The sequence below is a fragment of the Lycium ferocissimum genome, chromosome 4 (genome assembly GCF_029784015.1).
Source record: "Lycium ferocissimum isolate CSIRO_LF1 chromosome 4, AGI_CSIRO_Lferr_CH_V1, whole genome shotgun sequence".
Classification (NCBI taxonomy): domain Eukaryota; kingdom Viridiplantae; phylum Streptophyta; class Magnoliopsida; order Solanales; family Solanaceae; genus Lycium; species Lycium ferocissimum.
Window position 1 is genome coordinate 25,985,762 of NC_081345.1, and position 60,948 is coordinate 26,046,709.

General features: G+C 33.6%; 4 protein-coding genes and 1 long non-coding RNA gene across 27 annotated transcripts; 1 reads left to right on the plus strand and 4 right to left on the minus strand.

Annotated features, from left to right (window-relative positions):
* Positions 1-4,872: 4,872 nt before the first annotated feature.
* Positions 4,873-12,589, minus strand: LOC132051979 (pectin acetylesterase 8-like). Of its 23 annotated transcripts, none has more exons than XM_059443288.1 (17): positions 11,490-12,060; positions 10,268-11,047; positions 9,586-9,643; positions 9,402-9,470; positions 8,775-9,270; positions 7,438-7,568; positions 7,260-7,342; positions 7,037-7,166; positions 6,878-6,957; positions 6,658-6,744; positions 6,401-6,525; positions 6,231-6,291; positions 6,086-6,139; positions 5,896-5,973; positions 5,699-5,804; positions 5,438-5,583; positions 4,873-5,295 (listed from the first exon to the last, which is right to left on the minus strand). In XM_059443288.1, exons 6-17 carry the CDS (start codon positions 7,565-7,567, stop codon positions 5,209-5,211), a joined length of 1,167 nt encoding a protein of 388 aa, XP_059299271.1. In that variant the 5' UTR covers position 7,568; positions 8,775-9,270; positions 9,402-9,470; positions 9,586-9,643; positions 10,268-11,047; positions 11,490-12,060; the 3' UTR covers positions 4,873-5,208. The 23 variants fall into 23 exon arrangements, with proteins under 23 accessions (XP_059299271.1, XP_059299276.1, XP_059299275.1 ...); XM_059443293.1 differs by having other exon boundaries at positions 8,775-8,839; positions 9,209-9,270; positions 9,402-9,643; XM_059443292.1 differs by having other exon boundaries at positions 8,775-8,849; positions 9,209-9,270; positions 9,402-9,643.
* Positions 12,590-16,303: 3,714 nt separating this feature from the next.
* On the minus strand, positions 16,304-19,544 carry LOC132051981 (probable WRKY transcription factor 26). Its single transcript, XM_059443294.1, has 5 exons — positions 19,240-19,544; positions 18,487-18,624; positions 17,618-18,204; positions 17,192-17,356; positions 16,304-17,073 (listed from the first exon to the last, which is right to left on the minus strand). The coding sequence occupies exons 1-5, from the start codon at positions 19,516-19,518 to the stop codon at positions 16,641-16,643; spliced, it is 1,602 nt and encodes a 533-aa protein (XP_059299277.1). The 5' UTR covers positions 19,519-19,544; the 3' UTR covers positions 16,304-16,640.
* A 1,651-nt stretch (positions 19,545-21,195) lies between these two features.
* On the plus strand, positions 21,196-22,582 carry LOC132054504 (uncharacterized). Its single transcript, XR_009414313.1, has 2 exons — positions 21,196-21,929; positions 22,092-22,582. It is a non-coding gene; the product is annotated as an uncharacterized LOC132054504 (long non-coding RNA).
* A 10,437-nt stretch (positions 22,583-33,019) lies between these two features.
* Positions 33,020-34,004, minus strand: LOC132053878 (serine/threonine-protein phosphatase 7 long form homolog). Its single transcript, XM_059445972.1, has 4 exons — positions 33,509-34,004; positions 33,252-33,416; positions 33,094-33,143; positions 33,020-33,032 (listed from the first exon to the last, which is right to left on the minus strand). The coding sequence occupies exons 1-4, from the start codon at positions 33,947-33,949 to the stop codon at positions 33,020-33,022; spliced, it is 669 nt and encodes a 222-aa protein (XP_059301955.1). The 5' UTR covers positions 33,950-34,004.
* Positions 34,005-52,265: 18,261 nt separating this feature from the next.
* On the minus strand, positions 52,266-58,024 carry LOC132051982 (probable transcription factor KAN2). The gene is made up of 6 exons (XM_059443295.1): positions 57,023-58,024; positions 56,613-56,689; positions 55,075-55,126; positions 54,800-54,962; positions 53,395-53,458; positions 52,266-52,918 (listed from the first exon to the last, which is right to left on the minus strand). Exons 1-6 carry the CDS (start codon positions 57,714-57,716, stop codon positions 52,766-52,768), a joined length of 1,203 nt encoding a protein of 400 aa, XP_059299278.1. The 5' UTR covers positions 57,717-58,024; the 3' UTR covers positions 52,266-52,765.
* Positions 58,025-60,948: the final 2,924 nt, after the last annotated feature.

Here is a 60,948-nt window from a genome sequence, read left to right on the forward strand (position 1 = left end):
AAAAAATGTATATTAGTAAGGGGGTAAAATGGTCGATTTACAATAAATAAAAATAAAAAAATTGTTTCAGCAAATTCAAAAGAAAAAAGGCAACCGTAATATTACAAACCACAAGACGGGTCAGTGTTATGAAGCGAAACTTGAAGGGAGGTGTTTGAAATTATCCCTAAAAGTTATTGTTAATAGAAAGAATAGACCATACAACTTCAGTTTCGTATTTAGCAATTAGCATGTATCAAATAAATTTAATTCATCAGACCCAAAAAAAAAAAAAAAAAAAAAAAAAAAAAAAAAAACCCTTCCATTTCAATCCGCACCCCACCCCCTCGATCACAAGAATTGAAAAAATTCTATGTCAACCCGTCTCGCGCCCGCAATCATGGCCCCCGCCTAGCACCCGCATAGGCCTAAACCCGGCCCGTTGCCATCCTTGATACTTTACCAACTGCCTCCTTTAATTTATTAAAAATATTATGGAAAATACTTTTAATTTGTTGCACATTAATTATGTTCGATAATTGTCTTGTTGGTTCACACGGAGCCAAGATTGACTGAATTTTTGAAACAAGGTTATACTAATCCTCCTAAATAAAGAAACAATAACATACCCAGAATCCTATTTAATAAAGAGAGATATTAATATGATTCAGATACTAATGCAAGGTCATCGGTAAATAAAAATTAAGTTGAACTTTCATTTTTTGGGACTCGTTATTCATTCTTTAAATCTCTCTCTTCACTGTGGCATATTTGTTGTCAAGGAGATTCAAAAGAAATATTGAAAATTAACTTGATAATTGTGAAGAACTTGTGGTATATGTCGAAATAAGATTATATTAACGTAATATTCACTTCTGGTCATTAAAGAAGAATGTTATGTTATTGAATTTTTAGCAGTTTTTTCTCATATTAATGAGATCTCATTAATGTCTCTTTAAAAACCATTAAGTAAAGAGGGACCAGATAAATGATTCATCTGAACTAAGAGCTTTTTCAGCCTTTAATCAAAATCAATGAAATATTTATTAATCCATAACGCGTATTACATATCTAAATTCTATTAATTGCTTTTTGTATTTATACCCTACAACATTGTTTTCACAAAAGGTGAGTTTAAATCATACATTGTTGTGTTATTAAAAGAAAAGGTAACCAATAATTTTCTTTAAACGTCTCCGTCTTGTTTGTCTGTTGCTATGCATTCCTATGTTCTTAATATCCATGCCTTTATATTTGGAATACAATATTCATTCTTTGCATTTGAAATTTATTGATAAAAAATTTCTATCATCGGTAATGGGGGCACTTATTTAAGTGCATATACACTGAAAGTATTTGAAAAGAAATTTCTTACTCCAATTTACTATACAAACGTAATAGCAAAATTATTATGTTAATTATTTTGAACTTGTTTTTAAATTTTTGGAAAAAGGCAAAACAATTGGCAAGGTGAGAGCAACGATTACACCTAGGCATGGCTAAAATTTTTGAGATGTCATTTTAAGAACCAAAATTGAGCTACTCCTAATTGGAAAGGTCTTATATTTTCGAGAGAAGTAAGCACCAATGTGTTTTAACCGTAGCATCTTCCTACATTTAATAATATATTGAAATATTTTAAAAAAAAATTCAATTGAAGTGATGATACATGTAGATGAGTGGACTTCTGTTAATACAATATTTCCAGTATATATTTGTTTTTTAAAATTGTGCTTATGAAACTCTTTAATGTTATTGGATTATTTTTATCTTCGCAGGAAATATGAATAAAATGATAGCTTGTAATCGAATGATGGTACTGGAGCAGATTTGCGTGGTTTTCTTTATCTTGTTTATGACATTCGGAAATTGTAGAACATACCCTCCATCAGTAGAACAAAGTTGTTACTGCAGGTGCATTGATTACTTGATTGAGTCAAATGATGATATGCCTACATCGGAGGATAAACGAATGTGTAGAGAGGGAATAGACTTTCATTGTCGCCTTAAGGATGCGTACGATGAGGCCATTGATAAAACACCGTTTCTAAATTTGCCAGACTGTACTTAAAACTAACTCAGTCAGAAGGCAAGGGTCCAGTCTATCAATCCATTCAAGTTATTAGGGCATTTCTATATTGGTTGATTGCCTAGTAGGGGAATCGCTTTATTTTAACATAATTTTGCATCTTTATTATATTCTTATCAAAATAACTTTATATTTGTAATGGCATTACAATAATAATATTGCTCATGACAAAAATAAATGCAATGCATAATATTGAAAGATTTATTCAACGTTCTGATTGATTCTCTAATTTATTGCTTTAATCTACTACTACAAGAGGATACAGTTATTCCTAATCGGAAATATTTAGAGTTCTCAAAGGGCTTTATAACGATTACAGAGTACTCTGCTCAATTTTTTAAGATTTTGAATTAAAATGTTTAGATTTTTTAAAGTGATCACATATTGTATGTGATATAAATTTACGGAAGGAAATTGGTGTTACAGTATGTTAACCAGACAATTCTCCATTGAGGAAGGCGAAGTTGTGTATTGAAGCAGATCAAGTGCCAGCTAATAAAGGGAGATACCAAAGGCTTAAGGGAAGATTAATGTACTTTGCCACACACAAGACCAAATATTGCTTATGCACTGAGCGAGCAACAAATGTATGTTGTCATTCCATATTTTGACGTACTTGAGTCTCCACCTGAAAAGGAATATTTCACAAGAAATATAAATCATCATGAGAATTCATGTTTATAGAGATGCTGACTGGGTTGAATCAATTGATGATAGATGAATTATCACAAAACTTTAATATCGATGAGCAACAAACTAAAATTAATCCGAAGAAAAATGTAGGTGTCTAGTGTGATTTGAAAGAACTTTAAATCGAGCGAGCAACAAACCGAATTAACAAAACTTTTAACAAATGATAATTAAATTAGCCATCTAAAACAAACATAGATAGAACCAAGAACAGGAAAAAAAAAAATCAAACATATTAATTCAAGCATCTTTTACTTTTTGAGAGAAACTCATAAAAGAAAAAAAAAAAGTTAGAACTCGAAATACAACAAGAAGTGTGGGGTGGAGGGCTAGCTCACTTGATGAACTTTTTACCTTTCAAAATTGAGGTGAATTGGTGAAGGGTTCATAGTTCAAACCCCATTAGTAGTGTAACATCCGCACCCCCACCCCCACCCCCCGAACCCGTGATGTACTCATGATGTAATTAAAAATAGCAAATTATCACAAAACAAATTCATAAGCAACGAACTTCGACAAAATCCAAATTGTTGGCCTACACACGGGCATAAGGTAATCTAGTAGACAATTATGGAGTGAATAACTTATATAGTCACTCAACGATTGCAAATTATCCACTAAAGTAATTTATGTTTAATTTGTATCAATAAAGTTATTCAAGGTAGACCAGTTTACTCCTAAAGTCATTATAACCAAAAAAAATTAAAGGAATAATTATATAATCTCTCCTCAAGTTTGGATTCGTATAGTAACACTTTGCTTCGTTTGTAACACTTGTTTCCTTTGTATTTAATCGTTATTAACGTAAAAATTGTGATATAGCGAATTTGTCAATTATGATATACTTATACTTTTGTTTATAGAGTAAGGTGAATGTTTCCGACTATATATAAACTCAAATCCGCTTGATGTAAGAAAAAAGTCAAATGAATTAGCAAAGAGGATTCAAAAATTATTTTTGTATCATCGGTTTAAAACTTCAAATTACATAATGAGTGTGATATTTCATTATTTTTTTCAGTCTTCTTGTGTAAATTCAAACCCCACGTGCCCCACTCCACCCACCACCGCAAACCACCCACCCCCACAAACCCCCACATCCCACCCCAAACCATCCATCCCCACAACCCTGACCATCCAAAAATTCATTTTTTTTTATAAAAGTCTTTTTCTATTTTTTGGTTTTTTACACACCGACCCCCACCTCCTCATCACCCTCCCCCAATCACCCCCTCCCCCGGCCAGCCTACCCCACCTCTCAACCAGTACTCCTCACCACAAAAAATTGCACTCCAAATTCAAAATTTTCATAGTGGTTTTACTTCGACTATATTCAAATAATCAAATGCTCTTAAGATGACATTTTCCAACTTGCGTACCAAACATAGGAAAATGAGTAGGAAAATTACTTATTTTCCAAGAAAATATTTTCTTGGAAAACATTTTCCATCATACCAAACACACCCTAAATTTAATGTAAACTTTAGTAAGACAATTATTTTCAATAATATATAAGCTCGAGTCTGCATAGCGTAAGAAAAACATTTAATAAAGTTGTAAAGTTGATTCAAAAATGATTTTTTGTATTACCAGTTCAAGTCACATTAGTATGTGCATTTTAGAGTTTCTGTAAGGCGAAATATATAAATTGCATCTTAAGTTGTCCACAGTGATCAGTTAGATACCGTAACCTTTCAAGTGACTAGATAGTCACCTCTGATAGGTAAAAGTGTACCTTGTGTTCACCTCTAGAACTTGTGGAGCAGATAGGTTGGAAACCACTGTCTGTTGTGAAATGAGGGGATTGGATGGTGAAGTGTGTGTTGTTTGTAACACAGAAGTGTATTAAGACATCATTAATGTCTCTTTTGTAACCTCATTGAAAGTATATACACAACCAAGAAGAGAGACCGATCAATATAATTAATAATTTATCTATCCAAAAGATAAAATGTCAATAGAATTTCTTCTATGGCCATGATGGTGCATTAGTATCTCAATCATATCAATTTCTCTCTCTCTATCTCTCTTTATTAGGATCATTATAACTTATTTCAAAAGTATCAGATTTACTAAATCAACCATAAAAAAGAAGAAAGAGGAAAGAAAATAGCTGAGAGAGAGAAGGATAAAGATTTTTCATTGACAATAAAAGAAATTAGTACGCTCATCCTTCTAGTTACAGCTACGACCGCAACATTGAATTTCACAATCTTTTAACTTACTCTACTGTACCAAATTGAAATACATTAAAACTTAAGTCGGGCTAAACTGAACAACCAGAAATTTATCTACTAAAAATCTAATAGGACTTAAAAAGTGTAAAACATAAAAACTTTCTTTGCTCCAACTTATAGCTACTCCTCCGCAGCTACGTACCACCAAATTAGCAGCAGGTACAACATCTGCAAGCCTATTCGTTAGATACAAAATTTCATTAACTTATACCCCTAACAATCTCTAGCACAAGGGTACAAGTCTATATATTGAAACCCCGCTCTCTCAAAGTACCAGTCCGCAACAGCTTCATTGATTGTCTACACAGATAAATGTTACAAGAAATTAAAATATGTTATGAACAAATCAAGATTAAGAATGACAGGCACATGATAAAACTCCAAAATTAAAAATAAGTGTGTGTGTTCAAACTTTATATGGATGAAACAAACGAAACATTACCTTATTAAGCAACCTTGGAGAGCTAGCACTGAACCAGTATGCCGGTGAACGAATTCCCCCATGAGAGTAGCAAGACGTGAGGAAATAACCCCTCGTAAAAGAAGGGCATAGTCCCTCAAATGTCTTCAAGAACTCCACTCCAAAGGCTATATTAGAAAAAACTAATTAAAAAGTATTATAGGAGAAGAAGAGCCTAAGAGTTGTTATACAATTAGTGTAATTGGAAGTTATATATTAGTTAATCACCAGAAAAATGCTAACCTTGTATAATTATACGCTGGCTAAATGTGCAGTTATTTATGTGTTTCTTGCAATCCTTCCAGGCATGTTGAGGATCAAGGTTTTCAGGAACAAGAATGTTTTTAATTTGGAGTTAATGTTAGATCATCAGAGTGATTCTAAAGAATAAAACGAATGAATTCTTAAAACTGAGAGAAATTAGCATTTGTCTCCTTCACCTGCCAGGTGTCATAGACAGAATTGATTATGAAAAGTGGAGTCTGAACATATGGAACGACATTTTGAGGGAAAAAGCACTGCACCATATATCATTAAGGAAAACTAATGTTACAATTAGAGGGCTACATTTATACTATAGCATAATTAAAGAAAAATAATTGTTTTTGTTTCCAAAGCTTAAATTCTTACCAGACTTGGCTCCATTGCAGACGTGCAAGCTGATGGCAAATTCTTAGCCGATCCCTGAAAACGAGAGAGACAAAAAAGAGATTCAAGTTGCATCTACTTCTTAAGCATACTAAATTACCAAAACAAAAAATAAGATGAGACTCACATGTAGGTTAACAATTCGTTGATACATCTCTTGAATATCTGAATTACCAAAGATTGTCTTCCTGCATAAATCATGAAACGTGCCAAGAGGGATTAGACAATAATAAAGTTAATAAAAGATGGTGTACCATTTTCTTGAGATCACATAACATGAAAATAAGAAGAGCTCACCCATTGATGAAGAAGCCTGCATCTGCAACACACTTAACTCTGGCATCATTCGGCAAGAGGGATTTGAACTTGTCGCAGTTCAAGATTGTTGCCAACCCTCCTGCTGAAGTTCCGCATAGAATTGCCTGACATTGCATTTTGGTATTCAAGATTTAGCCAAGTAGAACTTTTTTATATAAAGTAGAATAAGGTAGTATATATGTGACTTGTAATTACGAATATGAAGCTAGAGAGCGATTTCAATAGGATATTCTTACATTTTCAGCATATTTCATTCCTTTGATCCATAGATCTTTCATAATAGCCTTAAATATTCTTGCCCCTCTGAAAAACAACTTGTACTCCTAATGTAGATTTATAACCAAATCATCAGTGATAGTACTTACTTCCATCAACATATATATATATATATATATATATATATATATATATATATATATATATATGAGAGACATGTAGTAGTATTTAATTTCTTACAGGGTCAACTTGTTCAACATCACCAGTGAAAGATGAACCATCACAATACTTCACCCTCACCCTGTTCCAATTGTAAAACTCTACCAATTCCAATATTATATTGTTTGCAGTTAGAAGAAGTGGATAGAAATTATGAAATGAAATATATATGAGCTTCACCTGGATTAACTTCAGAACTATTATAAAGGATCCCGTCAAAGAAACCTAGTCGATTCAGGTGCTTGGTAGAACCTAAGAATTTAGTTGAACGATTAAGGCAATCTAGGATACTGTCGCACCAACCACCTCCCTACAATTATGAAATTTCTCCACATTTAATTCGGTGACCTAAGCTTAGTTATGCTAAAATGAAAATAAAAAGAAGAATCAACTAGTAACTAACATCCAAGTAGATAATCCAGCTGCGAACTCCACTACCATGTCCCCTATCCAGATGATAGGCTGGTGGACTTCCATCTAAGCATACTGTTGACGACTCAGAAACAAAACAAATGAATGTGATTTTCTTTTCTGTTACAACTGAGGAATTAAGAATATATGTATGTACAGCTAGCCATTACCTGCGCCTTCAGCAGTTGCACTTTGGAGTATAGTGATATTGACGTATAGATCATCTGCGGCGCTGAGAACAGTTGTACACAATACTGCTTGTCCTAGACATGCTACCAAAGCCAACAGAAATGTTGTCATCCTACAACAAACAAAAAGATAAAGAGTAAATTTTACACAAGGCATTGCCAAGTTCTAGTTAAAACAACAAGAAGAGAAACAATTAATAATTAATACGTGAATGAAAACAAAAAGAAACAGAAACAAAGACACGTGGAATGAATATTAGTACATGTTGTTATCAGCAAGAAACTTGTTATTCTTAAAGGGGCTGAGTTAAAGAGAAAGAAAGGAGGTTTTAGAAAGGGAAAAAGCAGGGGAATGCTTATGAGTGTACAAGTAAAGGTGAATGAGATGGTATGAGTTCACCTTTATTTATAAGCAAACATCCTTCACTAAACTGCTGGCTTTTTTTCTTTTCTAAATAAATTGTTTATTCATATTATGCTTAAATGTGTGATACAAAAGAACAGTGGCAGATTTGAGGTGCTTGAACAATTGTACATTACTGGAAATATGAAATTGAAGAATCCCAATTTTCAATTTATCAAAGAAGTCTATACATAGTAACAAAGTAGATAATGATAAGTAAATTAGGCCTGGAAAAGTTCAATGAGCCACGTAATTTTTGTTTTTTCAATTTATGTTTTAGGTACCTATCCCATCAAAATCTTATAAAAGGGTCAACCTATGTAATACTACTATATTAAATATTGATTTTTTATGGAAACTGTACCACCAATGTAATGCCATTTTATAAAGACTTTTTTTCCCTATCAAAAAGAATTCCATAAAAGGAACTCATAGAGTAGGGCATTTATCAGCCTCTTCTTATTCTCATATATTCAAGAATTCACTTGGTGAGTAATAATTGATGACCCTTCCAATAAAAGATGATTAGGACTCATAAATTGACTCTCCATGACATGTGATATGTGCTTTTTAGGCATTCATTTATTGTTAAGTTCAGAATTACCTCTACACAACATGTGATATGTTTAAATGAAAATTTTTAAAAAAAAAATCTGTATGATGATTTATTGTGAATAGAAAAAGTTAACATAGATGAATAGAAAAAGTCATGTTGATAAAAGGTTCAATGCGTGAATAAACTAAATAAAGAATGAGAGCAATTTTATCTAATCCTACATATATATAGTACTAATACCTGTACAGCCGAATATTTAATCCTTAAGAAATACAGTAATCTAGTTTAAGCGTTAGCAAAACGTGGATCTAGCACCTAGTCTACATGATAACACTATCTATGTGAGGTACATCAACATACCTGCACCATTTCGCTGACAAAGTTAAAAACCCCAGGTCTACTTACAGATCCTGCTAGCAAATATCCTGTGAAAATCTGAAAGATATTAACAGTAGAGGACTTACCATCAGCATCTGATTAAAATGAGTAAAAACAGCCTAGTAAATATCATCAGCAGCTAAAATAGCACAACTGCAGAAGAAAATGAATGAGGCTGTCCAATTAGCATTAGAAACATGCAAAGGATGACTTATTACACCTGTTGTCCAGCACAAGTAAAGGCAATGCCAGCGCAAGTTGCAGGAACAATGACAACATCGAGATCCGATATTAATCTAATCATTGATTTACAATAAACTCAGATTAGCTAACAATATGGCTCCTCTTAACATAATAGTCTTCCTTTTTTCCTTTAGTTCAAAATGAACAGGACGCAGGACAGAGTTATAGCTAACCTCAAGTCTAGCTGCAGCACTTGGAACTTCGACTTGCAATTAGACATGATAAACACATTATCCTGATGGAGGAGCAGGCAGGAAGCTACCAGTTAGTAAATCGTGTTCAGGAATCCATAATCATCTCTTACTACTACCAATCTCCGGTGCCGCCTACTAGTAGACCCCAATACTTTCTAGATGCAGTAGGTACCTTTCGATCTATCAAGGCAGGTGTATCTTCAGCTCAATTGTCATTCTCCAAATGGAGAACATCATGCAACTGGAATGACTTATTATAAACCAGTGATTCCAACACTATTCAGTCTTTTCATTTCCAATAACATGGAGACCATGGAAAGTAGCATAGCATGTACCAAATATTAGATTAACCTTACTTTTCCTCCTTCGTCTCATTCTTCTTGGGCTTGACCCTTGCAACAGTTCCAAAACTGCCTGAGAAATGAAGCATTTCAAGAAATGTTTATTGCACTAAATAGAACGGATTTAAACAGGTCACAATTATAACACAAACGGGAAGACACATCTTAAGATTCTTCTCTGACATTTCTTATTAAAATTACAAGCTACATGGTAAGCAAAGAATAGAGCCTAAATCTAAGGAATAATGCAACATTTAAAACATTCTAATAGCACAATAAGTCAAAACAAAAAAACATCCAAGTCGCTGATTTTGAAAATCTTTTGTCACTGTAGCAGCCACGTTAATCTGTATCTAGCTCCCACGATAAACTCCAATATCAAAATCCTTATTTCATAAACTTATATACAAACATAATAGCACTTCATTCTTTTTACTTTCCAATGACAAAGTCAATGTTTTATTAGCTCTTCTTGTCAATTGCAGATTTGCATCTCTCCCCTTGTCATCTGATTGAAAATGGAAACATCAATACCAAAAGAGCAACAAGCTATATGTTGTCATCATGATTTTCACATAAACAAACAATGGCGGAGCCAGGATTTTCACTAAGGGGGTTCAAAAATATAAAAGAGTAAGAAACGAGGAAGCCAAGGGAGTTCAACATCTACTATTTATATATAAAAAATAATTTTAACCTTGTGTATTCATGGTAATTTTTCGCCCAAGGGGGTTTGGGTGAACACCCTGGCCACCACTTGGCTCCGCCCCTGTAAACAGACAGAGACAGTAAATATCACAATACCATTCAGCTCGCAAAGCATGCTACTTCATTGTCATAATGCTGTCATGCCTAATTTAAACTACAAGCATCACCTTTATCATGCATCACAACTTGGTTTATCGGATTACAGGGATTAAGTTTCAGTCTAAATATGAGCAGAACAATCACTGGACTTCACATCGTAGCACCAACCTTTTTCTCCTTCGAGTAAGAGAAGCCCAACTAGTTGGTAATAAATGAATCTTCGACAGATAACAGTTGCTAATTGACCAAGAGAGCAAAACAAAACTTGCAGGAAAAGAACCACCATCAGAACTAGAATGTACTTTCTCAGAGAATATGTTCCAAATGGCGTCCCGAAAACTCATACTTGAATACTTCTTTAAATAGTTCCATTTATAGCTAAAATATAAAACCGCAAAAACTGTAGCAAATAAATACATAAAGGAAAACCCTCAAACAAGCCATTAAAGTTACAGATCAGCAATCAGACTTCAAATATCCTATCCAAGCGCCATTTCAAGGAACATATAACCGAAGAACTATCACAATAACTACTGGTAAGTAAAACATCAGTGTTAAGTTTACAATTCATTCGGCTCCAAATTATTTTCACTATTTAACACAACTCGAAGGAACTAGGGGCAAACCTCTTGTTCCGCCACACTGCTGTTGAAGCTTCTGTGATCAGTAGCTGAAATGAAAATTAAATAGATAACGTAGTCTGAGAGAGACATATGGAAATACTGAAGCCTAAAACACATAATCATTTTAAGAACCTTCTTCATCACTACATTAGTGGCAAGTATATCAAGTTTCTATTAGCATACCAGAGAATAAACAACCAAATCTAGAAACAGAAAATCTTGCAGTATATATGTAACGTCTAACGACCCATACAAGTACCAACACTGTCACTCCAGGAAGTAATTCTACTCAAATTGTCTCCTAAAGAGAACATAGTATCCATCTAAACCCCACAGATTCACATTGCATAACTTATGGACCACCATATAGTAAATAGACAACAGACATATTGATGAAAGGCACAAAAATTGAACCATAAAAACATGAAATATGAGAATTTATCACAGAATCAATCTAGAAAGATTAATAGACAAAGTTAAGCAGAGTACCAAGAGAAAGTTGCAGAATCAGAGGAGAAAACTGTGATTCATCTACATATTTAGCATCTACAACCTTTTGCCCCGAAGATGTAAGCATCTGACCAATCATACATCATGTCAAAGATCTAAATTTATATTAAGATCTTCACTTCCAGCATTAAAGGACACATAAGTTAGTTTCACATTGCAAATATAATTCCAAAATACATAATTTACCTTTAGATAAAATTTAAATTAATGCCAAGAAGAAGACATATCGAACATGAGCTGCTTCTTGGCTCAAAAAACAATATTTAGAGCATCACATGCTGTAATTTGCAAAGAGGTAAAAGTTTGTATACGGCAATAACACAAACACTAAATGAACTTATTCAATTGCAAGCTAAAAGTAATATCTAAATGTAAGTACATTGGTTCCAAGCAAGAAAAGATTTTATTTCTATTATCACAAAATCTCCGGCATTTTCTTGTATTTCTTATTTTAGTATTCGCATATTTCGTGTTCTTAGTCTTCTATTACTACTTGTTGTCTCTTCTGCTTTAGTGTTCTTGCTATCCTGATGATTGTTCTTGTTTTACTTGAGCCGAGGTCTATCGGAAACAACCTCTCTACCCCACAAAGGTAGAGGTAAGGTCAGAGTATACTCTCCCATAGGACTCCATTCCGTTTTGGGCCAAGCCCACACGATTTTCTCCAAAAGACCGCACATCATTCAACATCTTTGTTGTTTTATTATCACAAATCTAGTTTAGTCGAACATTTTAGTAGTGAAATCAACATTAGCTGAAAATAACTAACAAAACCTAAATACACATAATAAAGTACTCAAGAAAAGGCGTTTTCACATTCTGTGTAGTCTCTCGCAGCAAACAGAAAAGTCCAAAAAGTACCTTTTTCATCAGCCTCTATATTGTTTCTTGTGTTCAGTTAATAACTCTTCTGGTTCTCATTTTGGACAACTACAATCCATCTCAAAGCAGGAGTAGTACTTACATCTTAATCAGAAACACAGCAACTCCAGAGACAGTCTCGAATCAAAATTGATACAATTTTCGATTAAGGGCTACAGTCTCTTCATTTGTCTTGGAATTGAAAATACTGAAAAAAACAAAAAAAAGAGTGATACGATGTTAAGGAGGAGATACGATGGTGTATCCACCATTGAGTTAAAGTAACATCACAAAATCCCTTGACTTTTTTCTTTTCTTTTTCTCTTACAGATTGGTCTTGGAATTATCCCACATTACTAAAAATGACTAACGATGTACTCGGGGGAACAAAAATAAGATGTTGGATTTTGAATATACGGGACAACTAAAAATGGACGTAGGGACTAACAAACATGTCGATGCGGCGGAAATTTTCTCTCCACGGTTGAGAGAATAAGATTAATTTTTTTTTAATTTGGTAAGTAAACATTCTTTTTGAGCTGAAAAAATAATTGACAATCTTTTTCTATATCAATCAATCAAACATACTTTAAAAAGTCATTAAGAATTTTTTGAACTTTTCAACCCAATAATTAATAGCAAGGGTAAAATACATATGAATAAATTATGTCTTGATTTTCTAATTTGGACAAATAAAAATGAACAACTATTTTGAATAGAGACTAAAAATGGGACTTATTGGTGAGAGATAAGGGTTATGTATTAAAAAATATCCACCCAAAATACTTATTCGTTTACAAAATCAAGATAGAATTAATTAAAAAAAATTATTTTAACCTGGACATTAATTATTTTTTAAAAGTAACTAATATTGATTAGATTGCAATTTATTGGAGAGGTAAGGGTTATGTAAAAAAATACACTTTTATTTATGATTTTTTAAAGGGCGTGTACAGATAATATGGGACGGAGGGAGTAGATACAATAAAACTTTGAATACTTTTTAAGATTTTAAATTTTACAATTTTAAATAAGAACAAATGCAGTGAATTTATTTTTGTATATGCCCCAAATTAATAAATAAAAACATTTAATTTTATGAACAGAGAAACTTGCAACTAAATTTAAACTATGTAGTTTAAGAAAAGAAAGTCTACTCATATAAAGGAATAAATAGAGTACATCTTTTTATTATTATTGAACTCCTAAGTTTCCAAAAAATAGATTACCGTTAGAAAAAAGTTTCCTAAGTTGTTACCAGTTCGGTTTCCCACAAAGACAAGGATTTCAGTTAATACTGTATTTGTTGAATTTACTTGGGCTTTAATACTTTCCTAAAATTGTCCCAATAGCCTTTAAATGCATGACCTATATGTTCTATAAATTTACTCACAAATCATAAAGCCCTATTTTATTGCTCGGCTGCACATACCATATACACTTCTCTTTTGGCTTTTTTATCTTTGAAAAAATTTGTGTTTTGCTCTTCATATAGCCAAGAAATATGATGGAGTTACATGATTTTGCAGAAGGGTATCGATTTTGTCCTACGGATTCAGAGTTGCTCACATTCCTTTTGAGGTTTATTGCTAAAAAACCATTGCGTGACAATGGTTTTATTACCGTGCATGATGTTTACAAACAAGAACCTTGGGAAACTTATAGCCATGGTCGCCAATGTGGAGGACAAGATAATGGGGACACTAGTATTTACCGCTACTTTATTACACCAGTGAAGAAGAAAAAGGGAAGATATTCCAGGATTGTGGGTAAAAATATTGGGACTTGGAAGCAGCAAGATAAGGGAAAACATGTGATTATGAAAGAATAAGGGTTCTTGAATGATTATAATGTCGGAAAGAATAGTCTATTGGTCTGTTGGGGCTAACTACTTTTTCTCAAATTCAAGAATTTGTGATGCCAGAGAATAATGTGCCTGAAATGTTTGACACACTGTTGGAGAAGAAGCAGAGACAACAGGATGACATGTTAGATGATGTGACTATGAGGATAGATTGGCTGCAATTAGGATGAATCACACTACACTAATGTTGGACCAACAATCTTGGCTGTCTAAGGTGCACTTACCAGGGGTGCTGCTCTGAGGAATTGCTATTACCTGATATATTTCAGATAATTTAGTGGACAGTAGTATACTTAGCTTCTTCTTTTTTTCAAGTGTTAGTCACTCTATGGTATATACGCGTGTAGTCTTCTTAGAAAAATTAATACTTACATTGCGAAGCAGTTAGATTACTCCCATTACTAGAAGATTTCTCTGTCGGTACTTACACATGATTGCGTCTACCAGATTATGATCCCAACTAGTGATCGATAAACTTGAAACATTATCAATTTATGGATAAACTTCTTTTCTTGAATGGTTCCTTCTGCAACTAACTTGAAATCCTAGAAAGAGTGTGTAAAATTGACAAATCACGCTTTGATGATAGAGCTGAGTATTGCAAAAACATCACATTGCATCCTGATGATGTAACAGGAATGACTAATAACATAGCTAGAACTAGGAAGATGATCAATTTTAATTAGTACTAGTAGATAAAAACTGCAAATGTGTGTGTTCATAATAGTTAATCAAATGTTGATAGATCAGTTTCCTAAAATTGCTATGTCATTCGAAGGAATCGACGAATCTATAGAGCCGAAAGATCAGAGCCAATTTGAAGATCTTTTTCATACTTTGAATTTATCTCCGTACAAGTTAGTTCTGAAGCAAATTTAAGTCCTTCTGAAAGTTTATGTAATGGACAGGGCCGGCCAGAGGGCCAAGCCACTAAAGCGGGGGCTTTAGGCCCCAAAATTTTGGGGGCCCCAATTTTTTTCCATCAAGTGTTCGGTACCTGTATTGGATTTCCGATTAATTCGATTTCGAGACCTGTAAGGCCGGTTAAAGAGGGAAGCACTCTCTAGCAAGATTGTTTTGTTTTGAGGCTCGAACCCAAGATCTCTAGTTAAGGGAGAATGAGCCCTAATTTTTATTGTAGGTTAATTTTTCTTTTAAAAAATCTTGAGCAAAAAAAATAAGACTCCCATTAAAGTTGGCTTTAGGCCGTCGGTCTTATTGAGCCGCCCCTGATAATGCAACACGCTTAATTTAAATCCTGCTTCCCCAAGACTAGTAATCTGCCTTGTCAACATCTAGAATACTAGGTTCCAACAGTTGTAAGAGTTGACAAACATCATCCACTTCCCTATATCAAAATTCCTCCTAAACTGTAGCTGCCATATAGAGTTGCTGAAATCAGCTATAATACAATGTGTACAAATATCAAACCAATTAAACACAGAGTCAAAAAAAGGGACCCACAACCAAAAGATACATGTACCAGAGGGGTTGAATCTAACAAAGTCTTCTTGCGCCTGCAACTTGCTGTAAATATCCTGTGGGGGGATGAGCTGTGTCGTATTTTGGCATCTAATCAATCAATGAGGAACGGAGCCATAGCAACTAGGGGTCGTTTGATAGGTAGCCAAAATTATTCCGAAATTATAATTTTGGGACTAATTTATATCATCTCTTGAGATTATTTTATACCATTTAAAAGATGATATAAAATAATCTCAGAATAAGTGAGATAAGAAGAATATCATCTTTTAAGTTGGGATGCATTTTATACCTTATTTGGTATAAGATATAAATTTATCTCAAAATAAATTTATACCTTCTACCAAATATGATACAAAAAATTAATACTAAAATATCCCAACTTATACTATGCACCAAACGACCCATAAGTATTTTACACCAACAAGAATTGTGGTGGCGCGTTAAGTATTTCTTCATCCTTAATCAGATGCCTCAAGTTTGAGGTTAAGTATTTTACAATCTTGCAGGAAAAAAGAAAAAGTACAGTTCTTCTTACTACGATTAAAAGCAAAACTGAATGAGAGAGAACTGCTAGGGAGACGTATTGAAAGAATGCAATCTTCTTTAATATATAAAACTTGAAAATCTGATACAAAGAAAGAATTAGTGTCATATAGTCATGACTTGGGGCTTTACATTCCTATCCTAAAGAATACACCCCCATAACAGTGGTAACTGAAATTAAATTTCATGAACTTCTACACTGCAGTTCATTGAATTTACAACAAACAAATCTCCTAGTACAAAATGTACACACAAAAACATAAAAAGTATATGATGTATTAACAAATGAAACCAACATCTTGCCTATCATATTCTTTATGCAAAAAAACCAAAAGGTTAAGTTTTTCATTTCATAAACTTCAATTCACCAAGAGATTTCAGCAAAGCAATGTCTCCATAAACATGTCATCTCGAGGCTCGTCCTTGGCTCTCGAAAACACATTATTGGCCTGAACTTGGTTTTCATATGAATCCTCTGAATTTGCATATCCCGAGAAACCATAATTATTAGGCTTCTGCAACATCTCAAGCGTAAAGGGTGCTCGCATTTCAGGCTGTTGTGGCCTTATACTTTGCAATGGAACTTGATAGTTGGATTGATGAGATGTCACAGAAGGCCTTATGGTCATGGCACTATTGTTGTTAGTAATGCTTGGTCGGTTAATTGAGTGGTTGCCACTGCCCCTAGCTGCTGGAACATCATGGTTGTGCTTCCCTTCATAGGTTGTTATCACTGACCTTATGTCTTGTGATGCCCTTTCCACATGTTTCCTTACTGGACATCCTGGACTTGTGCATTTGTAGTAGCTCCTGTTTCATAGTAGTACCCCAATCAAGAAATTAGGTTCATTTTCTATTTCCAAATTAAGGAGCTTCCAAACTTGTTAAAAACTGAGCCAAATTTATGGATCATAGATAAGATTTTTACCTGGGATTAGGATTTCCTTTCACTACTTTTTGACCATACTTCCTCCATCTATAACCATCATCTAGGATATCAATATCACTTGTAGTTTGAACTACAACTCTAGGTTCTCTAACTGTCCTACTCCCTCCTAGTGCAGATAGACCTTCACTTTCGCTTTCTCTTTTCCTGAAACAAAAAATTCAACAAAGTTAAAATGTTAACATTAGCCAAAAATTGGATTGAAGATTACTAGAGTACAGTTAGACCTCTCTATAACAACATTTCACTATGAAAAGCCATGTTTTCTGTGGAACTGATCTTTCATGTCATGTTATATTATATGTTCGCTATAACAACATTGTGCTATAGCAGCCAAAAAATAGCGAAACAAATGATGTTGTTATGGAGAAGTTTGACTTGTACATGATATATTATTGTTTGACTTACCATCTTTTTGAGTCAGGTTCCTCTTCATCAAGATCATCTCCTCTTGACCTACTCTTTTGAGAAGTGTGTTCATCATCCCCAAATGAAATAGAAGAATTCTCAGGTGTTGCAACTGAATCCATTTGTCCTGTGCCATTTGAACCATACGATTGATGATCTGGGATTTCATTAGTTTGTGTATTGTAAGATTGGATTACAGACGAAGCTGTGGATGACGACGATCTTCGGGTAGACTGAGGCTTTGGGTGGTTGTGATTACCCTTGTACACAATTTCAGTAATCTGGCCATCTAAAGACCTCTCAACCTTTTTCTTGGTGGGACAATTTGGGTAAGTACACTTGTAGTAACTTCTTGGATTTTCACTACCCTTTACTTGTTTCTGCCCATATTTCCTCCAATTGTACCCATCATCTGACCTTTTCTGCTCCCTTATAGTACTCTGGTTGTATTGGTTCCCGCTATTGGTCTGATCATTGTTTTGCATAAAGCTCTGCATAGTGTTGAATTCAGATCTTCCATTAGCATTTTGATCAGATGAATGACCATCCTGCTTTTTTGGCTCTTGATAATTCCATGCTTGCTGCCCCTGAATCATTATACACAAGAAAAATAGAGGGTCAATGAAGGGCTTTTCCATTTTTGGCCTGTCGGCCAAAATTAATAACAGTTTGCTAGCCAAAGTATACAAAACATATTCACTAAATATGTATATAATACGTATATTATTTGTATATTTATACTTAATACTGCATACAAAACATATAGCTTTACTGGTTATTATCTTTTAGAGCGGTCAAAAATGTAATTATCCCATCAATAATCAATTAAGTTGCACAATTTACAAGTCAAGTCAGAAGCAGAAACATACCAAAGAGACAGGGTTATTTTGGGGCTGGAAAGAAAAATCTGAGTAGTTTTTGTCTTCCTGTTTGACACCCTGATTGGAACTGCTCTTCCAGTTAAAGGCCTGGGCTGGAAAGCTCCCTGTTGTTGGAGATTTAAGAATCTGCAATTATTACAATTAAAAACAACATCAGCAATCTTGAAGAAAGAACAAACACTACTAAAGAAAAATTAATTAGCTGCGGATAAATTCCGTAGCTAAACCACAAAATCCGTCACTTATTCTATTTAGCGGCAGATTATCAAAAGAATTTTTTAGCTACGGAACAAACACTACTAAAAAGATAAGAATTAGCTACGGATAAATTTTGAAGCTAAACAGCAAAATCCATCACTTATTCTATTTAGCAGCAGATTATTAAAAGAATTTGTTAGCTACGGAACAATACTGCTAAAAAAAATAGGAATTAGCTACTGATAAATTCTGTAGCTAAACAGCAAAATCCATCACTTATTCTATTTAGCAGCAGATTATCAAAAGAATTTGTTAGCTACAGAACAAACACTACTAAAAAGATAGGAATTAGCTAAGGATGATTTCTGTAGCTAAACAGAAAATCCATCACTTATTCTATTTAGCGACAGATTATCAAAAGAATTTGTTAGCTACAAGCTATTTAGCAATAGATTAACGATCAAGTTCCTAGCAAATTCCAGTTTTTTTTAGTACAAGACTTTAAGAAAACAAAGAAAATAGAAAAGAGAGAGCTCTACATACATTTGAAGAAGACAAAAGAACAGGAGAGTCCAAGAGTTCAGTAGGACTTAAACCAGGAGGAATAGCAAAGTAAGATGAAGGTGAAAAAGGAGGTGGAGATAAAGGGAGTGAAGGAGGTGGAAGTGACTTAAACTTAGGGACACCAGAACCAGTTCTCTCTGCAATTCTATCACCAAGTCCTTTGTTTATAGGATAATCATCAGAAGCAAGAAGGTCAGTAAAAGAAGTTGTCATGAATGAAGAAGATGAAGTGGGAAAAGAGAAACTTGAAGCTGCCATTAGTTAGACAAAGAAAGAGAGACAGAAAAGAGAAATGAGAGTTTTGGATTATATAAATGATTTTGACCTTCTGGGGTGGGTGGGAAATTAAAAGCCAAAATGAACACGTATTCTTCAAGGCATTGCTTTTTTTATTATTATTATTTTTCTTTGATAGATAGAGATATTTTTTTGGTTTAAGAATCTTCCAAGAAGCTCAAAAATAGCTTTGACCGTGGAAAATGAGATAAAAGTCTTATCTTTTTTTGGTTTTAAAAAAGGGGTTTACACTTTGTTTGGATGGTTGTTACACATGTTTCATAATTGATCATATTATATTGTACTGTACTGCATTGTTTTTTATTAATACACTATTTAGGTAGATTATATCATTTACATAATGTCATACATCAACAATTTGATGGATAAACCTACAAGAAAAGCAAGGTACGAGCTAGAGTCAATATAAAAATGTAGGATAAATGATAAAATGTGATAATTAGTTAATAAGCAAAGATAAAATAAGAACAATAGAATAGGTAACGATGTGAATCCATCAAATCGGTCATCACATAAAATTAGACTTTGCGTCTTAACATAATGATGAATTTAACAAGATAAAATTAAATTTATCAAACAATCAAAACAAATATTTTATTTAAACTTACAACAAATATCTTTTTTTGGTTAAAAAATAGGGGTCTACACTTTGTTTGGATGGTTGTTTCACATGTTTCATAATCAATCATATTATATTGCATTGTACTGCGTTATTTTTTTTTTATTAATACAATATATAGGTAGATTGTATCATTTACATAATGTCATACATCAACAATTTGATGGATAAATCTACAAGAAAAAGAAAGACGAAATTTTAGAGTCAAGTATAAAAATGTAGGATAAATGATAAAATGGGATAATTTGATAATAATCAAAGACAAAATGAGAACAATAAAATAGGTAACCCATCAAATTTCGGTCATTACATAAAATTAAACTTTTCGTCTTAACATAACGATGAATTAACAAGATACAATTAAATTTATAAAATAATCAAAACAAACATTTTGTTTAAACTTACAACACAATAGTGTAAGTTCAATACAATACAAAAAGTAACAGTACTCCACAACCTTTCCAAACAAGGTGTTATTTATGAGTCAAAGATGGTGGCTTTGACCATGATAGATACAGAAATAATAATAAAGAAAGAGAGGCTGCTAAGGTAATGCTAATACGCCATACGCGCTATGTCGCTGTCCTTTGTGGTGGTGGGTGGGGCTCACCACTTGATTAATACACAATCACGGCCTCTTTTATCGGACGAATACTAAACACCTTTTTTGCCCCCTTCTTTGACTTCTTGCAGCATTTGCTCTCTTCCTCTCTCGTTAGTTGGTCATCTTCCCTTTTGCTCCTATTTTTGGGGTCTTCGCTTCTAGATTTTTTTTTTCTGTTTCAAAATTGTCCATCTGGGTTTAAGTTTATTTCTAGCACCTATGTAGTGTCTAGACTTATCATAGTCTCTAAGTGGTCGTTTGATACGTAGAAAGAATTATTTCAGGATTATAATCTTGAGACTAATTTATCTCATCTCTTGGGACTAATTTATCTCATTTAGGAGATGGGATATTCCATCTTTAAGTTTGAAATGCACTTTATACTTTATTTGGTACAAAGTATAAATTTATCTTGTATAAAATTAATCCCACATGTAGTGCTGGGATATCCCAGCTAATACCGTGTGCCAAACTACCCCTAACGGTTTGGTTTCAGCATGATGTTTGTCCTAGGAAAGTTTATTACTTAAACTGTTATTACTCCATCCGTTTTATTTTAAGTGATATAGTTTGACTTAGCACAGAGTTTAAGAAAGAAAAAAAGACTTTTGAAATATGTAGTCTAAAATAAATCATTTCATTTTTAGAAATGTATTATTATTTTAAGACAGACTAAAAAAGAAAGCGTATCACATAACCCCTGCATACTTATTTATCTTTTATTGCAATGTTGACTTTCTGATGGTTCTGTTAGTAATAGCAAGATATTCTAATGAGTCAACGTGCTACTTGCTTAATTCCATTATCTTTTATTTTACTTCTTTGAAATATTTTGTACCGTTATGAGTGTCATCTTCTCCACCTTACTCTACAAATCAGGTTCCAGGTGATAAAGAAGCAGTTTTCCAGTACTTTCATGACCACCATGCTTTGTAGGGGAACTTGGTACCTCAATATCATTGATTCCCATATCATACGTACAAAAGCTAAAATTCTTTTGTATTTTAGCTTTCTTGTGTGGAATTTGTTAGCACACTTTCCATGTTCATGATTATGTCATGTCACCATTGACAACATATTTTGGTCGGTAGGCACCATCCACATTTCAAGAAAATTGTAATGGAAAAGTTGAAATGGCAGATTACCTCGGTACTTCTTGTTTGCACTTCTTTATTAATCTTGGGTCGTTCCCTAGAGTTGGAGCAATGTCTTTATAACAATTTATTTGCACGTAGTAGTATCTCTATACTATAGACTGCCAAAACATGAGGCGTTTTATCTGATTTAACATACTCTATTTGCCTAATGTAGGTATGGCATATATGTGGTAGCTTCGACCTCCTTACTGCTCTTATTCCCACAGATCACCTAGCCTTTTCCAATGTGAGTACAACTTCTATAGATATGAAAAAAGATCATAAAAGCGAAGAGCAAATGTAGACAGATAACTGAAGAATGTTGTGGACTACAAACTTTATGTAATGAGGTAATTTAATCTTTCGTTTTATTTTAACTCATTTTTTTTCAAGTAATATTTGATTTGTGTAGTACAATAAGCTCTCTGCCCTGTGTAATGTGACTTATAAATAGATGGTTAGAATCTTATATTGAATATGGACTTGGTCTTTTTTCCAAAGGAGTTGTGCTTAAAGGATCTCTTCTGCTTTTCTTGACCATTCTTCCTTTGGTTAAATTTTTGTCCATCTTAGGATGTTCAAAGCCTTTAGGCAGGTAGCATTTTTGTTGTTCTGGATGTCATGTTGAAACAAGATTATATTTCTAAGCTTAGATTTTTCATTGGTTAGATTGGAGTGTTTGATACAACTTATTTAAGCTTTACCATTTTCTAGTCGATTCAACGTTATTATATTGGGCGTGATTTTTGAGTTTAACTATGATTTGACTCCTGCAGTTATAGACTGGTCTGCATGATTTTTGAGTTTATCCATTTGTAATTTGAGGCTTCAATTCGTTGATTAATTGGGCATCCAATGGTTTTGTATATATTAAAAGTATAATTACTTGGCATGAATTACATGTGCCACTTCTTCTTGAAATTGTTCCAGTATTCAGAGTACCCAGAGTACGAAAAAAGGTACTATTACTTGGATTCCATTGAATGCTTCGATAGAGTCTTTGTTAAACATTTCCAAACTTTGTGCAACAAATATAACGCAAGCTGAACTAAGAGAAACCACAGTGAGCTCCAAATTGTGATACACAGATTGAAGTGCCACTGCAAAGCCAATGCTTCTAACGTATAAGGCAGGAGATTCCCTCTCATATTTTACCAAACTTCCTTAGTTTTTAACAGTTTAAATTCAATCTATATGATGAAGGTCCAGTTTTTTAGTACTTTAGATCTACCCAACAAAAGAAAAGGAAGTGTTAGTGATTACTCAGTAAGTTTGAAAAGACACACAAGTTGCAAACCAAGTGCTTACGTTAAGTTGCGTTGCAGCTTCTATGTAATCAATGTACTCATCACAACTTCGGTAATTAGTGTTGGAAATCTTACGGACAGGAACACTTCTCGGGAATTATTCATAGTTTGAGGCATGTCAATTAAGACATCATCCCGGCGATATTTCACCCGTATGGATGTATCCCTGGATTCAACAAGTCTTCTTACAATACAAACCCGGTTCGTTAATCTAACAAAGATTTCATCAAAGGTAGAAAACCCAGCATAATAGAATATAAGGAGTAATTTCTCTTTATTTCTATCTCAAATGAAAGAACTTGAGGGTTTATAAAGATGAAGTAATCATCTAATTTCAGTGACTGAAATCACTGTCTCCAACGGTCAATGTGGAAATTAATAGGAATAAAATGTCTAAGGATTAATGAGAAATAAAGAGGCAAATACGTCTGTTGCAAAACAAGCTAATAATTTGTTATAATGAATGGAATATTATCATGACAATGAAGAGGAAGAATAAAGGCATTAATGAGTAGTAAACGTGTGTTACTAATCCAACACATAAACGTTAGGAGTTTTATCATAAAGATGGCTATCAAAGTTATTGAAGGATGGAAATTAACTTTTGGCAACTGTCCAAATTAAGGCTATTCAAACGTTAAATAAATGATATTCTTTTTGAGTTATTAGCATTATTTTTCAACAATCAGATCCTATCAAAAAGCAATAAAGAACAATAATCATGCTTAAAGTCCCAACAAGCAAAGAGCTAAATCCATAAATTTATGTGTAAGAGCAGTATGCTAATGAGACTGGGCAAGTTCATTTGGCTAAGTACGAGTAGCGCGCTCTGCTTTGAGATTGAAGTCTTGTCTTTTTTTCCATCCCTGGTTGGCCAATTATTCCAGATACATTGGGAAGGATGATAGAGGAAGTAAAGGAAAGCGAAGATAGAACACTTGGGACAAATTGTTCATACTTGAATCCTTGCTAGATAGTTAGTTATAAAAAATAAAAATAAAATCTCTGCTATGGCGCGTTGAACAAGAAATGTCGTAATTTCTCACGACAAGACCTAAATATAGATCCAAACCTAATGATAAAAAGGTGATGCACTGTCTACGGAAGTGCAAATGGATAAAAGGTAATTAAAGTTAAATGTATTTAGGGAAGATTTAATTAACAAAAACTCCACTTTAGTAAGGGAAACAACGAAGGAGGAAGCCTCAAACGTTTAAAAAAAGTTGATCAATCATAGAATAAGAAGTTGTGTTTAGTACAGCTTAATTTCAGTACTAAGACTTAACAACAATTCGCTTCAATTTAAGATAACTAAGGGGACGGACAAAGATACTACACTGTATGTAGAAAATGATACTATTCAAACATAAGGCCAAGAATGTTATGATCTAACTTGATCGTCAAGAACGTGTATTTGACTAATCTTTTGGGAAATAGATCAGAAAATATCATTGTTCTTCCAATACTAGATTTTAAGCTATTATCAAGTGTAATCCCAATATGCCAACTTATATTGCTCCTTCTTCCGACTTTTTTATTCGGAGAAAGATTGGTGACTGAAGACACTGAGTCTTCTGAGAGTTTTCACTCTCTCTATTACTTAATGTGTATAAGAGGGACAAAGAAAAGGCTTGTGTCATCTAGCATATCTCTTCTGAATCTCCAGAAGGAAGTACCTTTGCTGTCTTTGAATAAAATTCAAAATTCCTTGTCAAAGAACATAGTCTTCCTAAGCGCGAAGGTTCTTCGAAGAATAAAGAATCCCAGCATCTACTTGCTATTATCAATACTAGACTTCTAGGAAGTGCAATATTCTAAAGACTGATCTTCTGTTGGAAGTACTGATATTTACCGACATGCTTTTCAATTAAGTTTGTTCTATTGTATTGCTTCTAATTATTCATGAGTAGACAAACGAAGGGGATGGCACAATCATCAAAAATACTAGTAGTATGATTTGGTATGGAGGCTTTTCCATGTTAATTTGCTTCTTATCCTAGTGTAGTCCTGTCAAAAGTTTTTAATGTTGTAGGTCGATGATTTATTACATTTTATTGCAGGTTTAATTCAAAAAGTAGTGTTGTGTCATGACATCCTATCCTTCCTTTGGTGGGATTACATGACACATGTTGTTTTTGTTGTATTGCAGGTTTTTAAAGACAATATAGTTCAATATTGGGGAAATCGGAACATGTTTAAGTAGATTGATCAGCAGAAGTGGAAATTTGGTGTTGACACAATTGTTTAGGTAGTCTTATCTCTCCCAGTGCTGATTCAAGCCATTTTAGGGAAGCCGTGGATTATCCCCTTGGAGACGACTCCATCAGAGATGGTAGCAGGGTTACCATCTCTATTAAGTTCTAAAAAGTGGTGAATGAGTAAGGATTGATAAAGAGACCACAATGGAGACAGGTTCTAGAATGAATTGGGGATAACTATCAGGAAGCCACCCCCTACAGAGCTGGGTCCTTCAATTTTAGAGTTAGGCATCACCATTGATTGAATAGGTATTCAAATAGTAAAGGAGTTTACTAGCTTGCCTCTGAGATGGTTTGTAGAGCCTGACTAGAGCCTGACTTTTTGTCTAACGGTGATTGAACAACAGGATAAAAAGCTAAAAAAGGTTGGGGGAGCAGCAACTCAATTTTTAGCCAAAACTTAAGATTGCATATGCATATATATTCTTTGTTCATTCCTCGAGTGTCAGACTCTATACATCGGGCTATCACTTAGAAGAATCATGTGTTTTTAATAAACAGTCACTACGTACCCAGCTAGCCCTGGTAGTTACTCGGCCTTAGTCTTGGGCTGAACTCAGATTTTAAGATAAATAATAATAAGATGGAGAGAAAGAATCCAAAAAAGCGGGGTCTTACTTATTCAGGGGATGAAAGACAAATAAAGTGATCGCAGGCTGTATGCTCGGTGAATATGTATGTGTGCCCTGTGCACACCGGATGTCACACCCTGTGAATTGGTTTCGCCCGAAGCATAGATTTGGGATGACCGTTAGTCACTTCTCTCATGTATATTTCGTTGACAGTTTGATAGATTCTTGTGAGATCCAATTGGTATTACGATTAGGCCTCTGATTTTACGTGAAATCTATGCTGCTTCCATCCGAAGGGTTATCATTCGTTTTGTAGCTTCGAGTCTCTGGTTTTTTGACTACATGAATAAATACAAATACAAAGACTTTTTCCCCCACTTGTTTAAGCTTTTGAAGTCGATTGCAACATATAGTGCCCACACAACATATTTTGCATTCATTTTCTGACATTTATCTTAAGCTATTTCATTCACGTACTAATTATGCATGAATTAATATGTATGTATCGTTTATGTGATGAACAATCAAGTAAGGATTATTGTTTACTTTAAGGTCTCTCCCTTTTTTGTCTTTAGTTACTCCCGTCCATGTTTTGTTAATACAGTTTCTTTTATAAAACAATACACAGATTTTTTGCACAACTTATATGAATAATGATTTAACAAAAGCTTTTGAATTAATTGCCTATTATATCAATAATATTGGATAGATGCCCAAAAGGCTTGAATAGGACAAGAAAATTGTGCTTCTAATGGGAAGCTTAAAAACTCAACTTGGTAAATAGTAATCCAGAGCTAGGTTCTCTTTTTATACTATAGTTCGATTTGTGGAACATACTCAAAGAGAGTTCAAATTTTGAGAAAGATTAACTTTATCCTCAGTTTTGAACATCATTATTCAAATAGAATACAATATGTTCTCTTACTTAAATTTTCCTATATATTGCTAGACGCAAGATCATACACTTAATAAGAGTCCGGAGCCTAAAGGGTATAAAAATACACGGTTTTTACCAAAAGGGAACGTCTAAAAATTATTATACCAAAAGGGGTATATCGTGGGCTGATCCACGATATACCCCAAAATTCTTTGTCAGACGATTGAAGCAAAAACAAAAAAAAAAATATTTTACTTGTATAACGTGGGCTGATCCACGTTATACAATATAAATTGTATAACGTGGATCAGTCCACGTTATACAATTATAACTTGTATAACGTGGGCTGATCCACGTTATACAATTTATATTGTATAACGTGGATCAGTCCACGTTATACAAGTAAAAGAATATTCTTTTGACTCATATTCGGTTATATTTTTAATAAAAGAAATTTATTAATTTTTTTAATTTTTAAAGCATGATTAACTCAAAAAAATATTTTAACACATGCAAATAATTAAATGTGTTATATATGCGAACAGAAATAAAAAATTAAATATAAGTTAAATAAACGTCACACATTAACTGAGTAATAAATGTTAAATTACATACTAACTATTAAACTGCACAAGACATGTTATATATTCTTGGAAGAGTACATAAGGAAATAACAATTGTACAAGTTAAGAAAAAATATAAAAACCAACAAATAACAACAACTACTGATTTCTATCTAGGCCGATTCTTGTTATGACTCGTTTGCTTGCACGTACTACACTTTCTAGCCTACGTGCGAGCAGGAGCTATATCCATTTCATTCCTCCTTCTAGTTGTACTCCGCGCTCCTGAAGTTCGCTCGTATTCAGTGTTTGCAATTAAACTGAAGGGAGAAAGTGGCCAATATGCCTCATCACCCAACGGTGAAAAATTTTCACTGTACGTTTGCTTATAAAACCTGCAACTGTAGTACTTGCTAATATAGGTCTTTGGTTGAATTCCGCGAATATCACAAAATTTAATTGCATGTGAACATGGCATATGGTAGTTTCTCCACTTTCCACACGAACACTTTTTTCCTCGGCAGAGACTTTATGTATATTTCCGCCTTACCTTCGTGTGCAAATGTCGAATCTCAAAGACCCCCTTCGCCGCATTGTATTGCCGCATGTCGTATGCTTTAGGGACCTCTCCCGATTCATCAAACTTCTTTTCAACAAATAACGCCAAAACTTTTTATCCGCAATCAACAAATCAGCAAGGGTACTTCTCTCAACAAACCGATCAACAAGATTTTTAAACGTATAACGGACCATGGCAGTAACGGGCAATCCACGAGCTTTCTTCAATAAACCGTTGTAAGACTCGGAGACATTCGTTGTCATAGCCCCCCACCTATGACCGTTGTCCTTATGCAATGTCCATTTTTCCTCCGGAAGAGCCTTTAACCACAAATACGCTGGAGATGACATTGTTTTGATTTGTTCCATCCTCATTTTATACTTCTTCTTCTGGTGCTCTGTAGCCGCCAACCACATTAGCTTCTCAAGGTCACTGCTGAGGAACTTTTTATTGAAGTTGCTTTTCAAATGCCGAACGCAAAACCTATGGTATGTGGATGGTGGTTGTAACCAATCATGTGTTTGGACACATTGCAAGATGCCCTGATGACGGCCGAAATAAGTCCAATTCCTTGTCTCTCACGAACAATATGTCTCCACAACAACACAAGGAACCACGTCCGTGACTCAAAGCTCTCACGTGCAACAATAGCATACGCAAGTGGAAAAATGTTATTGTTTGCATCAATTCCAATGTAAAGAATTAGCGCTTCATCTCATACTTACTGTATAAATGAGTACCGTCTATTGAGATGACAGTCGCAACTTTTGAATCCATCGATGTTTGGTTTATAAGCCGCAATGTAAACTTGAAGATGTGTTCACCTTGCATTGAGTTGATTGGTGCTCCCACTCAACAATGGTCCCCGGATTGAAATATTTTAAGGCAGCCATGTATCGGGGCAATGTCTTGAAAGAGGTTTCAAAATCACCAAATACCATTTCAATAGCTTTCTTACGCCCCTTTTGTGCTTTTCTATAACTAGGAGTAAACAAATGCAAGCCTTTTATTTTTTCCTGAACTGACTTAATACTGATGTATGAATCGACCATAATATATGGTATCAACGTAGTAGCAATTAGGTGACTGTTCAAATTGAAATGATCCTTTCTGTAATCATCCGTGAGACAACTGTGGGCGTGAGATCCGCTTTGCCTCGCCTTCCACATACCACTTGAAATTTCTCTAAAACGGATCATCCACTCACATCCCAACATATGACGCTTGCAAATAACCCTCCAAAATTTACCTTTGGACCGATCACAAATGAACTCTTTCTTTCTTTCGAGACAATATTGTCTCACCGCGCCTTTCATTTTTCTCGCTTGTTCTGAAATAACATACCTAATTGCATAGTACAAGGAAAATTATCAACCCCTTAAAAATGGTCCAACAAATAAAAATAATATTCATTGTCACCATACTAACCTGATCTGATAAATTCAGGTTTTTTATAATCCCAAAGTGCAGATCGAATTGGACCGTCATCTCTCATGAAGGCAAAATCATCCGGGCCTTCTTCTGTGTTGTCCAAATATGGAATCGCATTAGAATGGTAGCTAACGTTACCATCACTCGAGTAGTAATGTCTTCATAAGAATGACCATCACCATCGACGAGTGATCATCGTCCGTTTTTCGTGTGATCTAATGGGATATCACTATCCGACTTATCGGAGTGATCATTAGCTACGTCGTTATTGCTCACAATTTGTGTGAGCCGAGTCAATACGGGTTTTCTTCAAAATCGTCACACCTAAATTAACCCCATGGACAAATTAAAAAATAAAAAATAATCAAAATAACATGCCGATTACAAAATGAAAAATTAAAAATAAAGTTATATTATAAAAATAGTACATGAGAACTAAATAACATGTTGTATTCTTTTTATTTTCCATGGATGAACAATGAAAGAGGTTAGTTAGAATTTACAGTATAATAATTTACATAGTTATCCTGAAAGTTATATTATAAAAATGGTACATGAGAACTAAATAACATGTTATATTCTTGTGATGGTTAAACGCACAAAGACAGTGAATAGAACGTAAATGAGAAAGTTTTCATAAAACATCGTTATATTTACCTTTCTGTAAATGACTCTACTTGAGTAGGGTGATATCGAACTATACTCCCGCCACCTAATTCAGTTGTATCTGGAGCACTACTCGGTCCAGGAATATCACGGCTCTGCATAGTCCAACCAAAGTTATGTGACTGGCTACCAACTCCTACCATTATTTCTTGTTGAAGTGTACCTCTTTGAAGCCCAATATTCATAGCGGGAAGATACGTAGTACCCCGAATATCAAACTCATCGTCATGGGTGCTTCAACATTAGTAGAGCGTTCAAAGCTTGCATACATGTCAAGTGTGGCTATACCGATATGATTGCTAAATATATCGGGACTTCGAAGAAATAACGATAAGGAGTCGTCTATCCGAAATAAGAGTTTCCCCGTAAATGGGAAATCCCCTAGCCGTAATTGATGTTGGATATCGTCCAGTGATAACCACCGAAAGGTTAGGATCAGATATGGCCATTTTGCTTCTGAAAACATGTTGTAGACGATCGTATTTGAGGGAAATTGGAAACCTTTGTACGGCTTCCGGATGACGGTTATATCTAATTGAACCTTCTTCGTACACAACTTCCCCACCCCAATATAAATTAACTCTTACATAATTTTCCGCCATATTATTTTCAAAGTAATGCAAAAGTAAAAATTAATGGAGAGTGCGAGTATTTAAGTTGAGAGTTCGTAAAAAATGAAGTCTACAATAGAGAAGTGTAGAATTCAGTGAGACATACAAATCTGCGATTTTATATAAAACTAATGATTCACGGATTTTACTATTTCATTTTACGCAAAACACGCTTGATTTGACGATTGGATGGCAGATTCGACGACTTCATGCATTCTGCGATTTTACACAAAAAAATTTACAAATTATTGATCGTTTTTACTTTTACAGCAGCATGCGTGATTTGACGACTGTAACGATTCTCTGGCGTAAAAAAAATTTCGCGAATCAATTATTGCGCGAATCAATTATCGTGAGGAAAACGTTGGCAGTAACGTTGCAACAAAATATGAATTGTTGCAAAAATATGAATTATTGTTGCAAAACGTTATTGGTAACGTTTTGCAATTCAATTTTGTTGAGAGTTTTACACACATTAGCCAACGTTTTGCAAGAATATGAATTGCAAAACGTTGGTCAGCCAACGTTTTCCAATTCAATTTTGTTGAGAGTTTTACACACATTAGCCAACGTTTTGCAAGAATATGAATTGCAAAACGTTGGCACCCAACGTTTTCCAATTCAATTTTGTTGAGAGTTTTACACACATTAAATATGCGAAACGAGGTGAACTTAATTGAATAAAAAATGACAGACATTGGCAATTAAAAACAAGTAACTTGTCCATCCTTTTCCGAATTCAATAAAGTTTACATACTAATACTTCAACATGAAGTTACCCACTATACAAAAAAAATTAATTTTTACAGTGTCCCTTTTTCCCCCCCGTGCCACACCGAGTTTGCCGACGCTCTCATTTTGATCTACGTTGGTGAACCTCCTCTTGTATCACACCTGCATCCTGTAAATACCATAAAAAAAATAGAAGTTATTTTTGTTTGATAAATTTTCGTACCAATTATTTGATTGTCTACGTAAAATCGGGCAGCATCTCCCCTGTAACAAGGACTTCCTCCAATACCATATACCAACACAAACAACCAAAGCAACCAAGACAAAACACCACATAACAACCACAAGTCTCCAAAAACTTTGAATTAAAAGCTAACCTGTGGCTCAAAAGTGTGTACATCCGGCACAGGAATGTGTGAGGATCCAACATCAAATGTCATGGGAGACTATGCAAAATAAATAATATAGACACATAAGGTAGCCATTACTTTAAACAAGATACAAGCTATTTGAGTGGTTAGAATACTCACGTCGGTAAAACTCCGCCTCCTCCCCAATTGAAGAGCTCGTCCAAATGAATGTGTAAAGACCCCTCGCTCATCCCATAAGAGTCGTTTGTTCGACCACCAAACCGTTGGGCCATAACTGCGAGGCTAATAGGCCCAGACGATGCGAATGCCTGAAAAGGCCCCTCACTTCTGATTACAGCTGGTGATTGAACCTCGGGAGCAGACGTCAATGAGCTAGACATAAAATCTATTATTGGGTGATATGCATCATCATCTCTGGCAGCATCGTTGAGCCGGGCATATCTTGATCAAAACGAACCTCTTCCTCATCAACCAATCGGTGATCCACGGAACTCGACCCCGTCGTTACCCGTTTGGCGTCCTCTACCACGCGCCGCAGTCTTGGTACATTAGGACGTTGCACTTGTACGTAGGCGGCTCATCATACCGCCGCGGTGTATAATGTGGAGCGAAACTCAACATCGTCCCAGAGAGGCAACGGCCTATGGCCTCCGTATTAACGTGGCTAAACATCTCTACTATTTCCTTCACTTCATCGACTTGGTTGGATCTTGGATAGTCGCCGAGCCAACCTTGTACGATTCTTGATGTCCTAAAGCCTAAAAAAAAAAAAATTGCAACATTTGATAGTGGTCTAAGACACATATAAAGAGATCAAACATCTAATGGAATGTAATGTACGTACCAGTGCCTCATGCCTGCCTGCCATGTGTTGGTATCCTCTATCCACATTATGCGCAGGATTTCCTATGAAAGTGCGCGAGTGACGTCGATACCAACAAAAATACGCTGATAGTGACTCTGGGTCTTGAGTTTCATACTCGGCCAGAATTAAACTTTCTCGACGATTTCCCCACAAAAAGTCTGTTTCTGTAAAATATTGTTGATCCGCCGCTTTTATAGCATACCGCTTGTCACGTTTGTAATGAAAAGGATCAATCTCAGCACATGGACCCGGAATATGTTGCTTCCTACCAAACCGTCTCGAGAACGCGGTCTACCATGTGCCACTCTCGATAGATACCACAAATAAGGGAACCTTCACCATCCAAATATCTCGGCCACGCACACCACTCGTGGAGTCTATTGATGATGGCCTCTGAATAAGGCTGCCACACAAACTACGATAGAAAGAACATAAAATTACATGATAATAAAATAAATAAATTACACATAAGCGTAGCTATTATATCAAAACGCCATTAACAACCATAATTATGATAAAATACCTGGCCATCTATTAGGTTGTCCAATACATCCCTACATATGAGTAAAACATCACGTGCCTCATTTTCGTGGGATTTACGATGAGTCCACCTTCGTGCAAGAGCCGTGTGTGGCGGAAGGGCCCTGGGTGGTGGCTGCATCGGTATAATGCGCTCCCAAGCCCAAACCTATATTAAAAAATTAAAATAAATACATAAAAACCTTATAACTATCAACTAGGACAACCAAATAAAATTATATAATTTTAAAGGTCACGTACCTGCAATAAGGAAATGAATCCACACACATCCTTGGCTTTCCTCAACGAAGCGCGGCATAAACAAGTATAGAAATATGACAAATAAACAGCCGCTCCCCAAGCTTGTCCACTCATTGCTCTAAGGTCACGCATGTCAAGCAAATAATCTAAATTAAGTAAGTCACCGGACTTATCCGGAAATATCGTGCCGCCACAAAGCCATAGCAAGTATAACCTAACCCGCTGTTGCACATCAATTTCTGGGGTCTGATCTGTAATGTCATCTAAGCCTCTAATATATTCAATTAATTTATGTACTTCTAACCTACTAACACCATTAAAACAATCCAGACCGGGTGCCCAACCAGTAAGCTCATGGATCAATTGTTGCCACCCACCAATATCTATATATCTAGCATTAAGATTATTCAAGGGATAACCATCAACAACCAAGCCAAACATGACCTCGATATCTTGTAATGTGATGGTCGCCTCACCGTACGTAGATGAAAGGTGTGCGTCTCAGACGCCATCTCTCTATAAGTGCGATTGATGACGCCCAATCATATGATACACATCCTACCTCTATTACTCCCCCTAAATCCACACAAAGCCAAAGTAGTCAAGGATGCGAGGATGAAAAGGATGACGCCTCACATGCTTCCAAAATTCGCATTCGCGCGCCGAGGAAATGTGCATGCGGTCGGTCCCGTCAAGGAACCATCCCACACAAACCTCCGATCGATGCTTCTCCCGGAGTGTTAACACATCGTACACCCCGCCCCGATGTACGCATACCCGTGGAAACTCCATACCTTATATAAAAAAAAAAATGAAGTCCGCATCAAGCTATTTGGAGTAACTCACTATTAAAAAAAATATATTATTCCAATTTTAGCAGAACAAATATGCACTGGCTAGATAAAGCCAACTTCCATACGCCTTATTTAGAAACCACTAATAGTGGACCACATTAATACCTATAAGGTATAGACAAAATAATTGTCTACCCACTTAGACTTAGGTCCCATATAATAAAGCATTATCATGACATTTTAAGTTTTTTTTTTTTGGCCTACTGAGGCATCAATTAAGTTTCACTTTTCTAGCTATATAAATATCACATTAAAGGTACAATGAAATATATTGTATAACAATCCATAACAAAATATATTGTATAACAATCCATAACAAAATATATTGAATAACGTGGAACTGTCCACGTTTCACAATTATACCAAACTTCCGAGCATAGGGAAGAAATTACAGGTTATGCAGTTATAAATTACTATGGTAATGCATAAATACATCAAACAAAGCAACATTCACAAAATGGGAGGAAAAAATTCGATCCTTTATGACACATTTCACAATTCTTTTCTCCTGTACCGAAAATGTCATCATCGGTCCATTATTGGCAATATCCACAGTTCCACAATGTTTTAAGATAGTGATCTATACTTGTAAAACGTGGATCAGTCCACGTTTTACAAACATCCACAAAACTAACAAAAATAACAGCAACATAACAATCCATAGATCTTTTATAAAAGAATCCACAAAAAATAACGACAACATAACAACAAATTTTATTCGTATATTTTATATAACAATTCACAAAAAATAATGGAACATAACAATAAATTTCTTCAAAAGTGCTACTAAACAAATCGGACCTTTTATAATAATGCTTCTAACAATCATATTTTAAGTTCAAATTAAAATAACACAAATAACACAAACGTATTAAAATAACACAAATAAAAAATAACAATTAAGATATATAAGACAAACAGATCTACATCTACTATAAATATATAATATTATATGAGTTAGAAAAAATACCTTAATTTAAATAACAATAATAGATAAAGATGAAGAAGTTGCGCAAAAATTAGATCGTATTGCAGGGTTTAAAAAAATAGAGGAGAAGAAAAAGGAGAAGGAGATGGAGGTTACGCAAAATATTTGCAATGGAGGAGAATGGAAGAGAACGAAAGAGAATGGAATGAAGCGGCGGAAGAAATATTTTAGGGCAGAACGGATCAGTCCAAGTTAACAAATTTTACTTGTATAACGTGGATCAGCCCACGTTATACAAGTAAAATATTTTTTTTTTTTTTTTTGCTTCAATCGTCTGACAAAGAATTTTGGGGTATATCGTGGATCAGCCCACGATATACCCCTTTTGGTATAATAATTTTTAGACGTTCCCTTTTGGTAAAAATCGTGTATTTTTATACCCTTTAGGCTCCGGACTCCACTTAATAAGCTGGACAGAGAAAATATTTTGCAAGTGTCAAACTCAAAAGAGAGAGGAAAAATGAGAATTTATTAAGAAACACAGTTAGAACAGTGCCATAAAACTGTGTAACTGTCTGGACATAACTTTAACCTTTGAATCAGATGATAATAATATGACTTGTTTTCTAAATTTTCTGACAACTGCCCATTGGTCATCCTAAGATTTGCTTCTATTACATCCCGAACTACTATAGTCTATAGGAGATCATATGAATGTGGAAAGAACTTCAAATTTTGATGGAATAAAAGCATCTCTTTTTTTTTTTTTTTTTTTTTTTTTGTATTTATCTAGTTCACTGTGTTCATGTGGGGAATTCTACCTCGAAATACTACCTAATTAATTACTATCATAGAGTCAAATTGGTCGGGAGGAAACTCTCTGAGGTTGGGTCGTCCAGCTAGTCTCACCTTGCATTGGGTCAAGAAAAATGGGCTCAGGGAGGTTGATTCATTTTTTTGCGCGGATTGTCCTTCTTTTGGGTGGTCTTTATTTTTGGGCATTTTACATAAATGGCAAACATTTAGGGTTTAATCAAGCTGCATAACTAATGTTTCAATATTTACGTTCGTAAATAAATCAGTTCAGCCCCACATGTGTATTCAATTTTTTTTTTTTTAGCTGTATTCAGGAATACAACAATTTTTTTCCAACTGTATTCGTAAATATAACTATCCGTATTCATAAATTTCCATTTTGTTGTATTCATGAATACAACTATTAAAAAAAACCGAATACATATACACCCGAATATAAAATACACCAAAAAATTAACAAATATGCCATATTTTTTTGTATGTATATAACAAATATAAGCGAAAAAATCAGATACAACATAGATACACCAAAAAATTAACAAGTACGCCATATTTTTCGTATGTATACAACAAATACAAGCGAAAAATATTATATACACGGTAAATATACAACAAAAATGTTGAAAATCTACATTTTTTCTAGATCTGACCGGAAAAATTTTTGGTGACCTAAAAAAATTCCTGTAATACAACAACAACATTTTTTATCGTTTTTGCTTCCAACAATGCTCGATCCATTATAGATCCGAGCTTTTTTTCATTTTTGCTTCTAACAATGCTTAGATCCATCGCTATTTGGTGCTTTTCCGGTGTAGAATCGAGTTTTTTTTTCCCTTGTTGGTTTTATGAGAAGAAAGGAAAAAAGGATATGGCCGGATAAGAACGGGAAAAGGGAAGGGCCTGGCAAGTGACGCGTGGTGAAAAGGTCACGGCATTTCGCCGGAGCTCCGGTGGGCCGTGGTGGCGGCGGCGGGTAGTGGGGAGAAGAGGGGGAAAGAGATAGGAGAGATGGGTTGGAAGTGAATAGTGGGATGAGTATTATATTTTTTGTGTGTGTATATATATATATATAGTTACTAAATGGTATTAACACATAAATATTTGCTATGAGAAGTAATTAAATTAAACTATAGCTACTAAATGTCAATACCCACTATTGTTTGTTATATCATGTAGTTATTCCTTTATTTTTTTTCCTTTCGCTTAAAAAGGTAGCCAAAAATATCCCGAGGTTCTTGGTTCAAATTTCCGCTCTATCAAAAAAAAAAAAAAATCGCAATGCAAGGCTTTTGCAAAAAGTCTATCTTATGCGGCAGACTTTAAGCTTATAAGCACTTTTCGGCTTATCTATGCGTTTGGTAAAAAATAAAAGTGCTTATAAGCAAAAATCAGCCATAAGTCATAAGGTGGCCATTCCTAACTTATTATTTTTTAGCTTATAAGCACTTTAGTTTGACCAAAGATTTTACTATTCTATCCCTAATATTATTTTTGCAATCTCTCAAATACCTTTGCTGAAATAAAACCCCTAACCAAGTTCGGGATTTGACTGTCGAGAGTTTATTATAGTTGAATGTTTTAATAAATTAGCAACAACCAAAATTTCATTAGGCATTTGTTTTTCTATACAAATATTTTTGTACGTTTTAAGTAAGCTTTGCACGATTCAAATTATTATTTGTTATATCATAGATTTTTATTATCTTTTAAATTATCATAAAAATGATATATATAAAAAAGATAATTTAAATTTTATATAAAGATAATGAGACAAATGATTTTATATTTGAATCAACCTGAAATTGAAAATCATGCGAAAATCACTTTTTATTAGTGTAAACAACTTAAGGACAGTTAAGTCATTTTAATAGAAATCCTACTTATCAGCACTTTTTCTGCCAAACACTTCAGCTGCTTATTATAAGTTTCAGCACTTTTATCCAAACACGTCACTGCTTATCTATTAAATCAGCTTCAGCACTTAAAAAATGCTTATCAGCCATTTTAAATCAGCTAAGCCAAACGGGCTCTAAGCCTTAAGGCATAACTAAAAGTCTGCCTTATAAGGCAAAGTCTGCCGTTTCCGGCAGACTTTTAGTTATGCCTTAGGCAAAGTCTGTCGTCTCCGGCAGAAAAGTTTGTCTCACAAGGCAAAATCTGCCGTCTCCGGCATAGGTTCTATGTAATTTCGCCCGAATAGGCAAAGGTTAATAGAAACCTATGCCTTGCGAAATTATTATTATTATTTTTGACTCTACTGGGTTTTGAACCGAGAACTTTGGGACCACCTTTTTAAGCGAAGGGCCAAAAAAAAAGACCAGCCAATTGAGAGCCAAAAATTAAAGACCAGTCCGTATGAAGGATATTCGTGCAAATTGCCCGGTGGATTTAGAAAAATGGGCCCATTGGTCTGGAGAGCATTCTTCAAGTAAGCCCGCATACACAAGAACATGTCAAGGACATCTCGGGGATCTATGATGCTAAAAGCAAGGGATTAGTAGAAATTAGTCGATCCAAGCCGTGCATAAAAGGTTTAATTTAAGTCATGCAGCATAACTTGGATTAAGAAAATGAAAAATTACCACCAATAATTACTTCTAAATGCTTACATCTTCTTGTAAATAATTGGCTGAGCTTAAATTAAAATATTTTGACGGACACCAAAGAATGTTAAAGAATGTTTTAGTTTATAATTTAAAAGAATTAACCTAAATAGCCTTTATCCAACCGCTTAAATTAACTAAATATCCAGTGGATGTACAATTATGTATAATTCATACATAGTATGTGTATAATCATATATAATCTATGTATACTGGCTAGAAAAAATAAACAGTGAATCCGAAAAACTATTTATATAAAGGTTCCAGTAGTTAAAGCCAATTGGAAATTTGGCAAAAGCACATGGGCTCTCCCTAGGCATGGGCTGCCCATAAGTTAACAAAACCTAAAAATTGGGCTGTATATTTTTGCACAAGTTTAGATTCATCAGGACATAAGTAACTGCATAATTGAACATAACATGTTTATGTTTCACTTGTTTTTTCCCGGGCAATTTGCAGGACTATCCTTTGATGGGGGTGGTCTTTAATGTTTTCCCATCAAAATGGTGGTCTTTAAATTTTGTCCTTCAGGCAGAATTTGGGCCTTAAAGGCACAATTTGCATATGGACAGAATTTCTGCCAAATTTGTAGGGCCTTAAAGGCAAAATTGCATATGGTCAAAATTTCTGCCAAAATAGCAAATTCTGCCTTTAAGGGCCAAATTATGCCTTTGCATGGGTCTGCAAATTCTGCCTTGCAAATTTTTTTATTTTTTTTATTTTTTAACTGAGCTTGGGTTTAAAGCCACAATCTCGGAATATTAGGAGAAGGGCAAAATTTAAAGACCACTAATTTGAAGGGCAAAAATTAAAGACCACCCCAAATGAAAAGTCTTTTCCCCCTCTTGTGTTTGTGGGGTGGGGAAGCTTCAGTAACAGTGTGGCAACAAAACGACAAACAGATAAAACAGGAAAGAAAGAAAGTGAAAAAACAGAAAGACATATAGAGATGAAGAGGGTATATAGGGAGTAGTAATAAATTAAAATAAAGAGAGAGAGCCCGCCTTGAATGCCGGGCAGACAATGACAGCACTGATTATAGGAAGGAAGGTCACACAGACGAAGCAGTGATTACACCAAGTATGGTCTCTATCTCCCTCCTCTACTCATATGTACCCACACATTAATACCAGTATCTTTTAACATATATCGACTATTTTATTTTTATCTTATTTCATGCGGTATATTTTCTTTAATTTGTTTCAAATAAATGATTCAATAAATGATTCATTCCTACTTCCTCCGGTTTAAAATAAGTATCCACTTAACCTTTTTACACCTTCAAGAAACTACTAATTTCTAGACTAAAATAGGTATTTTGAATAAACAGTCCTTAATTAATAAGACTTTTACTACTTATTTATTGCTTTGAGTAAACAGGGCAAATCTAAAAAATAAAGTTATTTCCTTCTTGATTTTGTAAATGGAAATTTCTTTTGGACAAAAATAAAAAGGCGAAGTGGATTCTTATTTTGAACCGGATGGAGTATATATGAAACAATTTAACTTTGAACTTCTATTATACGCTTAATGAAATCATTTATAATCACCCACATGTCTATAACTTGTTTTAGAGTACAAGTTCCAAAAATATTCTCGTCAAACACAATCACATAAAATGGGATTGAGGAAGTATCTATGCATTACCTCCAAATATTACTGATATAAGTAAATTTTCCAACCAAAACTTAAGCATATACAAATAAATCACCTAGCATTTTCTGTCTCTAAACCCTTGTCTTGTATAATTTTGTGAAAATAGGATCTCTTGCTCTCTTATAATTTGAATAGAAGAAAATGATTTTTTCAGATCTCTTATGTGTGTTTTTTAAGATCTGTTATGTGTAAAAAATGAAGATCTCTTGTAAAAAGATCATAAAACTAAATCAAGTTTGTAAAGGACAAAAAATCCAATTCTATTTCATCTGCTTTACATATTGACCATACACGTAATACTTCAAAGTGTAATGAGCCGCACCTCTACCTTGCTATATGTAAAATACTCCACACGAATGTCAGTAGCTGTGAGGCTGGATGCACAGATTATTGAGGCATACAATTAAGGGGGATAAGTAAATATACGTATGTGTATATTGTGCGCATTATTCTATACCTGAAAATGAATAAATGTGCATGCATAATGGTACAGAGGACAGCGTCTAAACAAGTCAGAGAAACAGTAAAGAGGCGAGTTGGTAGTGTTAAGGGGAAAGTGGGTCAGAATAGGTCAGAGAGGCGTCAATCATAAAGCAATGGATTGCAAAATCATTGAATGATATTTGGTCCCCTTTTCAATTCTCTGTTTCTCTTTAATCAATTAGGAAAGAGAGAAAATGACTTCTTAGTAGTAGTAGTAAAATCAAAATCCCATTCTTTTGTTTCAGAGTTTAAAGCAGTTGTTGCATACTGGACTACTGCATCCATCTGCAGTATGGTTTCAATACATATATATCTACGTGTACGTACCCTTGTATGAGTTTATGTCTACGTACTAAGTACAAAATAATACTTATGGAAAAAAGAATCCAAATTTGTCTTGAATTATGTGAAATAATTCAAATTTATTAGTATCAGTTAATAGTTGAGATCAAATATATCTTTGTCATTACAAGATTGATCCAAATATATCCTTACCACGGACTACATAAGTTTTCCAAATATATGCCTTTTTACAAGAAAAAAGTGTCACATTTGCTCTTGAACTATGTGAAACGGTCCAGCTTTGGACCATTTCGCAATGTAAGCACGTATAAATTTTTATGATGAATATAATACTAACATATAATTTAATTTTAGCTTTCCACATTTCATATTTTAAAATCACAAGATTCAAAGACATTTTGGCACGTTACATATACTTAGTTTAAAACCAAAATATTCAACAACAAAAAATATTTTTTTAAACTCTTTGCTCAGTTAAACTTTAAGAAATACAAAATGAAATTAATTGAGTATTATCATCTTAATGAAACTGAAGGTATTAAAAAAAATCTTACTGTGACTGTATCATTCATGCAGGACCCCAGTTGGACTGTATTTGGTCTTTTCACATTACAGTATTTGGTATTTTAACATTTCTCTACATTGACAAGTCGCTTGCATTTAATAGTGTCTTGGTGTTTTAATGTAGCTATTTTAACCTTATAGTCCATGTGCGTTTTTGCTTTGTGTGTATCAGATGAAAAGAATGATATCTTTGGCATTTCACCTGCGAGAATCTCGCCTTATATCATGCGATTCTTCTATGAGCTAGTGAGACAATACTATTTACTAAAATGAAGTACTGTAATGTGATTTTGTTTTATAGTAGTGTAGCTTTTTTATTATTTACATGCACTTCTTCCCACCTTTAATTTTTTTGTTGTCTTTTTCTACATTCACTACAAATTCTACAGTCATTACCATTGTGTTTATTTGCATTTCATCCATCCTAAGTTCTAGATTTAATGGGGAAAAAATGTATGGACTGTTAATTTCAAATAATGTGAAATAGGTAGTTTTTAATAGGCCTTCAGACACATTAAAAACAGATGTTTCCCGTGTTTCACTTTATATGGCGTTGTCGTACTATTTGGAGAGTCAAATAACTTTATTTCCGTACATTGTTAATTAACTATTTATTGCTATAAAAAGTCTTAACTTATAATAGTACTTCTTGTGTAGTTTTTAATTATAAACCAATGTCCAAATTGAGACCGTCGTACACTAATCACCTTCATTCTTTTATAAATAGGCGAGTAACATTAAATGATACTACTCTAATTAAAGTACTATTTATTACTCTCCCTGTTTTAAAATAATGAGTATTTAAACTTAACATAATTGTGAAGGACTAGTTCATCTGTAGATTGTTAAGTAATTGTGAGGCAGTCAAGTGCATATAGACTCTTTGATTTTTAGCTGAAAAATTGAACGGGAATCTGCATATATAAGACTAAATAAGTCTCGTATTATCTTTTGTGTTACTTATGTCAATGAGTTTTATAATAAAGTAAAATGTTTTCTGGATAGCAAAAGAAATATTTTCAATATAGAACAAACAATATTGTATATAGAGTTATATCAGGTACTTTAGACTCTAGTAAACTGATGAGAAATCGTTCGTAAATTGAAGACAAAAAACAGTTAGAAGCGTTGCAATTGTTATTATAAAAACTATTCTCAAGCAGATTCATGAAAATTAATAGAGACAGATCAGTGGTCCATCGGATTAAGATTACAATAATCGATATGCTTTGTGTCATTTAAAGGTACGTGTCCAGATTAAAAGGTAAGAAGCAATTATTGAAAAATATGGGCGTAAAAGTCAAAAAATTTGTTTGATAATCACTTTTTAGTGGGAGTAAAGATTTCAAATTGTCAACTTAAATTATTTGCACGAACATTACTCCAAGTAGGAGCCAAAATTAACGTGACAAGACATGTAAAATCTCAACAATCACTACAAGAAAGAAGACATTTGCTAATAAATTTTTTTTATTGCCATAGATAGACTATTATTACAAAAAGTACTTTTGGCAATAACATTTTTTTTGTTGCATAAACTTTTCCCATGAATTTTGTTATCAGAATAACTTTTTTGTTATCGCTAAAAGATTTTTTTTGCAACAATACCAATACTACCATAAGCAACAAAATTAAATTGTTTGGCAACAAAAAAAGTTCATTTTTAAAAGATTCATCATATATGCCAACAATAAAATTAAGTTATTGCCAAATATTAAATTTTGCTGATTATATTATTTTTATTGCTAAAAGAATTGTTGCCCTCTCTGTACTTTGAATAATTTTCGGTCTTCGATTCAAAAAGCAAAGTTGATAAGACAATTATTACCTAAATCGACATTGGAAAAGTAGTTCAATTGCAAGCTGGTAACAGCTAATTGTCTGATCGCATGCACATTAGTATTTTTCCGTTGATATCCTAATAGCCTAAAACACTAATCGTTTGAAAAAAGCATCTGATTTCATAAGTTTATTATTGTATAGTACAAGTTAAATTTGTTATCCTTTAATCAACTAGCTAGGTGTTAAGTTCGTATTTCGTAATACCGGGCTTGTGTACTTAAAAGAATATTTAATCACTCTGAGAAACTCAGATTCAGAGTGATTTCACAAAGTGCTCTTGGAAATGAACTCATCATAAACCTTAATTCATACTCTCCCTCCGTCTTAATTTACGTGATATAGTTTGACTTGACACAGAGTTTAAGAAAGGGAGGAAGATTTTTAAAACTTGTGGTCTAAAACAAGTCAATAGATATTTGTGTGGTTGTAACTAATCATTTCATTAAGGGTAAAAGGAAAAGTTTTCAGTTAAATTATTTTTAAATATAGAAATATCATTCTATTTGGGAAAGATTAAAAAGGAAAGTGTATCACATAAACTGGGACAGAGGGAGTAATTAATACGTTGATATTGGGTATCCTTCTAATTTATTTCGCATCAGTTGTCCGATTATCTCCTTTGGGGCTCTACTACTTTGATTTCGCACCAGGAAATCTCATTTCGGAAGTAAAAGCTTCCTACCAAAGGCGACTCCATTCAGCTCGAATTGGATACCTCCAGTTAAAGATGAAAGGATACTTACTACTCCACCATAATCAGGGGCGGAGCTAGGTAGGCTCGAAGGGTTCAGATGAACCCCCTTGGCTGAAAATTAGAGTGCATATACAAGATTAAAATTATTTTTTTATGTATATATAGTAGATGTTGAACGACCTTAGCTTCTTTGTATATATACTTCTTCATACTTTTGAACCCCCTAGGTAAAAATCCTGGTTCCGCCACTGACCATAAGCTCCATTGATCTACATGAGTTGCATATAACACTAATGTTGAGTTCCATATAACACTAATGTTGATTATTTGTTACAAAATTTAGACCTTGACCTTGGATGTATCACTAAGAACTTGAATTAGGAGAAAATTTTCAAAAAAAATTCTGGTAAGATTTTTTGGTTGAAATTTGACCGTGGGAAAGAGGATTCTTTTCAAAGTAGCATAAATCAGGCTTTAAAAAGGGGTCCCCAAAACCAAACAAACTTTATTCATGTAAAAAAGTTTCTCGAGCTACTCAAAAGCAAATGTTACTACTGAACAAGATAGGTACGTAAGAACAGAAGTCTCAACCCCCTCACCCCCCCCCAACCCCGCACAACCCCTAGCTATGCCCCCGTTTCAAGGGCATAGTAGTAGTAGTAGTAGGGATGCAGAAAGAAGTGAAAACAAGGCGTCAAAAAATGTTTAGGTTCAGTAGTCACTATCCCTTAAACAGAGTGAGCTCTATATACGTAGTAGTACTACGCTTGCCTTACACATCTGATATTTGGACATTGTGTTTCGTGGATCGAGAATGAATGATAGCGTAATGATGGTAAAATTATTTGACATTCTTTCTCTGTTCCCACTCCTAACGTAACCCTCTTTCTTCCTGCAAATCGTGTACGGCCTTTTCTGTCTCGTCTTTACCTCTGGATTCTGAATTTATTTTTTTGCTTGTCTTTAGGCTTCTTCTGACTCGTTTAAATAAGTGTATGTAAATATAGCTTGGGAATTATACGTTTGTGTATTGTGTTAGATTTTCTACCATTTTTATTTTGTCGTCTACGGTCAATGTGAGCATGGGTTGTCTTAAGTGAAAGAGTTCTTTATACGGGTGGGATCCTCGGGTACTCTAAATACGATAGAGATAGAAATAGTGTTCAAATGCCATTTCAAGGGTGAAGTGAGAAGCCCGGTTACAGATTCAACCAAACCCAATAACTTTTGCTTGAATAGGATATTTGTGTTAATAAATTCATTAAATATGTACGTACGTACAACAACAACGTCCGCTTAATCGCGGGGAAGGGGTAAGAGAGTGTATACGTTACCTTATTCTTACCTTGTAAAGATAGAGAAGTTGTTTCCGATAAACCCTCAACTTAAGGAAAGATGAAATAGTAATAAAAGGTAGTAATAACAACAAAATAATAAGAGAAACGAAATTAAAGAATAAGCAGATGTAAAAAGCTACAACTACTCCTAGTACGGTAAAGAGATATGCACGGCCCAATAACTTTCTACGTACTCTGATACTCGACCTCCACACCTTGATACAAGTATTAAATTTGGAGCCCAATTATTAGTCCCTGTACTTTTTAAAATTCAGAACCCATAAAGTTGAAATGCATGGCTCCGCTTCTGCATGTTTTTGAAAAATAGTCATTGTCCGTTGGAGTTTCTAATATTATACAATGTCCTGAAATGCCACTTGTAAAATTGAAAATTCCAGGATAGTGACTCCTTTTCAATTACAAAGTTAGCAAATTAAACAAGAATATTATACATGGAATACGGGTGTACGGGAGCGGTACACCCGTATTCCATGTTTCTATGCTCCGTAAATGTATTGGTGACCCTTCCGAATATATATATATATATATATATATATATATATATATATATATATATATATATATATATATATATATATATATATATATATATATATATATATATATATATATTACATTTATAAAAAAATTAAAAAAAATACATTTGTCGACAATTATTTTTGTAGGTTGCTATTTATGTCAATTTTATCTTTATAAATTTACCCTTAAATCGGCACTTAATGAAGCCCAACAAAATGATTTATGGCTTTTAAAATACTAGACGGTCTATGCCCGTACGCACTTTAGATTATAGTGCATCTATGTGTATGTAGTTGTGTTTGGATACTGTTTTTTCCGTGAGTTTAGAGATGGTGGGTTCCACTTTTTTTTCTTCTTTTTATTTTTTATATTGCTTGGTGTTGTTTAGTATGGGGCCCATCCTTTATGGGGTGCATTTTTTTAATATGAGGTCCACTTTTTATGGGGCCCACTCTTTTTTTTTTATATTGCTTGATTTTGTTAATATGAGGTCCACTTTTTTTCTTTTTATTGCTTGGTGGTGTTTAGTATGGGACCCACTCTTTTATTTTTTTATATTGCTTGATTTTGTTAATATGAGGTTCACTTTTTTTTTTTTTCAATATTGCTTGATTTTGTTAATATGGGGTCCACTTTTTTTTCCCTGTGAGTTTGGAGGTGGTGGGTTCCACTTTTTTTAATATATATACACTATCCTCAAAACACGATTAATATAATATTATAGTTTGCGCTTCGTATCTAAAACTTTATTATATTAGTGTTTGCTACGAATACAAAGTCTGCACTTTTTCTTTTTTGACATTATTTGTTTTTTTAATATAGGGTTAAATTTTTTATTTTTTTTTATATTGCTTGATTTTGTTAATATAGGGTTCACTTTTTTTTTAATTTTTTTTTTTATTGCTTGGTGGTGTTTAGTATGGGGCCCACCCTTTTTTTTTTATATTGCTTGATTTTGTTAATATGAGGTCCACTTTTTAAGGGGCCCACCCCTTTTTTTTTATATTGCTTGATTTTGTTAATTGCTTGATTTTGTTAATTTGTTAATATGGGGTCCACCTTTTTTGCCCCGTGAGTTTGGAGGTGGTGGGTTCCACTTTTTTTTTTTTTAATACTGGTTGGTGTTTAATATGGGGTCCATATTTTTTTTTAATATTAGTTATTGTTTAATATATATGGGGCCCACAATTTTTTTTTTAAATATTAGTTGTTGTTTGGTATATGGGGCCCACAATTTTTTTTTTTTTAATTGGAACGGACGACGGTAAAGGAGCCCAACCGGCTCTTCTATAGAGTACAAATATAAGTATTTTAAGTATGTTGTTGTACAATAATTTCATTTGCTCTCACTAATGGGTTGATACACATGTGACAATAAATCCATCATTATTGATTTAATTGTTTGATTTTCTAAGCATTTTTGTATTTTAAGTATGTTGCTGTACAATAATTTCGTTAGCTCCCTCTAATGGGTTGACTGATGTGGCAATGAATCCATCATTATTGATTTAATTGTTTGATTTTTTTTTTGTTTGTTTTTTTAATATGGGATTCACTTTTTTTTTTTTTGATATTGCTTGATTTTGTTAATATGGGATCCACTTTTTTTTTCTTGTGAGTTTGGATGTGGTGGGTTCCACTTGTTTTTCTTCTCTTTTTTTTTTTTTAATTACTGGTTGGTGTTTAATATGGGACCCACAATTTTTTTTAAATATTAGTAGTTGTTTGGCCACAATTTTTTTTAAAAAATATTAGTAGTTGTTTTTAAATATTAGCAGTTGTTTAAAATATGTGGGCCCATATTTTTTTTTTTTTAATATGGGATTCACTTTTTTTTTTTTTGATATTGCTTGATTTTGTTAATATTGGATCCACTTTTTTTTCTTGTGAGTTTGGATGTGGTGGGTTCCACTTGTTTTTCTTCTTTTTTTTTTAATTCTTTTGGTTGGTGTTTAATATGGGACCCATAATTTTTTTAAAATATTAGTAGTTGTTTAAAATATGTGGGCCACAATTTTTTTTTTAAAATATTAGTAGTTGTTTTTAAATATTAGCAGTTGTTTAAAATATGTGGGCCCATATTTTTATTTTTTTAAAATATTAGTGGTTGTTTAAAATATGTGGGCCCACAATTTTTTTTGGGCCCACAAACGGACGACGAAAAAGTGCCCAAACCCACCTTTCTATATAGTAGTAAAGTTCACTAGGTCAAAAATAATTACAACCGCTAACAAATATATAAAACATATATATTAATTATATTTAAAATATTTATAACTTTTGTATAATACAATTAGAATACAGAAAATATTGCATATATTCACTGGTTATTGTTTTGGTGGGCGGTCATACAATGGAAAAAAAATTCAAACTGTTCATGCATCAACATTGGGTCATTGGCTTTAGAAGTTTAATTCAGGGGATGTATTAATAATTAATAATGAGTAAATTATAAGTATGCTGTTGAGTTATTAGACTTTAATAAAGAGCATACTACTCAAAAGACTAATATGTTTTCTTGAGTAGGTTTAGAATATGTCTCTAAGTAGCCTCCTTCTTTGGTCAAGACTCAAGAATATGGTATCAAGTACGCATTTAGATTGACATAGGTTTTCGTCTGATCACCTAAGTGAGCGGAAATAAAACTTTGCACTATTCTTGTTATTGACCATATTCCTAATGTGCCTAAGTGCTTGTAAATATGGTCTATAAGCTCATTAAATAGCATGTGTAGGGTAACTATTTAATCATCATAATTATCGTGGTTGTTGTTTGTTTTGGTTAATTTGAATTATTCTTTGTAATTTTCTACTATTTACACTTCTATTGACTCGCAAGGCCAAGGGTGACCCTTAACATATCGGTATAAAAAAGAACTCTATGTAAAACCCCTAACTTTCTTCCGTCTTCTTCTGTCTGAGTCAGAAATTTATATACGAGATTAAAAAATTTAAGGAAACTTCATTGCTTATCTATCTATTAATTAAAATGCCAAATTTTTTACAGCAAGCGGTACAATGTTTTTCAACAAGCTTATATTTTTGCCTAAATAATTCAAGTGACCTAAAAGGTAGTCGAACAAGAGAACCTATTACTATCGGAGATTAATACAAATGCAGCTTTTTGTTGACTCCCATGGCTAGTGGCAAAAGAGATTGTTCTCCTTATATGGTCTTGCACAATTCTCCTCTCACGAATTAACTTTTAGCGTTAAGTTAGGCTTAAGGTTCATTTCTCTATTATGGCATGTCCTTCCAATTCATTGTTTATTCGAAGTTGGCCTGCATATTATATTGTTCATGCTCCAAATGTCTACTCTTGGGCGTGCGGAGGTGTAAGTCCCACATCGGCTGTGGAAAGGGAAATTGATCTCCTTATATGATAGTCTTGAACAATACTCTCCTCATGAGCTAGCATTTAAAGTTGAGTTGGTCAAGGTCCATCTCTTTATCAGTTTTCATGGACTCTTGGTTTGACTGTGCAAATTACTCTTCTTTTCAATTTATATGGCTAGTTTCAATAATCATGAAATTTAAAAAGAAAGGAAAAACTTTTTAAGTCTGTGATTTCAAATATGCTATAAAGTTTTGTAGCTATAAAAGTATGCCATTAAACATAAACTTAAAAAAGCAAAAATAAAAATGTTTTTAAATATAAAAAAAAAAGATATCATTCTTTCTTGTACTAGGAAACTTAGTATGGTTTGGGAGAAACTAGTTTCACACTCACTTTTGTGGAAGAATAATGTGTTGGGTATGCGAACAAAGTATCACCTTGGTATAGCTGAAAAGAAAAAAAATGAGTTACTTATAAGTTGTTGAATACTCTTAATGGTGTGAGCCCTTTTGAGGAAAAACCGTGAGACTTGGCACAAAGTGAGCAATATTACAATGTATTAAGAGTATCATTGGGTTGTCTTAGCACAACAACTGGTATCAGAGCCAATGGTTTGGCGGGTCGAGTATGCAGATGGCAAATTGTGGTGCGGGGCCTTGCTTTGTGCCTTTGCCCGTCTATGGGCTAGTTTAAGACATTTACCCATAGCTTTGAAGACGCACGCACAGCCTTTGGGCTTCGATTACCGTAAATATTTTGACGATGTGGGTGCACACAAACACGAACCTCTAATCCGTGATGAGTCATGTGGAACTTAGTTCGATGGGAAAATTGGTGGGTGTTGAACAAAGTCCCACATTGGTAGCTGAAAAGAAAAGTGGAGCTACTTATATAAGGTGTTGGATACTCTTAATGGTGTGAGACCTTTTGGTGAAAACCGTGCGGGCTCTGCTCAAAGCGAACAATATCACACCGTATTAAGAGTATCTTTGGGTTGTTTTAGCCCAACATAATGCAGTAGAAGAGGTTATGTTCGGACCTTAATTTGTTTCAAGTCTCTAGTCTCCTTCTGTGATCTAGAACTCTAAAATCAATTTAAATCAGTTAAAGAGCTAGGAGTTTTAATTTCAATCCGTTTTCTTAGTAATTTTTCACATTTAAAGTTTTCTCCAAAAGCAAACTACAATTTTATTCTTTACCATAGGTACTGTCAGTTTCTTTTTTCTTTTATCTTTTGGGTGGGGGGCCGCTGATAGCTAAAGAAGGTGGGAGGATATTGGAACTAGTAAAGAATTTTGAATGAAGTACCTGATAGACTATAGTAGCAAAGATAGTGATAAAGGAAAAGGTATTCACATAATGAGCATAAAAAGGGAATATGGTAACATCCTTTTCTTCTTTTCATCTTTTCATCTTGTCCTTTTCTTTTTGTTATCTTTCATTTCTTAAATCTACATCTTTTAGCTCCTTTACCAGTAATTCTTCTTATCTTTCCTTTCCTTTTGTTACTTTTTTTCTTTATTGTGATAGTGTAAAGCATGTGACAATAGTTTGGAACAAATAGTGAAAACTTTACACAAACTTAATATTTACACTAATTTAATAAGTACAAGTCATTACATAAACCAGAAAAGCCTTACCTTCACCTGTTGTTTAAATTAACCCAACGAATACATGGACGTGGAAAAGTGCACTGATTTGACGACGCCATTTAATTTGTGCCCTATTTTTAAACTTTATACGCGTGTATCCGCTTCGGACAACTTGTATATACGATGTATGAAGTTAGTCTTGACAAAATCTAACATTCGACAATGTCTGAAATTTCATACGGCTGAAATTCAGCCATTTTTGTCTGAAATTCAGTCACATATGGATGACGTACAATCATTTTTATCTTACATGTGATCGACGTTCATCTTTGCTTCACTTCAACCTTTTTGTTCGAACCTCAATCATATATGGTTGAAGTTCAATCATTTAGTTTTGGAAGTTCAAGCAAAAATGGTTGGACTTCAACCATTTTTTGCTCAAACTTCAGCTATATGTAGCTAAAATTCAATCATTTTTGCCTTACTTCAACCGTTTTTTGCTCTAACTTCAACCATATGTGGCTAAAGTTCAATTATTTTTATCTCACTTCAACCATGTATGTCCGAAATTCATACACAAATGGCTGAAGTTCAAGCAAAATGACTGAAGTAAGGCCAAAGTGATTAAACTTCAATCATATATGGCTGAAGTTTAAGTAAAAATGAAAGATCTTCAAGTATTTTTGCTTGCACTTCAGGTAGAAATACTACGCATGAACACCCGTATATAGCTTCACGCACGGCATATCTAAAATAGGTATATCTGCGAAAAAGATTAAAAGATAAGTACAAATTATATGACAGTGTCAAAATAAACTGCCCAGTAAAATTTTTACCGTAGATATATGACTTCACATAAACTCTTATTATTAAAGCATAATTAATTAATGTACATTCTCACCTTTTACTAAACTATGGTAAATTAGTATGACTCTTACCACAAACTATTAGCACATAACCATAATTAACTAAAATAAAATGTTATCAGTTTATCACCGACAATAGCAAATTATATATATACAAAGAAATTTTTGAATATGTAAAAAAACTTAAAATAAGAACCTAGTTATTACCAGTACATGAGGTTGTTGTCCTAGAATTCAAAATTTATAAAGGTCAAATCTTACATCTATCCATGGGAAAATTAATATAATTTGGTGCAATCATCATATGTATTAGTAAAAAAATTGGAAAAATAATTGAGGAGTCTTCCCAGTAAAAATACACTACTCCATTTCTTTTCTTTAACATAAAGTAAGTCATACAATTACCAAGGATAAAAGATCACTTCCTAGATACTATAGTTACAAAAAGAGAGGGATAAAAGGCCTCTTTCTCTCTTTCTCCCTCCAATGACTACTCTAATAATACACAAAATCAATTAGATTTCATATTCCTCTTTCCCACTATCTCTAGAAGGGAATAAAATAACATATTGTTTGATGCAGAGGAGTCACAGATTTTCCCCTTCTCCTTTTGCCTTCTTCCTGTCTTTTTTGCCTCCTTGTCTTTCTTTAGCTCTCTTTTTCTTTTCCTTTGCTTTTCTCTGTTTTTGTGGGTACCTGATTCTCTTCCTTGTTACTTTTTCTTTAAACCAGCTCCCTTTTCAGAAATTACAATGATTTCAAAATGAGTAGCAGAATGCCAACTTATTTGCTGCATACATATTTTCTTTTGCTTTTTTTTTTTTTTTTTTTTTTTTTTTTTGGTTAATCTGATGGCCTTCCCAAAGTGAACTCAAGATTAGGCTTCTTTGGACTTGTCTCTGTTATGCTTGATGAGCTCACTTCTCCTGATAGTCTGTCATAGTTTAAGCAATTTGCATTTGCTTCCATGTCTTTATGCTGCTTTTTCTCTGTTTTCTGTTTTTGGGTAAATAAATCAAAAGAGTGAATCAGTATATGGAAGAAGAACAGCGACATATACACAATAACAAATTGGCCAGGGGGAAATTATCACCATTGCTTCTAAGATTTTTATTTTATTTTTAAAAGACGCAAAAGTGCATTTAATTGGGTTTATAATCCCAGGACCTTAAGGGATTAAACCCAACACTTAACCAGTGCTCCACTCAATCTTGTTTGACCATGTATTCCTTCAGTTAAAATTAGATATATTTTAAGAATTATATACATGATATACCGAGTTTAGTCGAGCGACCATGTATTCACGTGACTCATTTTTCCTACCTAAATTCGTCCCTGCTCGTAGTAATCTTTTATAGGTTATATGATAGTGTAAAGCCTTCTTCTTTATGTCGTTAATACGTACTAGAAGTTAAACTCTTGCTATGCATGTAAGCATATAATTTTAAGACATGATGAATACAATATAGTACCTCAAGAGATGGCATGATCCCAGAGTAATCTCCAAGTTTGCCATGCAGCTGCCAACTTTCCCTACTACAAAAAGCATAGCAAATAAAGAGAATATTTAATTTCCATCAGTGGAGGCCATGCATGCAGAAGAAGAAAAGGTAGGCTGAGGAAAATGAAAGCCATCTTTTTACAGTCTTATTTAAAGCTTCCTATCTTTTTCTTTTCTATCTTTCTTCACTTAATTATGATATGCCCCTTTTCGCTAAAGAAATAAAAGTTGCCACAACACTCCACACATGTGCAAGGCACATTAACTACTAGAATCAAAACCAACCTTCAAGGAAGTTCCAAAATAGCCGTAGATTAGTGGGAATCATGATTTTTGGTAAGAGAATTCAAAATATAAAAAAGTAAACACATGAAGAAATAGAAAAAGTTAACATATATTATATATACATAAAAAATAATTTTATGATTTTTCAATGAAGCATTGTCGATTGACTCCCCTCGGACAATGTTCGCTTTGAGACTTCCATAGACCTTTGCTTTTGGCACCAATTTAAGTTTAATTTCTACATCTGGGGGCCATTATATTACTAGCTAAAATTTAAATTTGGCACTAATTTTAAGAGTAGGTCCTGTTTCAAATAGCCTTATGTGAGCCCACAAAATCCAAAAGAACGAGATATGCCCATTCCTAGACTGATTTTGTCATTTGTGGTATACAATGCTATTCTAAAATTTTCAAAATCTTTGAATTTTTCCCATGTTCTTCTTTAACCACACGTATTTTCATCCATTGTTGCCGACAGATGGAACATATCAAAATTATGTAATTCCTTCCTCTTCTCTTCTTCAGATCTTTTATACACATTCTCCTTTACTTTTTGAGATGCTCTGGCTTAGACTTTGAAGGAGAATCACTTGTCATTCCTGGCTATGATATTCTGCTAATAAATTTTTAAATTCCTTTGAAAATTTCAATTGTATAGTCTATAACTTCCATCTTAGATTCTCCTGGTCACTCTTTTTTTTTTTCTTTTTTACTTCAGTGATAATATACAAATCTTATGGCATAGCTAGTGGACACAACTCTTGTCTGATTTGTTACCTTTGAAGGAGTACAAAGAGTTCTCACGTGATACGAGGGGTTCTCAATTATTTAATCTTCATTCTTTTCTTTCTTATGTTTTTTCCTATCATCATTAGGATCAAAATCATAGATTTTTCTATAACATGTCAAGTTACACTATACTTGCACTGTTTAAGTGTTTATAAGCAAACTTGGCTAAGAATATTCAAGGTATATGTATATAATTAAGAAGTTATGTTTAATTTATATACACAATATAATTTTTAATATATCTAACACAATTTTCTGATGAAGGGTATATCTTTATGAGTAGCATATAATTGGAGAGTCACCTTGAAGAGTTGCTCCAAAGACCATGATAATCTTTGTCTTGGAGATGCATACTATTTCTGCCTTGTTGGTCTGATAAATCAGACTTTCTTGAATTCTCCATGTCAGGCATTAAATCCTCTGAAGTATCCCCAGAAGACCCATTATCGAATACCTCCGACTGGCCTAATTAACATGGTCAGAGGAAAAAAAATGAAAAAAAAAATTACTTAGGTTATTTTCTATAAAATACCAAATAACAAATTAATCATATTATAATAAGGTGATAGATATAAACCTGAAGAAGCTGGAACTGCAGCTCTATCGGTAGTCTTAACTGTCCGATACATCTGCAAAGATATAACAAATCGACACAATGTAGCATTAAAATATAGTAATTGCTGATTATTAGAGTTTAAGTTATATACAATAACAAATTTAGACTAGAGACTAGATGTAAGTTCGGCCAAAATTGATATAATATGTATATACTCAAGCTCGGCAGAACAAAAATACATGGTATATACTACTGTGTACATGGTAAAAGACGAAATGTAATGAGACATGAATGGAATAGGGCTTTCCTAGTACTGTAGACACTGTAGCTTGATAAACACAATTCTTAGTAAAGTACCTACAAATAAATGATGACTACCTTTTTACTTGTACCCCATCTACACAGCATACATGTATGTTAATATGCATGTCCATGCACCACATTTTGACACGTAAGCACATGTAAATCCACAAACTTGCAAGCAATTTTTTTCTTTTTTATATCCTTCCACAGTTGAAGTTCAGTAGACCGACTAATTCAAATTCACTAAAAGTGCTCGCTAAAGAGGAACATATACTTTCTATCAAAATTTTACAAAGTGATGTGTAAAAAACATACTGTTAAAATGCTTGGGGTGCGTAAATTGATTCCCATGGTTAAGGGATATGTAAAAAGGATACCGGGACAACCTTATGGGGCAATGTATTAAGTCACATTTGATTAAAAAGATAGAGAAATTCCATCTATATCATTACTCTCTATCGTGGTTAATCATACACACTTCTACACATAAAGCATATGCATAGATAAAATATATATGAAACATATGGTTATTGAAGAGTGTGGTATGTAAAAAATCCATAAATTAAAGATGAGATATCATTGAGACATGATAGCGTTTGTACTTATTAACAGATTGGAAAATAACAGTAATTTATTGGTGGTTCAAATATTACTAGCAGGATTAGTAATGAGAGTGTCTAAACTTGTCTGGCCAAGATGCAACCCCCGCCCACCCCCCCCCCCCCCCCACACCACATTCTTAATTCTTTGGTGTTTTGTCTGTCTAGTGATACTGTATTATTGATGAATCATTATAAATAAGAGTACTCTCTCCTCAGTTATTGAACCGAGGCTTTTTCTTTCTCTATTACAGTACTTACGATACTGTTCTTTTAGCTAGAACTCCTACTGCTATTATACGTACACATGGATGGATGGTTCATTCTCCAAAGCAAAAAAAGCTGCATTATATAGCCTTTAACCTTGCAGAACCATCAAATCTAGCTAGCTAGTAGAAAGAAAAAAAAATAGATTTTTTTTTTTTTTTTAAAAAGAGGGCGTTGGAATTTGAAATGTCTGTAGATTTAGACATTTTCTTCTATTAATGTTGGCTTCTTGCAAGAACTCTAATCAAAGTATAGACTTTTGCGAAAACTTCAAAAGCTTTTCACCCACAGTTAACGCATACTAGTACAATTAAAATTCTAAACGAGGAAACCCCTCTTATGTATGTTACGAGAAAAAAGAAAATTAAGCGGTCAATGTACCAAATTTACCTGTAAATGGGATTTAACATGTGCCAAAGTGAGGTCTTTCACATCCATTAGCTCAAGAACTGACTTGGGTGTTGCTCCTATAAAATCCCAAAAAAAGTGAAATTAATATTAATTGAGTACATATTATCAAAGATAAATCCTCATACATATACGAACACGAGCATAATTCTTTTTTTTTTAAATGTATTTATGGATCGAACTACAAGCCATAAGTTTAGTTGAACCCATTGAACAAGCAGCTCCAAAACCGACCGGTTCTCTTTTTAGCAATCAATTAATTAAGGCACTTAAATAGATAACGGGTTACTGTAAGTGGCAAAGTGGACTTGCTGCTAAGATTCACTGAGATTCGGCCCTTTTATCTAAGATAAAAAATTAATGAAGGCATATATAGAAGAAGAGAAACCTACTTTCGTGGCCACCCAAGAGCTCAACAGCATGAATAAATCTAGCATGAAGACTACTAGTCCACCTCATCCGTGGAGCTCTCATGGTACGTTTAGCTGGAAACCTCGACAAAAATCTCGATCGCATTAGCCCAGCTTGATGATGATGCTGGGACTGAAAAGGGTTCGTTGATGAAGAACGTATAGGTAATGTAGCTGTAGTAGCAGTAGTAGTAGTATTAGTAGTATTGTTAAAAGTTTGGTGAGCAAATATTGGGTAATTATGAGAAGCAGGAAGAGTAGGAGGAGGATTTTGATGGTACACTGGAATTCCTCTTATAGGTCTTAAAAAACTAAGTTCTGAGTTAATTAGTTCTTGATTTTTCTGCTGATGATGATGGTTTATAAAGTGATTTTGCTGTAAAGGGTGGATGAAGTTGTTATTAGTGTTTTGGAGGGAATGGAAATGGCTAGAGTTAAGCTGAGGAGAAGGTTTAGGATTGGATAAAGAAAGCTCAAAAAGAGAAGAAGTATTAGCAGTATTATTGTTATCAGGTTTTGAGTTTCTTGATTCCAAAGCTCTTCTCCAGAAGAGTAAATCCATCTTATCTTCAGTACTAGTATTATTATTTGTACTCGTCTTCCAAGTTGATGATGCTTTGCTGTTTGGAGGACTGATTTGCAAAGATAAGTCTGGTTGTGCTGGGAATAGCTCCATATATCCTGTGCCCTAGCTCTTTATGTTGTTGTTGTTGTTTCTTGTGTTTGTAGGTAGGTTAAGGAAATTAAAAGTGACTATCAAGAAAGGGTCTTGTTTGTGAAAGATTGATAAAATGAATGAAGCTAAGAAGAGTTTCAGGTTAAAAAGAGGGAGAGAGAAGAGGAAATTTGGGATTTTTCTTGAGATGGGGTTTGTTGTGTTGATCAAAAGAAATGTAGTAGTAGTAGTTGTAAGGATTTGAGATATGAGCAAGAGAGAGAGAGAGTGGAGGAGAAATGATGAAGTGAATGGTTGTTTCTTTCGTGTGAAGTATATGTTAGAAAATGACACTTTTGAGAGGCTAATGAAATGTGGGGGAGGGGGGTATAAGGTGTGGGGTGGAGTGGGGAGGAGTTTGTTCCTTTTGTGGACGTGGGGGGTAAGATGAGAAAAGCGAGGAAAAGATGAATAAGGAAAGTAAATAAGTTTTGGGGTTGGAAAAAAAAAGGTTTTGGGGCTTTGCTTTCTTTTCACTTTTTTTTCTTCTTCTTCTTTTCCCCTAGGTCCCTAGCATTCTTTTGGGGAAAAAATGGAAATTTCAGTGTAAGCTTTAACGTGTGCATTTGTCGCTTAACAACTCATACTTACCTTTCTAACGTAACCAAAGCTATTCACTTGAGCTAAAAATCAAGCGTTTAAATAATGCGAATAGTAGTGTTGTTTGTCACTTAAAACATTATAAATTAGTACTGTATAAATTAGTACTGTATTCAATACAACACCCCACAGTGAAGCTGGGAATTTTTATTTTTTTTAAAAAAAGTATTGTATGATTTAACGAAAAAAGGTATGTCAGGCGTCACATAGTAAAATTAAGGTGGGATATGAAGATTTAACAGAATAGGAGTAAATATAATTTTTTTTAGAGTACAAGGGTAAATATGACTAAATATAATTTTTTTTATAGTACAAGGGTAAATATGACTCTAAAGGTTGATGATAAAGGCAAATATGTTGAAATAGTATAACGAAGGATAAATGTAGCTTATTTGTGAGAGTACAAGGGCAAGTCTGACCCTTTCCGTTATATATATTTCAATTTATTATAGTATACTATCAGTTAATTAGTAATATGATTAACAATTAATTTATTATTGTGGAGGTTTATCTATAAATATCTTATAAGTAATACTTGTAATCGTTTAAATTTTAACCATCAGTACATAGCATTTAAAATAAAAACCAATTAATGGTTGTCGGTAGAGAAACAATAAATACTTATTTGAATTTAATATTTACGTCTAATCATACTAATTTATCATGTTTAAGTGATAAATTAAAATGAAAATGTGCATTAATTAATTGTTTGATTTAGTAACAACAGTTTATGTATAAATATGTGCAACGTATTCATTGAATTAATCTGAACATGGGAGCGAGTGAATTTTACCCTTTTTAACTCTCTGCCCCACAAGCCCTAAATTTCTAGATCTTACAATTACATGAAATGATTAGACACAAATTTCAAAGTACTACTGGCTGTAATCACCTAATTATGACAACCCACTTGCTCAATCTACTTGGGATAAAATACAACTCAGAAATTATTTGCCGCTATCTTATACGCTAAAATCTCTTTCCCTACAAGTTCAGTGTACTTTGGGGAGACCTCAGCCAAATGGTCCTTTAAAGTTCAAAAACTCAATGAAAAAGTTTAAATTTCAATTTATCTTCTTTGGCCCTTCAATTTAATGCACCATTTTATTTTGCTCCGTCATTTTAACTTGGACAAGAAAAATGACCTTTGATATATGTCACTTTTATTCCATTATTTCGTTAATTTAATTTAGTTATTCCACCACACGATCTTCTCAAATTCTTATGAATTTATAAACTTCATTATAATTTGCACGTGCCCAGTACTCTAAAGAAGTCCACTAATGAGTATTTAGGGTCAAGCCAAAAACTATTCAATCATCATAAACTGAATTGGACCAGTCTCAGCAGGATCGAAAATGCTTTTTGTTTAATGAATGATGATTTATATCTAACGTGTTCTATATCAATTGGATCAACAAATAATTTGGCAAATGTTAGCCATATAGGGAGGTTGGGATAGAGGAAAAGAAAAAGAATGATGTAATACACGGATCCAAATATTTGCCCTAATAAAACAAAAAACAAGATTGTTTTCACATTGACCTTAATAATTAAATGAGAGAATGGTACATTTTGTCTATACCAGTATGGACACTTCTATCAATCTATTATTCTAATAGAATGAAAAATGCATTAATTACTTGAATCTTGATTATACAGTACGTAATGCCTGAACGATGCATATATCATAAGCTTCATATTTCGACTGTTGCCTTTTCTCCAAACAAGCCAACGTTATACGCTCAGATTATTTCTTAATTTTGAAATATTCAAAAATTATTAAGAACGCCTAAATCTGAATGGTATTTCAAGATAAAATACAAAAGAGTATTGTTTAGTTCAAATCAATCAAACAAGTTAGCTTTATTTTCATTGTGATCATGAGAGGAAAGATGTTTGAAAATTTACGCAATTAAATTATTGTAATATTAGTTTCTTAAGCTATTGAGACAGTCAAATTTGTTCGAAAAAAGTAAATAAAATGAACGATTACTTTGCTTCCTTTTTCCACATCCTTACAAATATGCAGATGAAGATTAGACGGGTCATAATAAATCGCTTGGCAAGTAATGTGGTTCCTTATTTATGGTCTCATTTTGTTTACTAATGCACAATTGGTTCTATTGATTTCCCTTTATGAATTGACAAGACCTTAGAATTTCGAATCAATCATTTTCTCCCAATAAGTCCATATCTAACATTCTATCACCCTAAGAGAGAGAGAAGAAAAAAAGAATAATCCCGAATTTTTAAAAAAGTGAAATGTATTAAAATGATGTATAGACCATTATTAACAGGTTCTTGCTTCAAGGAATATTTTCATTCTTCGTTGAAAAGAATCATGTACAGACAAAATATTCTTTAAAATTCAACTAACAAATGCATTGAGCAAAATGGTATATGTAACTTTTGGAAGATAACATGGTATAACTAATTTAATCTTTGTTTTGCTTTTAGCATAACATATGTTCCAATATTTTCACATGTTATTCCTTCGTCCTAGATATAAAAGGAGTAATATATATTAATGTTATTGTCCTTAATCGGATATTTTTTGCAGTGAAATAAAATATGAATAAATTCATTTTTT

Coding starts and splice junctions, on each gene's coding strand:
- LOC132051982 (XM_059443295.1), bottom strand. CDS start 57,716: ATGGAGCTATTCCCAGCACAACCAGACTTATCTTTGCAAATCAGTCCT. Junction 55,127..56,612: donor ATGTTAAATCCCATTTACAG/GTAAATTTGGTA, acceptor ATATCTTTGCAG/ATGTATCGGACAGTTAAGAC. Junction 53,459..54,799: donor CTTTGGAGCAACTCTTCAAG/GTGACTCTCCAA, acceptor TGCTTTTTGTAG/TAGGGAAAGTTGGCAGCTGC.
- LOC132051981 (XM_059443294.1), bottom strand. CDS start 19,518: ATGGCAGCTTCAAGTTTCTCTTTTCCCACTTCATCTTCTTCATTCATG. Junction 18,625..19,239: donor TTCTTTTGTCTTCTTCAAAT/GTATGTAGAGCT, acceptor TAATAATTGCAG/ATTCTTAAATCTCCAACAAC. Junction 18,205..18,486: donor AAAATAACCCTGTCTCTTTG/GTATGTTTCTGC, acceptor ATAATGATTCAG/GGGCAGCAAGCATGGAATTA.
- LOC132051979 (XM_059443269.1), bottom strand. Junction 5,805..5,895: donor CTGTCTATGACACCTGGCAG/GTGAAGGAGACA, acceptor CATTAACTCCAA/ATTAAAAACATTCTTGTTCC. Junction 5,584..5,698: donor CCAGCGTATAATTATACAAG/GTTAGCATTTTT, acceptor TTTCTAATATAG/CCTTTGGAGTGGAGTTCTTG.
- LOC132053878 (XM_059445972.1), bottom strand. CDS start 33,949: ATGTTTGGCTTGGTTGTTGATGGTTATCCCTTGAATAATCTTAATGCT. Junction 33,417..33,508: donor GATTCATTTCCTTATTGCAG/GTACGTGACCTT, acceptor TTTTTAATATAG/GTTTGGGCTTGGGAGCGCAT. Junction 33,144..33,251: donor ACAACCTAATAGATGGCCAG/GTATTTTATCAT, acceptor TTTCTATCGTAG/TTTGTGTGGCAGCCTTATTC.